Source organism: Martes martes (assembly GCF_963455335.1).
Source record: "Martes martes genome assembly, chromosome: 16".
NCBI lineage: Eukaryota > Metazoa > Chordata > Mammalia > Carnivora > Mustelidae > Martes > Martes martes.
The window spans coordinates 44,714,373-44,782,353 of record NC_137904.1 but is presented as its reverse complement, the minus strand read 5'-3'; the positions used below and the strand labels follow the sequence as shown (position 1 = coordinate 44,782,353).

The 67,981-nt window shown below is 55.0% G+C and overlaps 4 protein-coding genes across 10 annotated transcripts in view; all 4 read left to right on the top strand.

Annotated features, from left to right (window-relative positions):
• The first annotated feature begins 10,624 nt into the window (after nt 1-10,624).
• Nucleotides 10,625-25,375, top strand: KRT19 (keratin 19). Of its 3 annotated transcripts, none has more exons than XM_080826317.1 (7): nt 10,625-10,921; nt 21,444-21,572; nt 23,696-23,778; nt 24,008-24,164; nt 24,466-24,627; nt 24,742-24,867; nt 24,999-25,375. In XM_080826317.1, exons 4-7 carry the CDS (start codon nt 24,015-24,017, stop codon nt 25,251-25,253), a joined length of 693 nt encoding a protein of 230 aa, XP_080682443.1. In that variant the 5' UTR covers nt 10,625-10,921; nt 21,444-21,572; nt 23,696-23,778; nt 24,008-24,014; the 3' UTR covers nt 25,254-25,375. The 3 variants fall into 3 exon arrangements, with proteins under 3 accessions (XP_080682443.1, XP_080682441.1, XP_080682442.1); XM_080826315.1 differs by having other exon boundaries at nt 10,789-10,921; nt 21,076-21,572; XM_080826316.1 differs by lacking the exon at nt 10,625-10,921 and adding an exon at nt 17,898-19,544 and having other exon boundaries at nt 21,076-21,572.
• A 3,272-nt stretch (nt 25,376-28,647) lies between these two features.
• On the top strand, nt 28,648-34,480 carry KRT15 (keratin 15). Of its 3 annotated transcripts, none has more exons than XM_080826301.1 (8): nt 28,648-30,734; nt 31,630-31,712; nt 31,832-31,988; nt 32,469-32,630; nt 32,717-32,842; nt 33,052-33,272; nt 33,553-33,578; nt 34,108-34,480. In XM_080826301.1, the coding sequence occupies exons 1-8, from the start codon at nt 30,231-30,233 to the stop codon at nt 34,200-34,202; spliced, it is 1,374 nt and encodes a 457-aa protein (XP_080682427.1). In that variant the 5' UTR covers nt 28,648-30,230; the 3' UTR covers nt 34,203-34,480. The 3 variants fall into 3 exon arrangements, with proteins under 3 accessions (XP_080682427.1, XP_080682429.1, XP_080682428.1); XM_080826303.1 differs by lacking the exon at nt 28,648-30,734 and adding an exon at nt 30,843-31,032; XM_080826302.1 differs by lacking the exon at nt 28,648-30,734 and adding an exon at nt 31,026-31,275.
• A 7,214-nt stretch (nt 34,481-41,694) lies between these two features.
• Nucleotides 41,695-61,498, top strand: LOC308357184 (keratin, type I cuticular Ha6-like; the record flags this gene model as incomplete). The annotated part of the gene is made up of 16 exons (XM_080826653.1): nt 41,695-42,201; nt 43,465-43,547; nt 43,727-43,883; nt 44,057-44,218; nt 44,307-44,432; nt 44,522-44,742; nt 45,393-45,418; nt 45,772-45,840; nt 49,273-49,312; nt 57,552-58,014; nt 58,679-58,761; nt 59,006-59,162; nt 59,892-60,053; nt 60,156-60,281; nt 60,477-60,697; nt 61,107-61,498. The coding sequence occupies 16 exons, from the start codon at nt 41,695-41,697 to the stop codon at nt 61,300-61,302; spliced, it is 2,799 nt and encodes a 932-aa protein (XP_080682779.1). The 3' UTR covers nt 61,303-61,498.
• A 4,799-nt stretch (nt 61,499-66,297) lies between these two features.
• Nucleotides 66,298-67,981, top strand: part of LOC308356916 (keratin, type I cuticular Ha5) — a 4,590-nt gene continuing 2,906 nt past the window's right edge. The window contains exon 1 of one of the 3 annotated variants that reach the window (XM_080826305.1): nt 66,298-67,138. In XM_080826305.1, the coding sequence (XP_080682431.1) occupies nt 66,668-67,138 (471 nt within the window). In that variant the 5' untranslated portion in view covers nt 66,298-66,667. The remainder of the gene's footprint in view (nt 67,139-67,981) is intronic. The other 2 variants (XR_013968150.1, XM_080826306.1) reach the window with 2 other exon arrangements.

The window sequence follows — 67,981 nt, the reverse complement described above, 5'->3', positions numbered from 1 at the left end:
TTGTGAAACCAAGGGGGAAATTCAAGGACATGGACCCGTCCACCAAATACAAGCCAAGACACATGGTACAGCGTGAGGTTAGACGTTAGTGAGGAAAGGGGTGCCTGGGCGGCTCAGGCGGTTAAGCGTTGGATTTATGATTTCGGCTCAGGTAACGATCTCAGGGTCGTGAGATTGAACCCCATGTCGGGCTCTGTGCTCAGTGGACTGTTGGCTTGGGATTCTCTCTCCTTCTCCCTCTGCCCCTCCCCATTATGCTTGCTCTCTCTCTCAAATAAATAAATATAATAAAAAATAAATAAATAATAAATAAATAAATATTTAAAAAAAATAGTCAGGAAAGGCAAGGCAGAGGTGGGAGTCTCAAAGCTGCCTCTTTATGAGACTCTCATTGGAGCTTCTATTTTCATCTTCTCTTCAGATCATTTCATTCATCTCTTCCTTCATTCCACAAATATTTACTGGTGACTTTTCTGCATTGGAGCCAGAAAGAAACAAAACTGGGGGGGAAAGGGATGCAGTGTCTTTCCCCGTGGGGCTCTCTGTCTCATGCTGGAGGCAGATGTGCGGGCTGGAAATTGCGGAAAGGGGCCGTGAGCTCCGTCCACAGAAGGATGAGCCTGGCCATGGCGGCTAGGGAGCTCCTTGTGACAGGTGCGGGATAGGGACGTTCCGTGTGTCACTGTTTCTCAGAACACCTCATTTCTCACAACAGCCATGGGAAGGAGATACTGTTGCTTCCACTTGTCAATGAGCAGACAGGCTCAGAGAAGGGGAGTCACTCGCCCAAGTCACATATACCTAGGTTGGCCTGGCTCCAAATCTTGCCTTCCCAGCACAGCCCACCAGGACTCTAACAATTTTTGGAACTTGTTAGGTCAGAGATGGGCTTCCGATGTTTTGAGACAACTGTGCAAACAACCAAGAGTGAGATCTGTAGTTTCTGGTCTTAGTTTCCCCCTGAGGGCATTTTGTCTGAACTTGTTAAAGGAGTGAGTGAGGGGATGAAGCCATTGGACCAGTTGGGGCCTAAGATCCCTCTGCCCCAACAGTACCTGCTTCTGACCTTCATACATTGTCAGGTGGCTTTGATCTTCCTGAGTTCCCTGGAATCTCTCCCCCAGGAATCTCTGAACCCATCTTTGCTGCCACCAGCGCCCTCAGCATCAAGGACATGCCATTTTCACTTGGACTCAGACCAAACCCAGCAGAACATGATCCCTTTTATGGGTTCCTCTCAGCATGAGATGTGTTGGGGACCTCAGGGAAGGGAAGCACGAAAATAAAAACCCCATAGGAGAGTGTCAAGTTTGCGACAGACCCAAAGGTGAGGTGGGGGTGGAGAGTAAGTTGGCGCCTCTGGGCTCCCTGCTCACAGAGAGCCCCAAGCAGAGCCCCAATCTACTTTTATCAAGTCATTGTCCCCTTCATTCAGCAAGTGCTCATTGAAGGACTGCTGCATGCTGCTCGTTGCTGGGGCCACAACAGTGCCCCTTGCAGACACAGACTCTGCCCTGTGGTGTCTTGTCAAGGAGACCATGAGGACCAGCAGTCACCATGCAGCGTGCTGAGAACCTGCCGAGGGAAGTCTGGGGGGCTCTGGGACATAGCGGGAGTGCCTGACCTAGTCTTGGAACATTCCACGGAGGAAGTACTAGGCTAGAACCTGACGCATGATTGGGTTTATCCAGGTTGTAGCTGATGGAGGTGTGCTGGGCGTGCTGGGGTGGGGGGTATATTTCAGGCTGGGGGACCTGCACCTGTCAAGGCCTGGAAATGGCACTGAGTGTGGCACAAGAAAGGACCCTGACCATGCTTCCCAGGGCAGAGTGTGAGGAGAGGCAAGGGGGAGCTGGTGGGGATGCTGAGGTCTGGGCTTGTTGAACACACGTGCTCAAGTGTGACAGATGCAGGAACCCCTGGCTCTATTGATTAATGATTCTGAAACTCATCAATTTCTTTCTTTTTTTTTTAGGATTTTATTTATTTGACACAGAGAGAGAGCAAGCGTACAAGCAGGGGGAGTAGTAGGCAGAGGGAGAAGCAGACTCCCCACTGCAAGGAGCGCGAGGACGTGGAAAATGATCCCAGGACCCTGGGATCATGACCTGAGACGAAGGCAGATGCTTAATCTGAGCCACCTAGGTGTCCCTGAAACTCATCAATTTCACAGAAAACTTGCATTTCCCAAGCTTTCTCCTTCCTGTGGGGCCTCACCTCTCTCTCCAATGTCATGGCTCTCCTCTGCCACAGGGGAATGCTGCTCTAGTTTTCTCTTAGGTCCGAACACCAGGAAAGCAAAATACTCTTCTCTCTTCCCTTGGTTCCCTTCCTTTCCCTTCTTGCTGATGTCTGAGATGCTTGGAATTTTCAGACGAAAGTTTGGCAACCCAGGGAAGGCTTACTAAAAAGCAACAAGGAGTATTCAGAGTGGATGTAACCCTATGAGATGGAGTCAAGCTTGCAGGATTCAAGGATCATGAAGGGTTTAGAAAACCATGCCAGGGAAGTCCTGAAGGTCCTGTGTTCGGGCTGTGCAATCTTCCAATGTCAAATTTCTCCAAGGCTTCTCCATTGCCCACATTTCCTACTGTGTGGGGAAAATGCTGGGGGATAGGAGATCTTGGTGGAGGGTCCCCTGGTCCAAACACAGACCCACCACCTCTCCTGAAGAGTGTCTACTCCCATTAGGCGGTTCTGGGAGGTTCAGTGACTTGTCTTAGACCAAGAGCTATGGAGAAACTCACTACCCTCCTGGATTTGAACCCGAGTACATGGGATTCCCTGACTAGTGGCTTTTCTTTTGGCATCCTGTCTCAGCCCTTTGCAAAGGATTTAGGGCTGTATCTAGGTCTCATTGGATATGTGCTCCTATCTGCCCTGCTTTCCTTGGGTTGATCTCCAAGAGTCCTAATAAATTCCACTCCCAATAGAACTGGATTAGGAAGATTGTCCTATTCCTGGAAGTGTTTAACCATTCGGGTCACACTGTGATTCCAACAGGTCTGGTACTGGGAGGCCGGAGGCTGGGCTGAAACCCACAGGGGCACCAGGGGCAGGGAGTTGGGCTGGGAAGACGCGGGTGCCAGCCTCCTTCACAACTGTGGCTGCAGCGGCCCCTTGTGGCCATTTTACACACGGGGAAACTGAGTGTTAGATACGAAGAAGTTACCTTCCCTTAGAGAGATGGCCTCCTGCACTCGTTTGTTGCCCAGAGAAGGAAAGACACATGCCCCGGGTCACACAGCTGGAATCCAGATCCTTGGACTTCCAGCCGTCCTGGAACTCCTTCTCCTGTTACCTCTCTCAGCTCAATGCTCTTTTGTTGTGCGTAGGAAGGCCGGGGAGTAGCCTGGAGTGTGGGGCCTGCCCTTGCCCACATAGGCCCTCTCCGATCCTTCTTCTCGCTTCAGAAATGAGCAGGGTCAAGGGTCCGCAAAGAGGGGTCAGGTGGCAGGAGGGAGCGCGCCTGGTGGCAGGGCAGCTTCCCCGAGCGGCCTGTAGGGGCTGCTGTGGCACCGAGTTGGCCGCCCCCTGGGCGCCCGCTGCAGGGCCGGAGCAAGCTCGGAGGAGGGAGGACAGAGGGCGGGCAGCCGGCCTGTGGAGCATGTGGGGGAGCCCGCAAAGGCGGCAGCCTGCCCTGTGCAAAGCTGTGGCTGGCTCCACAGTGGACACCAACACGTCTTTCCGTGGCTCAAGATGTCAGACCTCTAATCCACCTTGGAACCCCCTTCTCAAAACTGCACTTTCCAGAAGCTACCTCTTCTTGTTGAGTTTCCCCACGTCGAGGGAGGTGGGTAGGCAGGACCACTGTCCCTGTTACTAGGATGGCGGACAGTTTCAGAGAGGCCGAGGTCTTGGCCAAGTCCCCCCTGCTGATAAGGTGGAGGCTGGCCTCCAACCAGAGCTTCGAAATCCAGTCCCGTTTCCTACATGCTCAGGTTGCTGTGAGTTTGGCTCGGGGTTAACGGGAAGGTGTGCTGCGGAGGGACAGGGGGCTTTGAAGTCCCCTCCACTACTACCTGCTAAGGGGGCCTTGGGCAAGTCACTCAGCCTTTTTGTACCTCCTCTTCTCATCTGTAGAATGGGTGGTCATCATTTCCCTTGGGAGGTGGCAATAAGAAATGGACATAAGGATGGAAAGAGGGAGCCAGGCACCTGGTCTAGGGTGGCCAGTGTTGTAAATGCTGGAGCCACTAAGCCCTGTCCTCTGTATAGCCTTCTCCTTAGGGATCCAGGCTGGGAATGGCAGAGCCCTGCTGTGCCTCTCTGGGGCAGGGGTGTGCTGGTCTGGACTCTGGGGTGCAGAGCGTGGGGCAGGCATTGCTCCGATTGCTGGAGCCATGCAGCAGTGGAGCTGAGAGGAGCCAGGTTTGCTGGGGTCAGGGGCAGGGCAGGGTGTGAAGGATGCGAGGTGAGTCACTCACCAGCCCAGATGCTGCAGAGTGAAGGGGAAGGAGTGTGGGGGCTGGCCAGGCCTGGCAGCACCAGGCACCGGGATATCAGGCAGGGAGGGTGGCTGACCGGCAGCAGGAGGAGAGGGTGTGGTTCTGTGTCTGGCCCACACTGCCAGCTCCTGTCCTGTATGGTGCACCTCAGGAATGGGCCAAAGGAAAAATGTGGTCTGGGACTTCTCAGTGTGGGCCTGTGTGGTGACTGGGGTCCTCCCCCAGCTCCCTGCCCTCTCCTGCTCTCCCCTGCTCTCCACCCTTGCTAAGGCCTTTCCTCCTGCCCCTGTGGCTGGGGCTGGAGGAGAAAGCTCTGTGAGCCTCTCCCAGCCCCCAGAGGGTCCCCATCTAAGACAGACAGACCGAGACAGTGTCCACAGTACATCAGGCCTGTTGCAGCAGACATTAGCCACACCTGCCTGGGTCAGGGGGTCTGCAAGGTACTACGACACTCAAGATCAACCGAAAGGACTTTACCGAAAGAACACATTTTGGAAGTGTGAGCAGGAGCAGGGTTGGGCCCGAACCTGGGGCGTGGAGGGTGGGAGGGGAGGGGGAGTAACAGCAGGAGGCTTAGGGATAAGTGAGGGTGCGGTGTGATGGTCGCTGGTGAGGGCGGTGGTGGGGAGGGGTGCCCAGGGCGCTTAACAGATACCCACCACCGCCTGCAGCTGCCTCCCATTGGCTGACCAGCCTTCCTCCATCAGAGCAGGGCACAGAAGGGTGGGGAATGGATCTGGAAGGGCCCTGGAGAATGATCAGTATGATGGGAACATAAGATGAATAAGTCAGGCCCTGCCCTCCAGTCGCTCACTGGCTGGAGGAAGCAAGAGCCAGCTAAGCTCCCCAGGTGGGAAGAGGATAGTCCCAGGAGAGACAAAGCACCAGACAGGCCTGGAGGAGGGAAGGAGCTGGGCCTGAGCCGGACGGGGCCGGGGACCACAGTGGCTTTACGGAAGAAGCTTCCTTCTTCCTTCTTCCTAGTGAGTTAAAACAGCCCCAGCTTGGTGTCTTATTGTTGTAGGGGGCAGAAGTCTGAAATGGGTCTTATGGGCCAAAGTCGTCATGTCAGCAGAAACGTATTCCTTCTGGAGATTCTAGGGGAGAGTCTCTTTCTTGCCTTTCTAGCTTTTAGAGGCTGCTGGATGCCTTGGCTCGTGGCCCCTTCCTCCTTCAAAGTGCATCGTTCTGCCCTGTTTCCAAGGTCCCATCTCCTCTCTCTGACCTTGACCACCTTGCCTCCCTTTTATGAGGACCCTTGGCAGTTACACCAAGCCCACTCCGATAATCCAGGATATTCTCTCCAACGCAAGACCCTTAACTTCACCGCATCTACAAAGTCCCTTTTTGCCACAGAAGGTGCGTGTTCAGGTGTTCTGGGGACATGCGTCTCTGGAGGGCCATTATTCTGCCGACTGCAGGTGGCGCTGGAGGCAGGGTGGGGCTTAGACATGTGAGGGCTGAGGGAGGGGACACTGCAGGTGGCGGGGACAGCCTGAGCAGAGGCCAGGACCTGAGGACGGAAGCGGCATCAGCCAGCTCCTGGTGTGTGGATGTAGGAAGCCGTGATTTGGGGGAACAGCCCTGGGGAAACTGAAAGACCAGTGCCCACTCCATGTCTAAATAAACCCAGCCTGCCTCCCAGGCGACAAGGCCGACTGGCCCCTGAAGGGTGGTGGGGCTGGGGCAGGACTGTTCCTCCAGGACTTAGCACTGCTCTTTTCGGGTACGGTGCCCAGAATACCCTGGTAATTGTTTCCCAGGGGTGTCCTCCATTTAGCCCTGCCCCCTCCCACCCATGTGACTCCCACTGCAGACTTCCTCAGAATCCGTACCATCCACTCCTTCCCTTTCATCCTCCCTTCCTGCTCCGAATGGTGGATCTGGGCTTGTTTCCCCTCCGTGGCCTGCGCCAGCCTCCAAGTTCCGATTATTTCCTCCAGCTTGACTCCCCAGCCACCCTGAACGGTTCCCTCCTCCTGAACTCCCCCCTTCGGCTCACTGGTTAGGCCCAGACCATTCTAGGAGCCCCTGTCCCCCTTCCCCACTATTCAGCCTCGAAGCCTCAGCTCTTGGGAAGGCTGCCTCCCCCTTACCTCCTCTCCACCAAGCATGGAAGCTGTGAGTGGCTTCCAAGGGATCTTTTATGATAGCCCATGCCTGCTGAGTGGCCGTCCAGTGCCTGGATGATGGACACATCACCTTCAGTCTTCCTGCCGGGGGTAAGCACTGTTGACTCTTGAAGGGTTACTGTGTGCTGGGCACTGTTCTTCTTCTTCCTCCTCCTCTTCTTCTTTTTTTTAAAAGATTTTATTTATTTACTTGTCAGAGAAAGAGAGAGCACAAGCAGGGGAGCGGCAGGCAGAGCAGGCAGAGGGAGAAGCAGGCCCCCTGCTGAATAAGGAGCCTGATGCAGGGCTCGATCCCAGGACCCTGAGATCATGACCTGAGCCAAAGGCAGCTGCCTAACCGACTGAGCCACCTGGGCGTCTCCCCGGGCGCTGTTCTCGACACACGGTTTTGACTTCTCCCCAACAAACCCTCTGAGACTGATCTTATTGGCTGTAACTGGCCTTGAGTGACATGGCTTTAAAATAAATAGTGGATCCATGAATTACATCCAGGCCTCATTTTATAGGGGAGATTTAATAACTGGGCTAGGCTAAGGAAACCAAGGTGTGGCTCGTTTCGAAGGCCACGCTTGTCACTGTCTCACTACGTGGTCACTCATTAATCTTAATTGCCACACGATGCCACTTAGCCTCTGGATTTTTGTTTGTACAGATCTCTCCTACCCCACCTTCCCCTTGGCCACTATCTGGGCAGCTGGTTGGGTGCTGGGCCTGGGTCTCTCACCTCTGTGTTCCATACTCGGTACAGGTCCGGCTCAGGGCACAAGCCTGGCCAGATGAGTGAACAGAGGAGTAAATGATGCTTCCCTGGTCATGGCTCTGGGCAGAGGCCACCAGCAGCCACTGAGATCCAGAGGGGCTGCAGCTTGAGGCCGTGCAAGGTATAGACCCAGGGTTTCAGCCCCTCCACATTTCTTGGCAGATCCAAACATTCAAGTCTGCCTTTTTTTTTTTTTTTAAAAACGAATATATTTTATGCATAGTTCTGGGAAGAGGTAATACACGCTCAATAGAATACAAAATTATAAAAGGACAAAGGATCTTCAAAGAAAGGGTCATCTCCCTGCCTCCTGTGAATCCTGTGTTCCAGCTCCGGCTGCAAGCAGCAGCCTGTGCTGTCACTTCCTTATGTGTCTTTCTAAGCATATCCCTGCATTTAAAAACCTGTTTGTGGCTATGTTCTCCCCAGGAGCACATGTACAAGGTGTGGCTATTGATGCACGTGGCTCTGCAGGCTTACTTTTTCATTTAATAAAATATTTTGAAAAATCTTTCCTATCAGTCTGCTGGACACATTCTTTCTGGAGGTTGCACAGTATCTTATTGTACAAGAGGTATCCTATGATGGATATATCAGTGTTTTCACTCTTGCAACTACAAATAATGAGGCGATGAATATCTTGGTACGTGATGTCATTTTGCACGTGTGCAAAACTACACCTGAGAGATAAAACACCTGTAAGAGAGGTTGACAGGACAAAGCGTGAGATTTAAAATCCTGATAGATGTTGGCAATCTTGTTCATGCAGGTTCTCCTGATTTTACCTCTACTGACAACGTGTGGGTGTCTGGCTCCCCCTGTTCGCAACAAACAGTAAGATATCAACCCTTTTTATCTTTGCCAATCTGACACCTGTAAAAAAATGAGATTTTAGGATGGTCTAAATTTGCATTTCTCTTACTGTGAGGCCGGACACTTTCATATATCTAAATGCCGTTCATATATTCTTTCCCAGGAACAGTTTGCTTTTATGTTTTGCTCTTTCCCTTCTGGGTTATGGATCTCTTATTCAGTTCTTTGTAGGAAGTCTTTATAAGTGTTAAGGATATTGAACCTTGGCCCATGATGGAGGTTGCAAATACCTTCCCTGTTGTCCTTTCCGCAAGGTCTGTTGTGAAAGGCTAGCTGCTTATCACTTTCCACCTTTGACTAGGGTGCCTTGCCCCCCTGCCTTATCTCTTCCGTAATTATGTCTCCTGGGCTGGGTGTCTTCCTCTTGTGTGACCTGGTTTACAGCTTCTAAGCTCCATGCAGTAAGAATTCCCATTTATGTTGGGAGACAATTATCCACGGATCTGTCCCATGTATTCTGTACACCTTGCGACCAGGGGCGCTGAATGGCTTTCGATGTGGTCTGTCTTCTCCAGAATGTTTTAGGAGCCGACTGCCTTGGAGGGCAGAGAGAGCATCTCCCACTTGAGCAGAGGCAGGTTATCTCTTCCTGTTCCGTGTAATAATGACGATGCTTTCCACTGGAGCGAAGACCGCCCAGGTTTGCTTGCTGCTCATTATAAAAGATCTGGTTTCCCAAAGCTTGGGGTTTCTCACCTGTGAATCAAAACCTGTGGCATATGGAGCACCCAGCTGGGTCAAGCTTTGCATCACCCCATGGTCCCTGAAGGACAGGGTGAGAGGCGTCAGCGCAAACATGACACTGCAGGTGCTTGCTGTGCCTTGAGTAATCAGATCCTTTGTCTCTGACCCAGGAATCTCTGGTCTGTCAGCACCCAGAAAACTGCAGCAGGCTAACTTGTTAGCTTGCTGAAAGAGTAGATCTCAGACCCTTACGGTTGTTGACAGTTCGGCAGCTGGACAAGGTGAGGCTTTGTTCACCTGAGCCCAAGGTCACCCAGATAGAACGCAGCAAAGCCGGGCCTGGAATTGAGTCTCTTCCTTCCAAGCTTTGGCTACGCATAGCCATCCCCCGCTGGCAGGGAAGTTGGCCATGTCTAGGCTCTTGAGGCTGATTTATCTTCGTGTCTTTCCCGTGCCTCCTGCATGGTTCCAACATGGCGGTTCGATGAATCTCATTCTGACGTTAGTGGTTCTCAAGCTGCAGTGAGCCTCATAGCCATGAGCATATAGAAGCTGTGGACTGGGGGGGGGGGGGCCTGGGGGGCTTAGTCGTTAAGCGTCTGCCTTCGGCTCAGGTCATGATCCCGGAGTCTTGGAATCCAGCCCTGCACTGGGCTCCCTGCTCAGTGGGAGGCTTGCTTCTCCCTCTCCCACTCCCCCTGCTTGTGTTCTCCCTGTGTCTCTCTTTGTCAAGTAAATAAATAAAGTCTTAAAAGGCTTAAAAAGGAAAGAAGATGGGTACTTATTGAAAATGTAGGCTCACCACCAGAGATTTGATTCAGTAACCCTGGGGCGGGGGGCACCCAGGCATCCGCGTTTTAAACAAGCTTTTCTGGTGGTGCTCATGTAGGGGGGTCTAAGGACCCCACGCAGGGAGTCACTGCTGTGAGCTGGCGGCCACTGCAGTTCGTGGGCAGAGTGACTTGAAGGAAGCTGGCTGGAGACGGAGGAGCCTGGTACTGGGAGAGGCCGGGGAGATCAGCCCGGAGGGAGGCACTGCTGTTGCTGGCTCTTGAGGTGATAAGGCTTGGATTAGGGGGGCGACAGAGGGAAGGAATGAAGGGGGCGTGGGGACACTTAGCTGGGACCATGGCCCTGGGGTCCCAGCTTCGGGGCATCCTGCAGTGGCTGTCTGACTCATCTGACACTTTGCATGTGTCACCTTGCTTCTGCATTCCAAAAAAAAAAAAAAAAAAAAAAGAAATCCAGTAGCCTGGTCTGCAAGGTCCTTCCTTGTCTGAGTCAGCTCTGCAGCCTCCACTGCGCTCATCCTTCTTTGGCACAGAGGTTAGACCACGAGTCACAGGACCAGGCCTCTTGGATTCAAACCCCAGCTCTGCCACTTACAAACTCTAATCTTAAGCCGGTTGGCCTCAGTTTCCTGGTCAGTGAAATGGGGAGGTTGCTATTGGCCACAGTGTCTATAGCGTAGGAGCCCTGATGATTTAAACAAGTCAGTGTATGTCATGCACTTAGGCAGTCAGGCCTGTAGTAAGGACTTGATAGATTCGGATCCTTTGTTCCTGGGACTTTCCGCCCATCTGCCACCTCCGTGTGCTCACTCCCTTCACTGTTTACGGTGGTTCGCCCCGGGCTCTACTCAGAGCCCTCCTCCTCTAGGAGCCCCTCCCTGCTCACCCCAGGCCTCCCTCGGGGCGTTGGCCTTCCCTGAGCCCCAGCAGCCCTCTGATTTGCATTCCTTCTCTAACCCTGGCCTGCACATCTGCCCTTGTCCAGAACCTGTGGTGTTTACCTTACTCTCCTGTAAGCACAGATCTTCCCTTAGGGGCAGACAGTCCGGATCCGGGACACCTGCCTGTGGGGCCCAAGTTCAGCGGGAAACCAGCTGTGTGAGCAGGGGCAGGTGGAGTATCAGAGCTGTCTCAGTTTTCTGATCTGCAGACAGATGGAGTTGGGCTGACGCACCAGCTACGAGAGTTTAAAAGAGGGAGACCTTCTGCTTAAGCAAAATCCTATGGGAAGCGGTATGTATGTATGTATGTATGTAGCACGAGGGAGGGCTGAGCTGCTCTGGGTGAGTGTGCACAGGTGTGTATGAGTGTTGAGGGTGTGAGTGAGCGTGTGAGCATGTGACATGTAACAGTGAGTGTGGAGGGTAGGCGAGGGTGTGCGAGCGTGTGTGCATGAGTGAGTTGAGTGTGGGCGAGTGTGTGTATATACGTGACTGCACGTGTATGTGAGTGTGGCTGGTCAGTGGCTGCTCTGTGCTGTGGGCTCTGCGGGCCATGCTTGGAAACCTCTGGGTGAGGAGGTTTCGACACTCCCATCTAACAAGGGTAGCAGTTTGTCTGATTCATCTCACTAGGCTCCTAGTAGATGCTTTTTTTTTTTTAAGAGATTTTATTTATTTATTTGACACAGAGAGAGAGATCACCAGTAGGCAGAGAGGCAGGCAGAGAGAGAGGGAGAAGCAGGCTCCCCGCTGAGCAGAGATCCCAATGCGGGGCTCGATCCCAGGACCCTGAGATCAGGACCTGAGCTGAAGGCAGAGGCTTAACCCACTGAGCCACCCAGGTGCCCCTCCTATTAGATGCTTAATGCTTCTCAGTGGTCAGGAGGAGGAGAAGGACAAGGGAAAACAGGCCTGGCAAAACTGGCAAGTTCTGTGTTTCTGAATCCTCCCCCTCTCCTTCCTGAGTTCAAACCCTTCCTTCAGAAACCGCAGATACCGATCTGTGTGTGTGAAGGCGTCTGTTTGGTTTCTGTGTGCCGGGGGCCCTAGCTGTGTGTTTACTGAGTTAGTGCTGATGTCTTTGCTGGATGTTCTGGTCTCCACAGGCCCCTGCCCTAATCCCAGATGAGGTCTGCAGAGGAAGTATCCCCTCCCCAACTCTAGCACATTCCGAGGGAGGGGGGCTGGGTCTCAGGTAGGACTGGAGGGCTTCCTAGCTGCTTCCTGAGGCCTTTTCAGTGTTGGCCCGGCCAGAAGGCCTCAGGCTGGTGCTCAGGCACCTTGGTGAGGGCTGGGCCTGATAGGTCCTGCCTCCACTAGCCGTGAGGTGCCCATGGAAGCCAATGAGGCTTTGTCCTCTGGTAATGGGGTGTGTGTGTGTGTGTGTGTGTGTGCGCGCGCGCGCCTTGGCTGGGGTATAGATTCCCTTTCTCCCCCAATCCACTGTCCACTGATACCAGGCCCCTGGCAGAGGGTGGGACCTCAGCTGTTCTTTCTCCGGGTAAAGGGCATCTCACCCATCAGACCCCAGACCTGGGCACTCCTGGCGTTCCCAGCTTCTGGCAGCCCACCTTGCCATGGGATTCTTTTGCTAATGAATGTTTATGTTGCAGCCAGCTGGAGCCAGGAGGAGCCAGGCGAGGCCAGGAGAGGGGGGGTCTCAGCATTTTGTCTCTAGAGCAGCTCTAAATTCCAGCTGCTCTCAAGAATGTCCCTCCCCCTCTCTGCCTGTCTTCCTTTCGGAGGAAGAAGCAGCTTTTCCAGAAACTCAGCTAACCTGACCATCCCCACCCCAAGCCTGCGGGGCCCCACTTGCCAACTTGAAGCCAGTGGAACCTGGGGCAAGTCAGAATTGAGAATATGTAAACGCCCTCATCTCAGATTATAGGGGTAATACCCGTTCATTGTAGCTTTGTTGGAAATGGAGAAAACCACAGGTCAGAGATCACCTCCCTACTCCCTCCCCCATCTGTGGGCTTCCTGGGTGGGCACAGCCTTTGTCCTTCCCCCTCCCTCAGGGGGTGTCAGCGCTGCCAGGCGTGGGCACAGTGAGCGCTTGGTGAGAGGAACCCAATGAGAACCTAAGGCTGCTTGAGGACCTAGTTCTGGGGATGACCCTGGGGTGACCACTGTCTATCTGAAGGGGCATCAGAGAAAACGTGGCCCCTGCTGACCCGTCCTCTGACCGCAATGCAAAAGCCAGCCTCAGACCTCAAGCTTGGAGTCACCTGGATGCCTCTTCTTCCCTCTGCTACAAGGGAACCCACCCGCTCCCCCTGTTCAGAATGCCCCCAAGCCACCTCTCACATGTACACACGCATGGTCTCCCCCATGGCCCCAGAATAAGCTCTCAGCATCTCTAACTTTATAAGAGTCTCTTATCAGATTTCCAGCTTCCAGCAGCCCCAGCGCTCCCAGTGCTGCTCTCAACAAAGCTCTCAGGACAAAGCCCAGCCCTTGAGAATGGGACTGCAGCCCCTGTGCTGTGCTCTGGCCCGGCCTCCTCTCCTGCACGCCCCTCCGCCGGGGTACCCCACCCAGGCGGGGGGGGGGGGGTGATGGCAGTTCCTGGGACACACCCTGCTCCTTCTTCCTCCAGGACCTTGCCCCTGCCTTGCCCTCTGCCTGGCTCCCCCAGGGGCCTGCAGGCTCCTTTGCCTCATTGAGGTCTCTCTGTCCACATGCCACTTCCTCTGTTCCTGGGCCTCCTTCGATGGCCACTCTCCGCTAGTGGCTCTTCACCCCTTCCCCGATCAACTCCTCCCCATGCACCCCTGTATGTTCGCCCCACCCAGACTGAAAGCTTAGGAGGGCAGGGAGTTTTTGACCATTTTGTTCCCGATGCCCATCTGAAAGATGTGTGGCACATAGAGGGTGGTCCATAATTATTGGTTGAATGAAAAAAAAAAGGGCTTCTCTGCGTCCTCCTTCTCAGCAAATCTTCATTAATCATTCCCTAGGGCTGGAGTCAGCCCCTGGGCCAGAGGTGGGGGAAGCTCCGAGGACATCTAGTTGGGGAGACAGGGCTGTGCCTCTAATGTGGAGAGTACAGGGGTTGTTGGGGGTGGAGGGCAGTAGTGGGAATAACTGGCCTGGCCTGAGTGCATCATGGAGGACGTTCTGGAGGAGGTGATGCCCAGGCTGGGCTCAGAAGAGGAGCTGGAGTTCCTGACATGGAGGGAAGGGGAAGAGACAGGTGAGGAGCGAGGATTCTCCAGGCCTGAGGAAGGTCCTGGTCCCTCCTGGAGGGCAAGGATGTTGCCCTTGTGGCCACATGTTGGCCTCCGGCTCACAGTAAGTGTTCCGAGAAGCAGCTGAGGCAGCCAGTGTGCTGGAGCCACACCTGATCTTGAGGAAGACCATGTCAGCTGCCGGATGGGAGCCTTGCAGAGGTGCAGCTAGCAAGGGCTCTGTAGAGCTCTTACTTAACAGGATCAGATGAGCTTTGAAATGGACAGAGCCCCAGGTCTGAGAGTCTCTGTCCCCAAGGGAGGCAGCGCAGCTTCCCTGGTGGGAAGGACTAGCTGACTGGAAAGGGAGGACCATTCGGACAGAATCAGGGCAGACACCAGACACTCTTCTTTCTAGACACTCTTCTTTCTCTCTGTCAGTCTCACGTCTGGCCCTCTTGGTGTCCCAGCCCAGGTGGGATGGGCTGAGGTTTGGCACAGGGCTCCAGATGGGGCCCAGAGAGCCCTGGGCCAGGACAGATGCAGAGAGATGCACCCCTGGCCAAGAGGACGCCTAGTCCCTCCTTGTGTGCCGAGGAGCCTGAGGCTGGTCACGTACTCTGAGTCCCTCAGGAGGGGTGGGGTGGGAGGGAGAGGCAGCCGGTCTTCCCAGAGTGTGGAATGTGGCACCTGGGGGGAAGCTGACCCTCTCCCTTCCCCCACTGCCTGGACAAGGGGCAGTTCCCTAGGACTCAGAGCTTCTTCCCTTCCCCCAGGATTGGCTCTGGTTCCTGTCAGGCTGGTTTTTCCTCCCCTGGGGCTTGAAGAGGAACACCAGGGGCCATCCTGACCTGGCCTGCCCTGCCTCACCTTCCCTGGCTTCCCATGGTTGGTGGGGGGAGTGACTGAGATGAGCTACCATAGAGGCAGCCGGACCTGGGCTGCTGGCCTTGGGGCCCTACGGCACCACGCACCTGGCTGGAGCAAGGTCTTGAGTTCCTCACAGCGTGACCAGTGTTTCATGTCTCTGTCCTTTTACAACCCATGCTCCCTGCTAGGACTTAATTCAGGCTCTTTTTATCTGTAACTCAGGCTCTATCAGCAGACCCTAAACTGGTCTCCCTACCCCAGGCCACGTCTACCTTCCTCGTCCCACCAGCCCCCTCACCACTTGGAACCCACAGCGATTTCTAAAGTGTAGGTTGGGCCACATCACATCTCTGGTTAAAATAACTTCCCATTGTCTTTAGGACAAAGGCCAGCTCCTTGCCTGAGCTTAGAGCCCCCTCCCCCAGTCCTTCCCTGATCCCTGCCCTCACCCACGTACCCCAACCAGACCGAATTACCAGGGGTTCCCCAAACTGGCCCCAGTGGTGCTACTCTTCCAGGCCCCTGTCCCCTTGCCCCCCTGTCTGATAAGGACCTACTACTCTTTCAGTCTCTTGCTCAAGGGTTGTGCCCTCTATGAAACCTCTCCATTCTCCCAGGCAGAAATGAAGGCTCTTTCCCTTTGCCCCCACTTTGCTCCTGTGCAGACCCAATTCCCAGCACCTACACACTTGATTCAACTGATCTGTTTGAGACCTAATCCCTACTGGCTCAACAGTTGTAGAAAGGTGACCCCCATAGGGGCTACTTGCTCCAGCACCTCTAGAAATCACCCAGTTATTTCGGAAGGTCCCGGAGGAATGCCCACTGTGCTGCTAGCTGTAGGCCCATGTGGGGTACACTCTGCTTCCCTCCAGCTCCAGCACCGCCCCCGGCCCCACGGTCCATGTGCACTACCAGGGCTGAATGTCTGTGTCTCTGCTGACAGGCTGACTCTGGATGTTCCTAAAGCTTCTGGTCTTGGGGAGCCACAGCAGGGGTCTCCCCACCACATCCCTCCGTTCCTCATCATCAGGCCTGAAGGAGCCCTCCTGCACCCAAACTCTTTCTCAGTCTCTTTTGTAAAGTTCTGCCATCTCTTCCCTTCTACCCTCTTGCTTCCTAAAGAGGGAAAACCAGTGCAAGGGACCCAGGGGTGGAGGCAGGAGCCTAGAAAACTTTTGGGGGTGCTCTCTTTTCCCCACATGTGCTGCTGCCCTTTCCAAAACTTCCTCTCTAGTGTATAAGACGAGGATGTCAGTGGTGCACCGATGGAGAGGAATCAAATGAGGTTGGTTCTCAATGTCAATCATATAATGTTTCTTAAGAAATTATTACCTGTTAATACATAACATGAAACAGGTTCCACGTAAATACATCCCTATAAAAATAAGAACAGCAGAGATAAGTGTGGGTTCTCCTTGACACAAGCCTCCCCTTGACTATGAGCCTTCATTCAGCTTCTCTCAGAGGAATCCCTTGTTTTCAGGCTGGTGCATCTCCTCCCACATCTATGTGCTTACATGCATAATCATATGTATATCATATATGTTTATGTGCACAATCATATGTACACCACATGTACTTACGGGCACATAGGCACATCATATGCTTACATGCACAATCACATGCAACCATATGTGCTTATGTGCACAATCATACATACATCATATGTGCATGTGTGCATAATATGTACATCCATATGTGCTCACACAATCATATGTATATCACATATGCTTACATGCACAATCATATGTACACCATATGTACTTACGGGCACATAGGCACATCATATATGCTTACATGCACAACCATATGTAATCATGTGTGCTTACGTGCCTTGTCATATGTACACATGTGCATATGTATATCCATACGTGCTCACATGCAATCATATGTACATCACATATACTTAAATGCACAACCACACGTAATGTGTGCTCATGTGCATAATCACATGTACACCACATGTGCATATGTGCATAATATGTACATCTATATGTGCTCACACGCAACCATATGTACACCACATATGCTTACATTCACAATCATATTACATCATATGTACGTACATGCACATCATATATGCTTACATGCACAATCATATGTACATCATATGTCATTGAGTGCATAATCATATGTGCATCACATGCATATGTGCATAATCATATGTACATTAATGCCAGCATTAATTTATCATGTGTGTTGCTCTCTTGCCACTTTTATCTACGACTTCATTCTTTAGGGATTTTTGTGTCACTGTATATTGACATTACTCATTCTGTTTATGTTACCCAGTTTACTCAACTGTCACCAGTGGTTCGTCTTTCCACCCTGACAAACGGCGCTTCCGAGAGCACCCTTTCATATGCCTCCCTGAACATAGGGCTGAGTGGTTCTTCGGTGTAAATGAGAAAGAGTGGCACTGGTGGATTTTTGTGGGAAGAACCTGCCCAGTCAGCCTGCAAAGTGGCCACCACAGGTCCCCTCCTGTCATGTTTAAGGGAGTTCATTGGCCCCCAGCTTCCCCAACACCTGCCATGATCAGACTTTGTAACTGTGCCTTGGTTGATGGGAAAGAGTGAAGCTGCTGTCTTCTCCTGGCTGCCCTTGGTTGGGTAGGGAGTCTGGGAAGGGAGCCTGGTGCTGTTTATGGAAACTTACAGCCAGACTGTTCAGTCCAAGCCTCCATTGCCCCACTTAGGGGACCTGGCACCCCAGTTCCTGAGCTCTGAGCTTCCTACCCCGCCCTCCTCTCCCTATGCTCCCAAGCTCTGGTCTCAGCTTTCTCCTGTCTCTTGTGAATTATCATTTTGGGGGTTTCAACGTTTTGTGGGAGTTAATCATCTTCTCTTTCCTCTTGTTTTATTCTCTCCAATATTCCCTAACTGTCAGCTTAACAGGGTTTCAGGAAGGAGCGGAAATTAATGTGAGTATTCAGTCTAACACATTTCATCAAAACTAATCCATCTCTATAATCCCCTGCGGGATTGTTAGCTTCTGAGAGGCAGCAAAAGCTTGTATATCCTTCTGTATCCCAGCACTTAGTAATATGCCTGGCAGACAGGGGACAGATACAGGCTCGATGAATGGAGGCACAGGTCAGAAAGTACCTTTAGCATCCATGCTCATGGTCCCTGGGGAAGGGGATGGTGTCTAGGGAAGGGTTGCTAATTTACATGACAAGCAAGTTCATGAGATCTCCACTTTCTTTCTTTCCCCCAGGTTATGAATTCTGTTCTGTTCATGTGCACGAGTCCACCTCCTCTGTGGGGCTGATCTTAGAGCTTCACTTGAATGACTCACTGACTAAATAAATAATTGCATATTGGAATAGGAAGGATAGGTTAGGATCTTAACAGGTGACCTTATGCCTTTCCCAGCTTGATGACTCTTGCTCCAGGCCAGTGGAGGAAGGACCCCGGACCTCCATCCTGTGAGAGGAACACAGCTTTCCTGGTTGGTGCTGTGGCTTTAGGGTATTAAAGGTCTGGGCTTGAATACTTATAATGGTAATATAACAAATACATGTAAGTATTTATTATATAATATTGTGAAATATCCTGATATTACTATTTCACATTATATAATAACATTTTTTGGTGCTCACTTTGTGTCAGGCACCCTTACAAGCACCATCTCATTTAACCCTCAAAACAACCCCATGAACCAGGTTGTTACTATTATTACTTTTATCTCTATTTTACAAGTGACTCAGAGCATCAGAGACTTGGGTACCATGCACTGAAATTCTCTCATGAGCAGTGTTTCTGATCTTATTGGACAGAGCCCCGCTTTCCTGCAGGGACCTCATGATGCTGGGGTTCTGCAGATATGAGTTGGGGGCAGCTGGGCAGGATCCACTGTGGGGTCCCTTCATGCTTTAATATTCCCTTCCCCCTCCTGACCCTGTGTGCACCTGCCATGGAGACGACAGAACCCCGGTTCAGGGACCAGAGCTTGGGAAGGGAGTGCCTCTGGTCAGGTTTTGCCTTCAAACAGCCAGGAGCAGATCTGAGACTCCTGGTGGTGGGCAGTCTGTTACTGACCACTCAGTTCCATCTCTGGGGAAGGCAGCCTGTACAGATCGTTCTCCTGAGTTCTTGATGAATCAGAGAACGGGTCAGAAGCCACAGCTCATGGTGGAAGATGCTGGGAACTGTGCTGGCAAGAGAAAGGGAATGGGGGATTCCTGCTGACTCCACCTGCATTTCAGTCTGGGGCTTACCGCCCTGGCAACTGGTATACGACTTTGGAAATGGGACCCAAAGGAGTTGTTCTAGAACTGGGACCTCTTCGGAAGGGAAAGCTGAGCCTCTGTCACATTCAGGAACCCAGGCCACGGGGCTGAGGGTTGAGAGGCTGGAAGCCGGACTCTGACACACCTGGCTGGGGACCCGGCAGGTCATTGCTCCTCTTGAAGCCTCTGTTTTCTCCTGTGTGAAATGGGCGGGGCTGCCAGAGGATCTGATGAGACCCGCAGAGACTGTAAGCTGGACACCCCCAGTCAGTTGTTCTTTAGGACTGTGGCCCTGGGGTGGGCACTGGGACCTGAGGCTCCTCTGGAGTTTAAGGAACTCACAACCCCTTAATATCTGGGGGGGGGGGGATTGTTGGTTCTGTTATTTTGTTTCTTAACACAAGTCCCTTTCTATCAGGCCAGAAAACCAGAGATCCCAACTGGGGCTTGGTGTGCGTAGCAACTATCTGGCCCATGAGGAAGAGGCCTCCTTCTCAGGGTCAAATAAAGGGTGACTCACCTCAGACCAGCCCTGGCGGCTACAACCTTTGTGAAGGCCCAGCCGCACCCTGCTTTCACGGCCAGCTTGGATCACGCCCGCCTCCTTTCCCTTTCGGGCACCTCGGACCCACTTGTAGGTCTGATTCACTAGTTTAAACAGCCTCAGGCTGGCCTTCCTGAGTGGGTCAGGGCTGCTCCGATGGATTAGGGGGTGTGTAGGTGGTTTCCTGCCCCCGTTTCTGGATAAGTGGGTGGCTGGAAGGCAGTTTATTGGGGAATGGTGAGGCTGGGACAAGTCTTCCCTTTAGCCACAGGTGATCCAGGTGATGATGTGTAAAAGGAGGGCTGAGATTTCACTGGGGGAAACTGAGGCCTGTTGCTGGCCCACCTCCCTAGCAGCGTCTCCAAAGGGCTTGGGGCCCCTGTCTTGCAACTCTGTGACTGCTCTGACCTAAGGAACCACTGGGGCAGTTCTGAGGAGGGGTGAGGTCCTTGGGGACAGGAACTGGGGTGAGGGGCAGGCAGTGTCTGGTCGGGGGCCTGGCCCTCTCAAGTGACCAGAAAGGATGGGTAGAATTGTTGAGCAGGGTGAAGAGCGGGCATTATGGAGAAGAGGGCTCCTTCCTCTTATTATCAAAGCTGTTTGCTTTGTCTGTGAGCACCCTGCAGGGCCTAGCAGCCCACTCACTGATCCAGGGACTAGGACAACACTGTCAGGCTCCAGGACTGAGCCTGACACTCTCCTTCCAGATGCTCACAAGGAGGGAGGGATCCCACTGGGATCCCACCCCATTTTCCCTCTCTGGGTGGCAGGTGCTAAATGTCTCATGGGCAAGTTATTTGCCTCCTTTAGGCTCAGATCCCCCCATCATGATTTCAGTAAATCTGTGACGAATGAATGCATGATTTTGGGGTTGGAGGTTGGGGTTGTTCTGGAGGGGTGGGAGGTAAGAGGCCCCCAGTGGGGGCAGGTGGGGGGAGGCTTGAGCTTGGGGTTGCCAGGAAGTCCCTTACAGTCCAGGGACAGAAGCCTCCCTGCAGCTGTCCCCAGGAGCCTCTGGTGGCCCCAGGGCTTTGTCTGGCTCCAGCAGGGCGGGGCAGCTTTGTCTCTGGAGGCCAGCAGCCAGGGCACCCTCCTCTGGGGGACTGAGAGGAAGTCAGGATGTGGGTGAATCCCCAAGGGGCAGGCTCTGAGAGGTGTAATTCCAAGTGGGGTTTAGGAATCTCCTGTATGTATGGAAGGAAAGTGTTTAACTCCAATCCCCAGAAAGGGGCTTCAGAACATAATTCCAGAGGGGGTCCCTGAGTGACGTGGGGTTGGAGGGAGGACAGGGTTTAGGAGTCTACTTTCTGGGGGACTTCATTCCTGGGGGGTTTCAAGCCTGGGGAGGGTTAGAATGTGAATGAAGGCGTCTCTGTGTGTGATGGGGGTGAAGAAAGGAATGAGTGCGCTAGGAGGTGAGGAGAAGTGCAGTCGGGGCTCCGGAGGAGTTGGGGTGGGGCAGTTCCCCGCAGGGCCACGGGAAGGAAGAGCTGGAGGTAGAGCCACCAGGAACTGACCAATTGGGAGAACGCCCATATTTGTACCCAGGAGCCTGCAAATTCCTCGGGGCTCAGATATCCGCCCCTTCTCCCTCCCCCTTCCCCCGCCCGCCCCGGGCATAAAAGGCGCCAGGTGAGGCCCTCGCCATTCCTCTCGCCGACCGCTGCTCCTCTGACCAGTGTCGCCCGAGTCCCTCTTCGCCATGACTTCCTACAGCTATCGCCAGTCGTCCGCCACCTCGTCCTTCGGGGGCCTGGGCGGCGGCTCCCTGCGCCTCGGGGCGGGAGGTGCCTTCCGCGCGCCCAGCATCCACGGGGGCTCGGGCGGCCGCGGCGTGTCTGTGTCCTCCGCCCGCTTCGTGTCCTCGTCGTCCGGGGGCTACGGCGGGACCTTCGGCAGCAGCTTTGGGGCCCGGTCCGACGGGCTGCTGGCGGGCAATGAGAAGCTCACCATGCAGAACCTCAACGACCGCCTGGCCTCCTACCTGGACAAGGTGCGCGCCCTGGAGGAGGCCAACGGCGATCTGGAGGTGAAGATCCGTGACTGGTACCAGAAGCAGGGGCCCGGGCCCGCCCGCGACTACAGCCACTACTTCAAGACCATCGAGGAGCTGCGGGACAAGGTGGGCGGCGGCCCAGCCGCGGGAGGTGCACCTGTAGCGCAAACCTAGCCCCGCGGGCCGGGCGAGGCCGGAGGAGGAACCCGAGCCACCATCCGGCCGGGCGGGAGCTAGCCCGTTAGGAGGTGGGAGGGCCGCAGGGTGGGGCCGAGAGGGGGGGGGGGCGGGACAATGGGGCAGGAAGTGGAGGTCTGGGTATCGGGAAGGGGGCGGGTTAGTGGGTGGGGTGTGCCGAGGCGGCGGGGGCGGGGCTGGTGGGTGGGGAGGCCTGGGAGATGGGGTCCGGAGGAGTGGGAGGAGGTGGGACAAGGCTGTAGGCTGCCCAGGGGCCTTGGCCGGGGGCGCAGTTGCAGCAGGGACAAGCAGGAATTTGGCCTGAGAGAAATGCAGTCCACCCCGGGCCAAACCTACCCTCTGCTGCCCCCGGCATGGGCCCGTCTGCATTCCTTTTCTCTGGTGGGGCAGCTCTGGTTTCCAGCAGGCCCGGGCTGGGGGGCGGGAGGGCACCCCGTAGTTAGAAACTTCAAAGAAGAATGGGAGGGGACATATGCTAATGGCCTAAGGATCTGGTAAAGGCAAGATAACACACGCAGAGCCACCCCCCCCAACCCTGTCCTTTTTGGGGTTGGGGGTGCTGGAGCCATAGGTCTAACAGGGAGCCCCTAAAGGCATGCAGGGTGCCCGGAAGAAATGTATCAGAAACCAGCGGGACATTTAATGATTCCACGTGCTGGGGCTCCAAACACGCAGCTCCCCACGATGTCGCCCAGTGCTCCCCAGGTGCTGGGTGCCACGCCCATGGAGCAGGTAAACCAGACCTGTGGACAAGGAGGGACAGCTAGAGTTGTAAACAACAAAATAGAATACTGCTTACACACTTAAAAAAATTGTAACATGACAATAATACATTTTACCATGTACCTTCTTCACCCATTCTCTGTCCTACACACACCCAAAATGGAAGCAAAATTTCCTTTTTTTTAAAAAAAATATTTTATTTATTTATTTGACAGAGACACAGCGAGAGAGGGAGCACAAGCAGGGGGAGTGGGAGAGCGAGCAGCAGGCTTCCCTGCCTGGTGCAGGGAGCCAGGACCCTGGGAAGTTCAACCACTGAGAGAGCCAGGCGCCCCCTCCTTTTCTTTTCTTTCTTTCTTTCTTTCTTTTTTTTTTTTTTTTTTTTAAGATTTATTTATTTCTTTGAGAGAGAGAGAGAGAGAGAAGTGTGGGTAGGGACAGAGGGAGAGGGAGAGAGTTTCCTCAAGCAGATTCCCCTCTGAGTGTGAAGCCCTGTGCAGGGTTCCATCCCAGGACCCTGAAATCATGACCTGAGCAAAGAATCAAGAGTCGGCTGTTTAACCAACTGAGCCACCCAGGTGCCCTAGCGAAACTTTCTTGAAACAATACTTACTGTACTGTGGGTGATCTCATATTTTATATTCTGTTCAAGTTCATTAAAAAAACTATGCAAATTACCTCCCAGTACAATGACTAATGAGTCCTGACTTGCTCTTTGAAAAACATAAACCCAAGTACCTTAATCAATGGCGTGAATATGCCTATCATAGCAGAGGGACTTCAGGCAGGGGTGAACTTGGACAAGGAACCCTGAGCTTCATTTCTTGCCTCTATAAAATAGGCATACCCACTGACCTGGCATGAAAGATGAGGGGCAAAGTGCTTGGCACATAACCGATGCCCAAGAAATGAGACTTCCCTTTCCTGAGGCAGAATGTGCTTTGAATGGGGCTCCAGACAGAAGTACCCCAACACTGCATCTGGTCGGCAGATTGCTAGAGACTGCCTCCCGTAAGACCATTTAGAGTTTCCCTGGGTACAGTTCTCAGACACTTTCCTCCCAGACTTACCTCCCTGTCCTCCTGCACCCATGCCCTACTGTCGGCTCAGCGTCCCTGATGATGGTTTCTCCTGCTGCAGCTCCAGGGCCTGGACTGATTTCAAGACCTCCCAGAGAGCTGGCCAACGGACGGCTGAGACATGGCTGGGCTTTGGTCTCTAGGGGTTAGAGGCATACTCATTTGCTCTCCTCTCTTTCCTAGGAAGAAAGGGGGTGGGCAGTGCCAGAACACTAAACTGGTGCCAACTTCCTGCCTCTTATCTTCCAGATTCTTGGTGCCACCATCGAGAACTCCAAGATTGTCCTGCAGATTGACAATGCCCGTCTGGCTGCGGATGACTTCCGAACCAAGTGAGTGTGTTTGCCTTGGTGGGTTGCTGAAGCCGGGGCAGAGAAGGAGGGGCAATCCCAGGCCCTTTGGGGGCTCAGTGCAGTGGGGGGACCAGACTCTGTCCTCACTCCCCACAGCTGGCCTGAAGCAACTGCCCCCCATGGACTCCTGAACCCTGTGGGAGATGGGGGGAAGTCTTCAGGGGTTCAGAGGAAATGCTGCTCTGACTATATCTATTTCCTTTGAAAGGTTTGAGATGGAGCAGACCATGCGCATGAGTGTGGAGGCTGACATCAACGGCCTGCGGCGGGTGCTGGACGAGCTAACCCTGGCCAGGACCGACCTGGAGATACAGATCGAGGGCCTGAAGGAGGAGCTGGCCTACTTGAAGAAGAACCATGAGGAGGTGGGTTTCAGGTTGGGCCATCTCTCCATCCCACCCCAACTTCCCAGGGCTGAAGAAATTTTTATCCTGTATCCTTTTGACCTTGGCCATACCTGCTGCACCCTCGGTATGGCCCCGGGTGTGGAGCGGGGCTCCCAGGGTTCCAGCAGTGAATGGACTGTCCACTAGTTTGTCTTGTTGGTGCTGGCTCCGAGGTCTGCACCTGAACCGGCCCCTTCCGTCTGGGGAATGGGGGAGTGATCTGGCCCAGGCCCAGCAGGCTCTGGGCTCTAACATGCCCATCTCTGCTGTGTCTTTCCAGGAAATCAGTGCCCTGAGGGGCCAGGTGGGGGGCCAGGTCAGCGTGGAGGTGGATTCCGCTCCAGGCATCGACCTTGCCAAGATCCTGAGTGACATGAGAAGCCAGTATGAGGTCATGGCTGAGAAGAACCGAAAAGATGCTGAAGCCTGGTTTATCAGCCGGGTACACATGGGGTAGCAGGTGTCCTTGGGGGCGGTGGCAGGGAGAGAGAGCTTCATGCTCTCAGGCAGAGTTCTGCCTCAGTGCTCATTCCTTCTGCCTCCTCTCTTCTTGCAGACCGAGGAGCTGAATCGGGAGGTGGCCGGCAACACAGAACAGCTGCAGATAAGCAAGTCGGAGGTCACTGATCTGCGGCGCACCCTCCAGGGTCTGGAGATCGAGCTGCAGTCTCAGCTAAGCATGGTCCGTATGCCCAGCCCGGTGGGATGCATAATGGAGCCCGCGAAGCCTTGCACGGCCTGGGCTGTGGCTGTGCCCATGCCCTCTCTGGGAACCAGTCTCCCCTGAGTCTCTTTCCCTCTCCCTGCCCTCAGAAAGCGGCTCTGGAAAGCACGCTGGCGGAAACTGAGGCCCGCTTTGGAGTCCAGCTGGCCCAGATCCAGACTCTGATCAGCACCCTGGAGGCCCAGCTGAGTGAGGTGCGTGCGGACACTGAGCGCCAGAACCAGGAGTACCAGCGACTCATGGACGTCAAGTCGCGGCTGGAGCAGGAAATCGCCACCTACCGCAGCCTGCTGGAGGGCCAGGACGCCCAATACAACAACCTGCCCACCCCCAAGGCACTCTGAGTCCAGCAGCTTCCTAGCTTCCCACTCTCCTGCAGAGGGGACTCCTGGGTAGGGCCAAGGGAGGGGAGGGACCCTACCCCTGGCTCTTCCCCCTGACCTGCCAATAAAGTTTTATGGCTTGAGGACGGTTGTTGGGTTTGTTTTTTTGGCCCTTAGAGATGGGCCAGAACTTCTTGGTCCTGTTTTGGTTTTAATTTAGATCAGAGTGCACCCTGTCTGTCCCAGGGGAAGGTGGGAGGGTGCTCACCAGCAGCTCCTGGTAGGGTAATTCCTGTTTGCAGAACTCTTTGTCTATCTAACCTGTTCTTTAAAACAGGTTTGTGAAACAAGCATTGCTCCCCTGGCCCCCGCCCATTTTTAAAAGATTTATTTATTTGAGAAAGAGAGAGGGAGAGCACGAGAACAAGTGTAGTGTGCATGACGGGTGGGGGGGGGTGGTGGCAGAGGGAGAGAATCCAATCCCTAGGCAGACTCCCTGCTGAGCATGGAGCCCAGCGCAGGGCCAGGTCCCAGGACCCATGAGATCATGACCTGAGGCGAAACCAAGAATCAGAAGCTCAACAGGCTGAGCCACCCAGGCACCCCACATCGCTCCCTTTTTATGGATGGGTAAACTAAGGGTCAGAGATTAAGTGGTTTGTTACATATGTGACTCTTCTAACATGGCAAAGGTGGGATTTGAAACTAGTTTTTTTTTTTTTTCAGATTTAGTTTTCTCTCCACTTCACTTCCTCAAGGGTTGGTATATATTTGTGTGCCTGAAAGTAATGCTTAATTGAGCACCTAGTATATACCATTTGATCAAACAACCCTAAAAGGCAGTTCGGCTGAGTAGCATCTTATAGAGCAAGAAACAGTTTCAGAGAGGGTAAGTAACTTGCCAGAGGTCACACAGTGACTTAATGGCAGAGCCAGGACCAGAAACAAAGTTTCCTGATGGTGCCACCCTATACCCCAGTCTCCTGGGAGTGATGCACCTTATGCCAGGTCCTTAGTACCTGTCAGTTTTGCTCCATGTGAGGGTCTGGGACTGCAGTCTCCTGGGCCAGGTCCTATCGATCCATTCCTCCACCTAACTGAAGGAGAGCCTGGGGCTTTGGGGGTCAGAGCCTGAGTGATGGGGGCAGGCCTCCCACTTAGAAAGCCGAAGAGGGTATACCTGTTGGTGTATGTGTATGTGTGTGTGTGTGTGTGCATGCACTAACACATTCATCCAACCCTGGGCAGCCCCACAGAAGCCCCTTACGCCCACCAGCTCATACCTGGGCCCAGAGCCCGGAACGGGACCCAGCTGTGACCCAGACCTCCCGTACAGACCCCCAACCTGGCTTGCCTGAAGTTGGTCCCAGGCCAGCAAAGGAACCTAAGTCCCAGCTTCTCGGTCTAGCTCTGCCCTTGTGTGGGTATGGTCTTGCCCCTGTGGTTACAGTTCAGCTGCCAAGAACTGAGGCCAATTAAAGGCAAATAAGTAGTCCCACTTCCCCTTGGCTGAGAGGTTCAGGCTGAGTAGGTCTCTTAGGCCCCATGGATCTGTCTGATCCTGTGCTGGAGGAGGCTGGGGGGGAGCACTGCACCCCATGCCCCCGGAAGGTCTCTTGGAGGGGCACACGTGGCCACCGGGAGTGCCCAGCGCTGTACCAAGGAGGCTGAGATCCAGTTGTACCCTGTGCTGAGAATCCTGAAGGAGGCACTCTTGTTGCCAGTTTCCCATGGGTCTTCGAGACGTTCCTTAACTCGCTTCAGGTCACAGAACTGGGGACTCCAGATCCCAGCTCTTCCTTCCCTCCCTGGGCCAGGAGCCCCTTCAGCCCCTCCCTAGCTATTCTGCTGTGGCCTCCGGCGCCCAAAGCCACACCCCGCCCCTGCTTAATTTTAGAGGTCTGGCTCACCCCCAGGCTGGGACTGCCCAGAGATTTTTGTCCCCTGTTCATGAAAGTCTCTCTTGTCACAGCTGAAACCCTCCCCTATACCCCAGAGGCCCCTGGAATGTGGCTGTGGGGCGGGTTCTGGGCCCCGCACAGGTGGGACAGGTGACTTGGTAGCAGGTCTGGGTGTCAGGAATGAAGCCTTCCTTTGTGTGTGTTGGGGGGGAGGTGGGGGGAGGCAAGGGCTGGGACACTTGTCTGTCTCAGTTACGGAGCTGAAACCAGGGGTGCCCTGTTGACAGAGGCTGGGATGGAGAAGAGGGAGAGGGAGGGAAGGAGAGAGAAGGGGAGAGGATTCAGCGGGCAGGTCTTTCCCTCCCTGCTGGTCCTTGTGACCGCTTCAGTTTGCCGAGCATTTCCTGTCAGTCACAGGCATCGCTCTACCCCTGCGAGGCAGGCAGGGCGGGGGTTATTTCCATTTTCCAGATTGGTAGACTGAGGCTGAGAGCGGCAGCTGGATTACTAAGAAAGCCACATACCTAATAGAGGAGGAATTATCCAGGCCCCAGGACTTGTGCTCTCCCCACCCCTAGCATGTCCCTGGGGAGTGGGGAGTGAGGCTGGATGTTGAGGACCCTGCCGCTGTGTGTCACTGGATGCTCACTGGAACCCTCCAGTAAAACTGAGCGTTAATGGCTCCATTGTCTTTTTGTGTATTCCGGTAAAACACACACTGTAATTTACCATCTCAGCCATGGTTAAGCAGACAGTTCTGTGGCCTGAAGTCCATTCACATATGGTGCCACCAGCATCGCCACACATGCTCAGGACAGTTTCCATCTTGTAAAACCAAAACTCTAAATCTGTTAAACAATTAACTCCTTCTGTCATTCAGACTATCCTGACTCCCTCATATATGTGGAAAGATGGCCCAACATTAAGTTGGGAAGCTGGCTCGGAGAGGTAGTCACACCCAGAGGTGGAGTCCAGCCCAGGCTTTTCCACTGGGCCGCACATGCCATCCCAAGGAGAGAAGGCCCCGGGGACGGCACGTCTGCAGTGGGCCAAGGACAGAAACTGGCACAGCGTCCTGGGCGTGCTGCCTGGGGCAGGGCCCTGGGCTGCAGCCTGGGCTGGAGCCAAACAGAGCTGGGTCCCCACCCTTGCCCAGCCTCCCCACCTGGGGCTAATGAGCCCAAGACCTTGAGCTCACAGGAGCTGTTTGCATTGAAAACAGGAATCTGTGACTGGGGCAGCTGCCACGCCAGATAATGTGTGAGAGCCACCTCTTGAGGGGTGCTAGAGGGGAGTCAGGGTGCAGAAGAGGGGCTGGCTGGAGCCCAGCCCTTGCTCAGCCTGGGGTGATGGCGTGTAATCGTTCCCTTATTAATTGCTGGGGCCGTGATGTCTGCAGAGGCTTTAATGAGCTGTGGCTGATCTGAGTTTGATTATTTTTCTTTCGGAGGAAAAGACAATACCCACCCACCCACGAGACAATACCGCCCTGTCTGCGCTCAGCGCACAGAGGCCCTGCTCATCCACCGCCACTCACCTCGGCCTGCGCTCCTTCTTGTACCACCCCGGCTCGGAGGGGAACCCCAGGTCCTGAGCCCAACTGTCTGCTTCCTTAGAAGATAGGGAGGCAGGAGAAGGCAGGCTGGGGGCTCTCAGGCCTCAGGCGGAAGCTGAGGGTGCCCCTCGCCACAGGAACATGCCAAGGGTTTCACAGGTAGTAACTGGTGGAGCCAGGATTTGAACCGGAGCCTGAGGGACTCTGGAGCTCCACCTACGTCACTGCACTTCAGCCCTGGACCAGGTATCCTTCTGATTCTCCAGATCAGCCTTGCTTCCCTTCCCAGCCCTTGGCTCCCCCGGAGACCTGGAGCCCGTGCCGGCGGGCCAGGATTTGTATATTACGTATCCCTGAAACTGGCTCCTGGTCGTTCAGCTCCTCTCTCTGGCCTCAGCGTCCTTCTCTGAGAAGAGGTGTCTTCCAGTCTGCCTGCCAGGCATCCCCGAATTCTCCCTCCCAATACTCAGGCACGTAGAGCCCTCGGGGTCGGGTCCCTCCCCAGCCCCAAAGCACTTGATGGGACAAACGGAGTTCATGTGGTCCTGCTCTGCAGGAACATGCCTCCCTCTGGAGAAGGCAGGGGTTTTCTGGACTGTGCTCCAGTCTTATCTGCAGAGGTTTGCCCCGAGGCGTCCCAGGAGCAAGCAAAGGTTCAGGGACATGTGCGGTTGGCAGGTGGCGGGATTATCAATCAGCGCCTTGTCAACCCCGAGCCTCCTGGCCTTTGTGAGAGTGCCAGTGCAATGGGGCTGGGGGCTGGGGGTGGGGGGGAAGGGGGAGAGGCGTGGCGGAGGAGAGTCCTGATGTGTCAGATAAGTGACACTTGTAGGCTTCTCTGATCACCTTAGTTGGAAATTGACCCATGACCTCCCCCCCAGCCTGTCCCCAGAGGCCCTGCATGCCTCCCTGTGCCTCCCCCCACTCATCCCCTGACACCTCCCCCCCAACCCTAGGCCACTGCTTTCCCTGGGCCCTGCAGGCTCACCCGTGGGGTCTGAGAGTGGGACAACACAGAGCACTCTCCCCAAACTGAGAGAGGGGAGCTGGCCGCCTTGGGGGGAGGGTCCTGTCCTGGTGGCAGCAGAGAAGTTTGGGGAGGACAGATGGGGCCTGAGCTGCTCCAACCCTGCGGTCGGAGGCCTGGGAGCTGTGGGGTGACACGGCTTTGCTCCCCGCTACTCTCCCCACTACTCGCTAGTTCTCCCAGAGTGCGGAGATAACCTGCCAGCGAAGTGTTAAAACCATGGCCCTGGGGGCAAAACACCATTCATTCTGAATCATCTCTTTTGTTGCATTGAAAAAAAAAGAAAGAAAGAGAAGAGAGACTCCACATCAGCCTTGAAGAGGTGTGCAGGCAGTCCCGTTTCAGCAAGGGAGTTGGCCTCCCTTTGGGGGAGGAGACGAGGTCCCACAACCCCCTCGGAGGGGTATATAAGGAGCCCCAGGCTGGGGGGTGACGGGGCAGCACTCCGCTCTCAGCCCAGCCTGCTCCTCGCCCGGCGCCTCTGTGCTTGCTGAGAACCCACCAGCCACCCGGCCATGAGCACCACGTTTCTGCAGACCTCTTCCTCCACCTTTGGGGGTGGCTCTACCAGGGGGGGCCCCCTCCGGGTTGGGGGAGGCGGCTTTGGTGTGGGGAGTCTCTGTGGGGGCGGTGGAAGCCGCACTATTTCGGCTTCTTCTGCTAGGTTCGTGTCCTTGGGGTCAGGAGGGGGCTATGGGGGCGGCATGAGCTGCGGCTTCGGTGGAGGGGCTAGTAGTGGTTTTGGGGGTGGCCTTGGAGGAGGCTTTGGTGGGGGTTTTGGCGGTGGCTTTGGTGACTACGGTGGTGGCGATGGCGGCCTCCTCTCTGGCAACGAGAAGCTCACCATGCAGAACCTCAACGACCGCCTAGCCTCCTACCTGGACAAGGTGCGGGCCCTGGAGGAGGCCAACACGGAGCTGGAGGTGAAGATCCGGGACTGGTACCAGAAGCAGAGCCCCAGCAGCCCGGAGCGGGACTACAGCCCCTACTTCAAGACCATCGAGGAGCTCCGTGACAAGGTGAGTCCTCAGGTATCTGGGAGATAGGAGCAGGTGGCTGGTGCGTGCCCAGGTCTGTAACATCAGCGCTCCAGCTGCCTCAAGGAAATGCTTTCCTTCCCTGGGCAGTGAGTGTCGGTGTATATAGCTTGGAGAGCAGGGAACGCTTTCCTGGTGGGGATGCCGGCACACACCTGCTCAACCTGGCAGTGTGGGAAGATCCCGAGACTGGTCAGGACCAGGGGGTCCGAGGTGGGGGCAGTGACACACGCCAGCAGGGCTCTGCATCCAGTCCCCCTTTGCTTCTTTTGCAAGAACGGTAAGTGTTGCTTCAGGAGCCCTGAAGGTCAGGAACACCTGCCTCACCCTTTGAGGATATCTTTGGTGCCCAAAGCAGTATTGGGGCTTAGAATGCCTTGAACTCATGATGTGCTCTGCCAGCCACTTACTCACCCTTCCAGCCCACCTGGACCAGTTTCCTCAGCTGCACCATGCCCTTCTGACCTGCCCTCCGGGGTTCTCCTGGCTGTGGGATGTTCTGTGGGTCCATGGCTGTGTCCAGGTGTGCTGGAGTCCAGTGGCCGGGGCAGGCTGGTGGACTATCCCCGAGAGGGCTATTGTTAGAGCCCCCTGAACCCCACCGCAACCCCTCCTGGCCAGGCATTTCCCACGGGGGAGTCCGGGCACTCTAGACTCCTTGGTCGTTCACGGCCTGGAGCCAGGAAGGGTGGCGTGCAGGGAGATCTCACGTGGGTACTTGAGGGGCATCTGAACTCTGTCTTGGGGAGCCTACAGGCTTCTGGGTCTGGTGTCAGTGGGGAGACTGTCGGCCAGGGGTCTGACCTGGGGCACAGGGTGGGGAGACACCAGGAAAGACAGAACACTGCTCCAGGTGCCGACTCCCTGTCTCCTGCAGATCCTGGCGGCCACCATTGACAACAACCGGGTCATCCTGGAGATCGACAACGCCCGGCTGGCGGCGGACGACTTTAGGCTCAAGTGCGCTCCTGCCTCCTTTCCCCTCCTGGATACCCCGCAACCCCCCCCCCCCCGGCCTTCTTTCCTTCCTGCAGCTCCAACAGCCCCTTCCTTTCTCTGGGCTCCCTCTCTCTTCCCAGGTACGAGAACGAGCTGGCCTTGCGCCAGAGCGTGGAGGCCGACATCAACGGTCTGCGCCGGGTGCTGGACGAGCTGACCTTGGCCAAGACTGACCTGGAGATGCAGATTGAGGGCCTGAACGAGGAACTGGCCTACCTGAAGAAGAACCATGAGGAGGTGAGGGCCGGCAGGGGCTGTTGGAAGTGGGAGGCAGAGTGGGGCCCCGGCACCTCCTTCTAGTTAGCAGAAGGGCTTAGTGGTTCAGTTATGCACCCCCTCCACCAAACAGGAGTCCCCATGGAGAACAAAGGGTATTATCCTTTGGGGACCCAGACCCCCTTCCTTCTCAAATCCATAGCTGGGCCAGGGGGCCAGTGTGACCTGCTGTCCTGATCTGTGTCATGAGCTCAGACAGGGGTTACATTGTCTTGAGGTCCTCCTGTAGCATCTGGCAAGGAAAAGAGGCCCTCGGAGCCAAGGGGCCCACGTGATTGAACCTCTTCACCTTCAGCAGGAAACAGAGGCTGGGGTGGGTACACAGGAATGTGAAGGGTGTGCAGTGAGTTAGGGACAAAGCCAGGATGGGCCTGTGGGAGTCCAGGCTCCCAGCTCTCCCTTTAGCCCTCTGTCCCTAAACGGGCCCTGTCTACCCTGCAGGAAATGAAGGAGTACGGCAGCCAGCTGGCCGGCCAGGTCAACGTGGAGATGGACGCGGCACCAGGCGTGGACTTGACCCGTGTGCTGGCCGAGATGAGGGAGCAGTACGAGGCCATGGCGGAGAAGAACCGGCGGGACGCTGAGGCCTGGTTCTTCAGCAAGGTGGGCCTGACCTCGCAGCCCCGCCCCAGCTCCCCAGGTCTCCTAGGATGCCTGTGGGCCTCACTGGTCTTGTGTGTGACCCACAGACAGAGGAGCTGAACAAGGAGGTGGCCTCCAACACAGAGATGATCCAGACCAGCAAGACAGAGATCACAGACCTGAGGCGCACGATGCAGGGGCTGGAGATCGAGCTGCAGTCCCAGCTCAGCATGGTAGGGCCACCTGGCCCCCAGCCCTCTGCAGCCTGCCCCAGCCTGCTCCAGCACCTCCCAGCCTTTCCCATCATCCAGGGCTGGTTAAGTCTTGGGTTCCCAAGCCCCGGCTGAGGGCATCCCCTGTCCTCCATTCAATGCTGGTTCACATGCTGCTGCAGCTTCTTTCCTGGCCTGACAAGGTGTCTGTCGATCTGCTGCCCCCCCAGAAAGCCGGGCTGGAGGGCTCACTGGCCGAGACGGAGTGCCGCTACGCCACGCAGCTGCAGCAGATCCAGGGGCTCATCAGCAGCCTGGAGGCCCAGCTGAGCGAGCTCCGCAGTGAGATGGAGTGCCAGAACCAGGAGTACAAGACGCTGCTGGACATCAAGTCGCGGCTGGAGCAGGAGATCGCCACCTACCGCAGCCTGCTGGAGGGCCAGGACGCCAGGTGGGGGCGAGGGTGCAGGGGGAGGGATGAGAGAGGGGCCGGCTGGTCTTCCCCGGATAGCAGTGGGACAGCGGATGGGGTGTTAGTGTGATTCGGAATCTATCTGCTTGAGGGTGGCAGGTGTGGACAGGCTTTCAGGATGTCCCAGCCTCTAGAGAAGCCACGTGTGCGGCTGGTGGTGGGGGCCGCTGGAGACGATTGCTTGGCCAGCCACCGGGGACTCCCTTCTGGAGACCCGGGCTCACGCCCTTCTCTTACATCAGCTTCCCCTCTCTTTCAGGATGACTGGCATTGGCACCAGAGGAGGTAAGAAGCCTTCACGCTTCCTGCGTGGGGTGGCAAGGGGGCTGTTGAAGCCACCATTCCCCCTGGAATGGGCTGGAAGGAGAAAGACACCAAACATGCCAGTTGGGCGGAGACACGCTCATTCTACACCTCTTCCACAGGGATCCTCTATCAGCCCCAGTAGAACAGGGGTTAAAGATTTCTTGAGAACCTTCCAGCTTGAGCAGGATTTGTCAAAGGAATAGCTTCCCAGGGCCCACCCAGGGCCCACCTTCTTGCATTTAATGCTAAGAGGCCCCCAGTCACTTCCTGTTCACTTGCAGTTAAATCCCTGGCTTTCTTGCTTACTGCGGGGCATAACTGTTGCTACCAGCTGCCTCTACGATGAGTGACTCAACACCAGACCTCCTGGCCACTCTGGAAGGATCGGCCAGTGGCCATTCTCCGGAGTGCTGTCCAGTTCTCCCTGAGCTTAGCCAAGGTCCTGGCTGCCTTGGGAGGGAGAAAAGTGAGGGTCCCCCACTCTGAAGCTTGCTCCTTCTTCCTACAGCCTCCCTGGGAGGCAGTGGTGGCGGCAAAGTTCGCATCAATGTCGAGGAGACAGTGGACGGGAAGGTGGTTTCTTCTCGCAAGAGAGAGGTCTGAGTGCCCGGTGTAGGAGAGATGTCCCTCGTCACCTCCCCGCTTCCCAGGCTGAGTGGAGGACCGGCTAGAGGCGCCAGAAGAGCAAACCCTAGTCCCTGCTTTCAGAGGGTCAAGCTCTCTTTGTTGGGTGCTTGGCATGCTCCCCCTCCCACTCCCCTCCAGCTCTCCCCATCCGCCTTTGAGCGGCGACGGGCAAGAAGCTGCTGGATTGCGTAACAAGGTTGTTTGTACCATGTCTGTCCATGCAATAAAGAACTGCTTTTCCTTTTGCAAATATCTTTGGTAGTATGTCCAGTTTTTCTTGTTGGGGGCCTCTGTGGGTCTAGGACCCACAGGCTGACATCTCTTTTTACTTTGGCTCTTTCCCTGTATGGTCCTAATTCCCTCTTTGGGGTGCCTAGGGCACCTAGGACCAACTCAGGCTGCTCAGGTGACTTGCTGTTCTGGCTTATTCCATCCAGTGATCATGGAAGCAGGAGATGGGGATTGTCCTCAGAACAACTTGGTGCACCCAACACTGTACTTGTTGCATTGAACAATTATTTACCAAACAATTGACTGTATAGATTGTATTGGTTCACCCTTGTGTGGGTTGGCACTGTGCTAGGCAACTCCACCCATGGGTCTTGTTTAATGTGATTGTGGGCGGTCAGGATTTATGATCCCCATCTGAGAGATGAGGAAGTCAGAGAGGTGAATGACTTTGCCAGGGGCCTCATGGATGGATAGTGAACAACAGAGCTGGGAATGGGCCCCATATCTGCATGACTCAAAGTCCAGCGCTTGTTCCGGGAGCCCAGGCCTTGGCCCTTCACAGGTCATTGCCAGGACCTTCCTCCTTATTTCTGGACCTTCCACATGTGTTCCTAGAACCTCCCTTTTTTACCCCTCCAGGCACATCTGACCTCCAGAGTGGCTGAGCCACCTAACATCTCTGCCTCCTGCAAAGAGGGACCTTATCCACTCTCTCACACCCTGAAGCCACAATCTCCTTCCCATAAAGCAATTAAAGGGAAATCAGAGGGAAAGACACCAACTCCAGGAAGCCCTCCATGATTTTTCCAAGCTTAAGTCCAAAGAAACATCAACCTCTATTGTCCTCCTCAGTCCAAACCCTGCTCCTGAACCCCCATACCCAGCATCTCTGACCTTGGGCTCACTGGAAGAGCCACATTTACACACACTTAATTTGTTGCCTCAGGTCTGACGCTGGTTCCTCTGGGATTCATAACCCCAGACAGAGGGCAAGGAATGAGGAAGCCGAGAACTCTCGGTGCTGTGGCTGGGCTGGGCTCTGGTGAGGACTGAGGGGAGAGGGAAAACCGGTTTCTTAGTCCTGCTGGGAAGAGGAGGTTGGAGGTGCCTCTCTTCTGCTGAGAATCAGATCATTTTCGGGGGGAGATTCAGGCCCTTTGAGAGGGCCTCCATGAGTGAAACTCCTTGCCCAGCAATCCTGTTTGGAGAGGGCAGGGCACCTGTTTTTTTCTGAGGAAGTTTTAATCTAGAATACATCCCCCGAGTACATACTCTGAGGCCAGCCTCTGGGGCTGGAGGAATGAAACAGAACTTATTAAGCGCCTACACTATGCAGGGCTCTGGGCAGAACATTCAATGGATAGCATCTGATTTGCTCCCCCAGAGGCTTTGTCAAAGTATGGTCATGAAGGCATGAGCCAGGAATCCGTGAGGCTAGGCCTGGGACTGGTTTCTCTGGGTTCAGACCCTTGCTTTTTCCTGGATGTCGTGCAGGTCTTGGAAACTGGCAACATATTTCTTTCTTTTCCTTCTTCCTTCCTTCCTTCCTTTAAAGATTTTATTTATTTATTTGTCAGACAGAGATCACAAGTAGGTGGAGAGGAGGCTAGAGAGAGAGGGGGAAGCAGGCCCCCCGCTGAGAAGAGAGCCCAATGTAGGGCTGGATCCCAGGACCCCAGGATCATGACCTGAGCCAAAGGCAGAGGCTTTAACCCACTGAGCCACCCAGGCGCCCCTGGCAACATCTTTCTTAAGAGGGTGTGTTAATCTGAAGCCCCTTTCTTCACCTCTGCGGGAAGCCTGTTCAAATGTCATCCAGCCATTACTGCTAAAAAGATCATTCTCAGTCTCTCATGCTGGGGCTTAAGCTCATGCTGAAGCCCAAAGCATTAGCTGTCACGTCCCTGACATCCTGAAAATGGCCAGACCCCTTCCTGGGTCTCCCAGGCCCAAAGGCCTGACTGCTGCTCTGGCTTCACTGGCCTCTGGCGCCTCTCTCTCGAGGAGTCTCAGATCTTCAAAGCAACCCACAAAGGGTTTTCTCAGCCCGTAGTTTGCCAAAATAACCTCTGCAAAGCTGCGGAGATGCAAAGTGGGGCTCCCCCCTCATCCAGCGGGCTTTCCTCTCAGGGCCAGACCCTGGGCTGGAGAACGAAAGCTGCTTCTGTTTCCTTGGAGGGCCCATTCCTGCTCTCCAGGGATCCTGGGGTCTGAGAGAGGTCCTTGGACTTGCCAAATCCTGTTTCCTGCCTGATCCTGGAGAAGGACGCTCACACCCCGGGATAACTTACTCCTGGCCGAGCCCTTTAAATAGTCTTTGGGCAGAGATGGCCCGCCTTCTGCCTGCCCCTGGGCTGAGGTCAGGTTTGGTTTCCAACCAATCTGGGAAGCAGGCAGCAGGCCTCCCTTCACCCTGAGAGAGAGGTTAGCTTTGGGGCCAGGCATTAGGGACTTAGGCTAGTCTCAGGGGAGGCTAGGCTTCCCAGAGCAGGGACAGGGCATGACTATGCATCTCCCTGGGGACCTTGCCAGGTCCCTGTCCCTCTCCGGGTCTCAGTGTCCTCCACTTTAAACTGGGGAGGCTGGCTGGACAGACTCAAGGTTCTCTATGAGTTCGTCTGTATTGTGGCACCTCCGAGGGGAACCTGGCCTGTGAGATCGGTGACAGCAGGGGCAGTGTCTCCTTGCACTTCTGAGCTCTCAGAGTGGGAGCTTCATAAATATTTGTTGAATTAATGCATGATCTTGCTTTTCCTTTGCTTTATCCTGCCTTAGACATGGCTCTGGACATTCCCTAGTGTGGGCCTGTATTTGGGTGAGTGTGGGCCTGGTGGTCACCTGTCCCTGCACAGGGAGCTGACAGCATAGGGGGAAATCAGGGGCTGGCAGCTTCTCCCATGAGATTTGCAGTTGGGATGACCCCACTGGATACTTCTCTTGGCCCCCATCTCCACTCCCCTAAAGCCAGCAAGGTCTCCCTGAACCTGCTTCTTAGGCATTTGACAGCTTCCCTCTGCCAGGAGTAATATTTGGGGCTACTCAAAGACCTTTTCGTCAGGGAATGTAAAGCTGAGTTGGGGAAATAAGATAGGAATGCCACCAACTGTCACTTGTCTGGTCCTTGTGGGCACCTTGCTGGCTGAAGGGACCAGAGAGGAAAGCACAGCAAACTGGCCCAGAATGGAGGCCCAGGATAGGTCACGACCCAAGGATGAGCTTGAAATTCCTCCTTTGTAAAAGGGAGAGGCTAGCTAGCGACCTTCTGCCTGCCAAGTTTTCCCGCATGTCAGGCACTTCTCCAGTGCTAACTCATCTAATGTCGGGTTTTCAGCTGTGGCCACCAAACCACTGAAAGGTTGAGTAACTTTCCCAGGGCCACACAGCCAGTCGATGGCAGATATAGGGTTGAAACTCAGTTCCACCTAATTCAAAGCCTTTGGCGTCCTCCCTGGGTTCCTGGGAAGCCTGGGTGGTATAAAGGATTTTAGAAAGCTGGGTGTTATAGCTATGTAAGGACTGGGGCCTTGACACTTGGCAGGAGAGGGCTGCTGAGTACTGCTGTGGGAAGCAGGGGTCTCTGAGGGTGAGGGCGGCTGACCAGATGGCCCAGCTTCACTGTCTGGGGAAGGTCTGCTTTTCATGAGAGGCTCCTTTTCTCCGTGGGGGATCCTCGAAACATTTTGGGAGGTGGGTCAGCCATCCTGGGCTCTAGACCCTATGTGGTCTAGGGAAAGAGATAAGGAGGGAGGAGCCTGATCCAAGAGCCAAGTGAGGATCCCTGAATTCAGAGCTGGGGGGACAGGATCGAAGCCTCAGCTGTGCAGGTGAACAATCTGGCAACTTTAGACAAATCCTTGAGAACGAGAGACCCAGAAAGGCATTGCACAGGGAGACCTGGAAATCATTCAACATAAGGCCCCCAGGGAGCTGGTGGTAGAGATGGAAAGCTGTGCGTTTCTCCTTGCTTCCTACTGCCTTGGGCCTTGGCATTCTGGGTCTGGGACAACTCTGTCTTTGACATTCTGCATTGAGCACCTCGCAAGCCCCCAAGCTTTGGAGCTCACACCAGGACAGACAGCAGACAGGCTGCCCCGTCAGGCCATCAGCTGCACAGGCCCAGCTGCTGTGGGAAACAGGATCCCCTATCTGCTGGGCCTGCAGTGTCAGGAAGCCTGGGAGCATGGGGGGTGACAGAGGACGCCCCTGCTTGGGTGGGGTGGCGCTGAGGCTGGTCCGAAGGGGCATTAGCAGGCAGGCGCGAAGGATGCAGACCCCGGAGCCAGAGGTTCGGATCTTGGGCAAGGAATTTAGACTTTTCTAGGTTTCAGCGTCCTCAGGTAAAAAGGGGATGTGACCAATGCCGTAGAGTTCTTTTGAGGTTACACAGGTAGAGTGTCTAACACAGCATTCAAGAAATATTAGCTAACGTCATTTTATTATCTTTAAAAAATACAGAATGTAACATTCAGAGATCATCTACTGAGTTCACAGCAAGGCTCCAAAGGCACCATCAGTCGGGGTGGAGAGAGCCAGAGACGAGCTTTGAACCTTGCCTTCATGGTGACCTTGAGCAAGTAACTCGGCCTCCCCGAACCTCAGCTGTAAGATGGGGCCAAGAACACCCCTCGCCCATTGTCATGAGGACCCAGTGACAGTGTGTGAAGCCCACCTTGTTTGTGGGGGCTGATCACACATGCGGCTTCCCCTCCTCTTATGACGTTGGTGTGATTTTGTCAGAAAGCAAAGAAGGGAGTCTCAGCCCCAGGACTCTGTCCTGCCCCATCAGGAGCAGGGCCAGGAGAGGTGAAACTGGGGCTCCAGGATGGGTCCTTGCACCCCTTCCTCCAGAAGGGCCCTGGGGTTCACCGTGGGTCAGAGGAAGACATTCCTGTGTTATGCACTGTAAGTACCTGCTCCGGGAGGGGACGGGAGGGGAGGGGAGGGACCGTGCCTTGACCCTGCAAGGGAGGTGTGTCACCACCCCCCTGTGTTTGTACTACTGGGACTTTGGAGGATCTGGGGCATTGTTCCTCTAAGAGGCGTTGGTCTCAGCCCACTGTCAGCCCTGGGGGGAAGATCGTCACTCCAGGCCTGGCAGGTTTTATTAATCACCTTTTTGTCAGTTTTGATCCTCTACTGAGAGCGAGAAGGGAGGGAGAGCCTGAGAGCTCCTGCTTTGGACTGAATCACACAGCTTTTCAGTGAGCGAGAGCGCTGAGCTGTCAGTTTGGGGCAGGAGGGCTGGGCAGGGTCAGAGGTCAGCCTGAAGCCCTGGCCTCCCTGTGAGACCCCAAGCATGCTGTGGCCCCCTCCCTGGTGCTGAGACCTGCTGGATGAAACATAGGCCTCCTTCCCTACCTGCAGAAGACGAAGGGCAGGAAAGCCTTTGACTCTGAGCCTTGTTTCTGGCTTGCTGAATCAGCAAAGGGGTTCTCGGGATCACTTCGAACCTGGGTCACCCTACCCTAGTTCTTAGCCTGGTGCAGACCCCCTGGCTGCGGTGGGCCAGCAGGCTGCCCCTGAGAGGCCATTCATGGTAAGTCTGGCCGCCTTGGTGAGTGGGAGTTGGAGCCTGAGTCCAGAGTTCTCCATTCTTAACCCTGGAAACTTCTCCATCTAACTTGGGCTGTGAGAGGCCACCTCTAGGCCCTTTTATTCGGGCCTGAAGCCTCCTCTGGCAGGGAGACTAAGCGGTCCCTGAGTTTTAGCTATGTCTGAGGCTCCTCGGCAGAGACCATATCCTCCCATGTGGCCTCTTGGTCAAGCGTTCACCAGCTGGACAGATGTCCCGTGACCAGGGGGCTAGAAGGAGCCCTGTCAGGCATTCTAAGACTTCCTTTCCGGGCTCAACCACACCTCAAAGGCAGCTGATATGAGGGTATGATTGAACACCGGGGTCAGGCTGATCCAACCCTTCTCAACTCCATACCATCGACCTTTGGGGCTGGGGAATCCTTTGTTGTGGGGGCTATCCTGGGCATGGTAGGATATTTAGCAGTATCCCTGGTCTCTGTCCTCTAGATACCTGTAGGATCCCTCGTTGTTGCAACTGAAATGTCTCTAGGCATTGTCAAATGTTCTCTAGGGAGAAAAAGAGCCCTTAGCTGAGATCTCCGAATTAATCTAGGGGTCAGAAGTGGGAATCGTGATCTCGTTAGGGGCAGAGGGTGTAGGTAATTGACTGGGAAAGGGTACAGGGAGCTTTATGGAGTGCTGCAAATGTTCTGGGTGTGGGGTACACAGGTGAACGCATGTTTGAAGCTTCCTACAGAGGTAAGCATGCATTGAGTTGGACACTAATAGTTTGCACAATTTACCATATGAATTATATACCTAGAAAAGGAGTCTTTGTGTCAGTGTGAACCCAACTTGGGTTTTAGTCCTGACTACTCTTAAGCCTTGGTTTCCCCATGTGTAAAATGGGGTGACTTGTAGGATCTGACTCACTGGGTTGCTGCAAAGATTGAATGACACAGCGAGTATACTTAGCTCTGTGCCTGCTTATGGTGAGGGATCTAAGTGTGTTAGCTGTTATGATGTGCCGGGCTGCTTGCTTCTGTATTCTGTGCCTCAGTTTCCCCAGCTGTGTTAGATGGTCCCTAAGTTCCCTTGTCACTGTGACTTTGTCGGATTGTCTTGGCGCTCCCCTGCTGCCCGCCACCAGCCTAAACAGCTTCAAGGTGGTCAATTCAAACCAAGCCAAGTTTGTCAACAGATTCGCTGGGAGCACCGGAGTAGGAGGAATGCTAAGAAGGATGCAGAACATCCTAGTCTGAGGATTTAGAAATAGAAAGAAGGGAGCTGAGGGCTGCAGTGACTTTGTAAAAGCTCAGGGCCACCTCGAAGCTCTGTCCCCATTCTAGTACTGGGTGGAGCTGAGAGCCTGCGGAGTGAGCTCCCTAAGTGCAGAGCTGAAGTGGAATTCAGCTGTCAAAAGGGTAGTCTCAGGCAGAACACTGTGCCCTCTGAATCATCCCTTTTGTTAAGGATTAAAAAAAAAAAAAAAGCCACCCCCAAAGGCACAACCCACCTTGGAGAGCAGAGGTAACTGGGCTTGTGGGAAACAGAGTGCAGCTGGCAGCAGTCAGAGGGTGGGGAAGGGAGGAGAGAAGATGGGGCAATTGTTCAACCTGGTGGAGGGCAGTATAAAAGGCACCCACTCTGGGGAATAGCCACAGTCTTCGGCCCAGGCCAAGCCCGGCTCCTGTGCACACCTGCTCCTTCTTTCGATCTCACCATGAGCTGCCGCCTGCAGAGCTCTTCCGCCAGCTATGGAGGTGGTTTTGGGGGTGGCTCTTGCCAGCTAGGAGGAGGCCGCAGTGTCTCTGCCTGCTCAACCCGCTTTGTCTCTGGGGGGTCAGCTGGGGGCTATGGGGGCGGCATGAGCTGCGGCTTTGGTGGAGGGGCTGGTAGTGGCTTTGGAGGTGGCTTTGGAGGTGGCTTTGGAGGTGGCCTTGGTGGTGGCTTTGGTGGGGGTTTTGGCGGTGGCTTTGGTGGGGGTTTTGGCGGTGGCTTTGGGGACTACGGTGGTGGTGATGGAGGCCTCCTCTCTGGCAACGAGAAGATCACCATGCAGAACCTCAACGACCGCCTGGCCTCCTACCTGGAGAAGGTGCGGGCCCTGGAGGAGGCCAACACGGAGCTGGAGGTGAAGATCCGGGACTGGCACCAGAAGCAGAGCCCCAGCAGCCCGGAGCGGGACTACAGCCCCTACTTCAAGACCATTGAGGAGCTCCGCGACAAGGTGAGTCCTCGGGTGTTGGCGAGCTTTCTTCCTGCAGGGCAGAGCTGCAAAGGCCAGGGAACATGGCATCCCAAAGGACCAGAAGATGGAGCGTGGTGGAATCCTCAGCCCGCCTTTGGAGGAAAATTCTAGTCTTTTACTACCAAACGTCTCTACTCCTGATAAGCTTTCTTAGGCCACTGCTCCCCAAACACATTCTTTTACTGTTATTACTCGTGTCAACCTTTTTACCGCTTCCTAAACAGTTATGTTATTATTAATGACTTGATCCCTATAATTCCAACCCACGGAGATGTTTGGAAACCATGACAGTTTTTTTTTTTTTTTTTTCCGATTTTATTTGACAGAGAGAGATCAGAAGTAGGCAGAGCAGCAGGGAGAGAGAGAAGGGGGGAAGCAGGCTCCCCGCGGAGCAGAGAGCCCGATGCGGGACTCGATCTCAGGACCCTGAGATCATGACCTGAGCCGAAGGCAGAGGCTTTAACCCACTGAGCCACCCAGGCGCCCCAACCATGACAGTTTTAAAAACCACTAAGAATAACTCAAATCAGCAGAGAAAGGAATACTGGTCTGAGAATACTAGTTGATTTTGTAGGGGTCCCATTTAAACTGTTATTCTCAGCTGGCTAGGAGGAGCAGGAGGGGGAGGCAGAGGCCCAGCCCAGGCCATGCTAAGCTGAGCTGAGATTGCTTCATTAAGACCTGTCTGTCACGCTGGGGTCCCAGCTTGTTGGAACAGAAATCCACCAGCCTGGGCTGGGTCCCAGCTATGTGGGGTGGGTTTTAACTGCTTCGGTATATGGGAGTTTAGACAAGGAATTCGAAGGGATGGGAGTGCTTATTGGCTCTTCCTTCTGCTCAGACAGGAGACCAGCTCCAGTGAGCTTACTATGAGCTGTGTGGACCCAGGCTGACCCCTCCCTCCTGACCTTAAGGAGAAGGCCGTCCCAACGGTGAGCTAGAGAGGTCGCTAGTTTGAGGCCTTCAAGACATGACTAACCAAAGAAGTCCTGGGCAGGGTCATTCCCCTGAAATGTACATTCCGATCTTCCCCATCATGATCAGGCATAGATAGAATGTCAGAGTGACAGACTCAGAGGAGGGACCTGCCCTGCCCCTCACTTCACCGAGCTCAGAGAGCAGGGCCTTATCCCGGTGCCTTATCAGGCACCCAGGTGTCTGAGGACAACAGCCCTGCCTGTTTTTCTCTTCCTCCTCCTCCAGCTCGTGGACCCTCCCGTGATGACCCTTTGTATTTTGCAGATCCTGGCGGCCACCATCGACAACAACCGGGTCATCCTGGAGATCGACAATGCCCGGCTAGCGGCAGATGACTTCAGGCTCAAGTGAGTTCCTCTTTCCCACTGGTCTTTCCAAACTCTCTTTTATTTTAGACAGAGGCTCATCTGAACACTGAAATCAGAGCATCCCAGGCATGAAGGTCTTGGAGACTCCAGTGCAGAAGTAGGGGAGGGTCTAATATCATTTCTGTGTTGCTTTTCAAAAAAAAAAAAAAATCCTTTAGGTATGAGAATGAGCTGGCCCTGCGCCAGAGCGTGGAGGCCGACACCAATGGCCTGCGGCGGGTGCTGGATGAGCTGACCCTGTCCAAGGCCGACCTGGAGATGCAGATCGAGAGCCTGAACGAGGAGCTGGCTTACCTGAAGAAGAACCATGAGGAGGTGAGGGTCGGCAGAGGCTGCCATGGCTGAATCACCTCCAGTGAGAAAGGGGAGCAGCCAGACTTAGCCTTCTGCTGGGGGACGCGGAAGCACTTCCCGGAACATGCTGGTAGCCCTCAGAGCTGAGGACGAGGACGGGGAGCATCATGTGTCTTCCTCTTCCATCACTGTAGGAGATGAAGGAGTTCAGCAATCAGGTGGTAGGCCAGGTCAACGTGGAGATGGACGCCACCCCGGGCATTGACCTGACCCGCGTGCTGGCCGAGATGAGGGAGCAGTACGAAGCCATGGCGGAGAAGAACCGGCGGGATGCCGAGGAATGGTTCCACAGCAAGGTGCCCAGCTCTCTTACCCCACAGAGCCGGGGGCTGCCAGGGCCTTCCCCGGGGCTCCTCCATGACCTTTTTCCCGCTCTAATTTCAGAGTGCAGAGCTGACCAAGGAGGTGACCACTAGCACTGCCATGATCCAGACCAGCAAGACAGAGATCACGGAGCTGAGGCGCACGCTCCAGGGCCTGGAGATCGAGCTACAGTCCCAGCTCAGCATGGTACACCCGAGGCCCTCCGTCAGGCAGCCACCGCCTCTCAGCCTTGGCCTGGCCTGGCTCCCCTCATCGCTTCTTTGTCACCCCCCCAGAAAGCCGGGCTGGAGGGCACAGTGGCAGATACGGAGTGCCGCTACGCCACGCAGCTGCAGCAGATCCAGGGGCTCATCGGCGGCCTGGAGGCCCAGTTGAGCGAGCTCCGCAGTGAGATGGAGTGCCAGAACCAGGAGTACAAGACGCTGCTGGACATCAAGTCACGGCTGGAGCAGGAGATCGCTACCTACCGCAGCCTGCTGGAGGGCCAGGACGCCAGGTGGGGCCTCTCAAGTCTCCCTCTTGGGAAAGTGACCACAGGACCCTTGGACAGCCGAGCAGGCAGAGCCTTAGGAATCAGGTCCTCATGGTCCTCCCAGAAGGGGACCTTCTGAGCTTAGACTGGAGGCAGATCCAGGACCAGAGCTCCCTGTTTTCTAGAATCAGACTGTGGGGGCATTTCCTCAGCAGGCCGCAGGATCTGTCCCTTTAAACTCTGTAGTTTGGGCCTTTGGATTAGATGGGCAGGAATAGGGACCACAGACAGAACATCTCATATTGGAAGAATATTACCTTGGGTTCAGGTCAGCTGAACAAAGCTATGAATGTGGTGATTTAACTCCCTTCATATCGTTTACAAGGACCAGGCCATCCTTGTGGGCTCAGGGGGAGTGATTGTGGCAGGGGAGGGGTACCAAATGGACCAGAGGGAGGACAAAACTTCCAGCAAATGTCCTGGATTTGGGGCCAGAGATGGACAACAAACAGGCCTGGCAGGTACCAGCTGCTGCCCCTTTGGCTGAGGGCAGAGTTGGTAAAAAAGCCCAACTCAGGGGCTCTGAATGATGATCTAAGTTGCTCCCTCTGAGGACAGGGGAGCCGCTGTCCTCTGGTGCCTTCTGCTCACATGACCTCTCTTCTCTCTCCCAGGATGGCTGGCCTGACCTCCTCGGGAGGTAAGGAGACAACCCCAGGGGTGGGGAAGGGTGAGTCGGGCTCCTGTTCACCGCCCTGGGGGGCTGGGAAATAGGCTGTGCTGGATTCCCCAGTGGAGGGAGGGAGGGAGGGGGCTCTGGAGGACGTGGCCATTTGCTCGTCTCTTTTCTTTGCAAAATAGCTAGGTCTGCCCACTGGGATATATCCCACTGGCATATTTTGGAGGGAGCTAGCTTTGGGGACAATAACAGGAGTCCCTATCAACTGACCTCCAACCTGACCCATGAGGGTCTTGGGGCCCTCCTGGGGGACCCTGACCTGCCGAGGTGGGTCTTCTCCAGCTTGAGTATGTCTTGCCCCCTCCATGTCTCAGGGAACACCAGCGTCGCAGTCACCACCACCACCACCACCTCCTCTTCCGGTCGCCGCATTTCAGACACCCGTAGGCTTTAAATCCACTCGGCATCCTCTCCCTCTGTCTTCAGCATCCAGAGGCGAGAGCTGATGGGTCCCTGCTGGAGAAAGGGGGAGACCGCAGGATGCTCCCTGGCCCCGCACTTTCCTGAGGGCAGGCGCTCCCTGCTTCTCTCCCCGTGCGCTTCCTCTTCTCCCTTACCTGGTTCCTCAGGCTTCTCAGCTTCTCTACTAAAAAGAAAAGTTAATTCAATAAAGTTTCCTGCTTTTTTGCAACTGTATTTTTGATTCTGGTCTGGTCTCTGAGGGTAGCACCCGCCAAAGCCCTGATCTGGGGCGGTGGGTGAATGGGTGCCGTTGGCTGGGTGCCCCCCCACCCCACAACAAGTCTGGTCCAGGGAGCTCCTGGCTGGAAAGGACACAAGGCACCGGGACCAGCCATCGGGGCTCATCGATGATGGTGCTCAGCAAACGCAGACAAATGGGGCAAACTGGAGACATGGGGAACACGTGAACCAGTTCTACACCTTGTAGGACATACGGCAGCAACAGGTTCTAGTAGGGTCAGGTGATGGGGAGATGTGGGAAAGAGGCACAGAAGGCTCTGCGGCAAGTTTCAAGGAGCCAGTGCAGGGCTGATTGAAGGAGGAGACCCAAGACAATTACTCCAGGCCCAGCGTTCTGCCTCCTTGTTTTCTGCAGAGCCCTTCCTCCTTTTCTTTCTTTCTTTTTTTAAGATTATTTATTTATTTGAGAGAGAGAGAGAGCGCGCGCACATGCACACACATGAGTGGGGGGAGGGGCGGTGGGAGAGGCAGACTCCTGCTTGAGCAAGGACCCTCATGCAGGGCTCCATCCCAGGACCCTGGGACCATGACCTGAGCTGAAGACAGACGATCAACTGACTGAGCCACCCAGGCTCCCCCAGAGCCTTTTTCTTTTAAGATGAGGGACATCCAGACCTTCAGTTGCCCCTAGCTCCTGGCCTACCCCAGCACTCAATGCATCAGCCACGTGACTCAACGAATAGCCTCCATCTGAGCTGACCTTCCTCCCCAATTCCCCTCCGCAGCCCCGTGCCCCTGCCTCTCTCGTTGTCCCAACTCAGACTTGCAATCTCCTCTTGCTTTGCTCACTCCTTACATGGAGGAGTCTGGTCCTCTGGGTTCTGGCACAGGCACACTTTCTCCTTTTCACTCTCCCCTTGGCCCATCTGGAACATGTCCTTGGTCACAATTGCCAAAACATTCTGATGACACTCCAGGGAGGCCCCTTTCCTCCCCGCCAGACTCTCACGCCCACCACATTGGCCATTGCCTCCTCAGATCTACTTGTCAGAAGGAGCACCCCTCATTCCCCCAGATCTGTGCCTTCCTGGTCCCCCATTCCAGAGGACCTGGAAACCCAAGCCAGGAGCCCAGGAGTCACCTTGGCCTCTTCAATCCCTACTTCCCTTCCAAGTTCATCCTGCGGTTGCTGTTAGCTATAATGTCCTCACAGCCTCCCTGGCCTCCCTGCCTCCAGTCTGAACTTCTCCTGCGTCTCTGCCCCACACTCCAGTGCGGACGATTGCTGGAAATGGAAAGTCTTCCTCCTGGCCTAGCGAAACTTCCATAGCTACCCCCCGCCACTGAGGAAAACACCGACTCCTCCCTGGCAGAGGGACCCCGGGCCTCTTCCTGCCTCTCTCCAGCCCTGAATTCTATAATTGCCTCCTCTCACTCCCTGCGGTCCTGCCAGGGCAAACCGCTCTCGGTGACCCAGCCATGTGGCTGGGAACCTTGGGCCCTTGTTCTGTGAGTGACCTCAGTCTGAACTTCCTCCTCTCTCTCTCTAGATCCCCATCTTAGTGTTATTGGAGATGACCAGGTTTTTATTCAACATTCTGCCTGAGATGAACATCCCCTCCCCTGTGGCCCCCAGATACTGTGGGGTGTGTTCAGGTGTGTGCAAGTTTGCACCTGTACAGCGTTGACCCTGGGCTCGGAGGGTCTGCTGTCTCTCTGTCTCAGGGCTGGCCTGCTGCTGGGGTTCAGCCCCGCTAACCAGCAGGAGGCACAGACGATGAATGAACTGGGCAGTGTCTGTCCGATGCCATCTAGTTTCCATTGTGGGGTTTAGGCCAGAACATGGGTGGGCTCTGCCGCCCCTGCCAGCTGTCCCCTTTCCCTGCCCCCTCCTCATTTTCCCTCTCTTCCCCTCTCCAGCCCCCTGCCCAGTTTATTCCCCTCATTCTTTGTTCTTCTCCTCCTCCAATCCCAAGACTATTGTGGGCTCAGTTGGCTGGCTTTGTCCCTCAGGGGTCACTCAGACATGGCCCACCCGGTTGACTAAGCCAGACGGTTTCAGATCCCACCCCCCAGCAGAAGAGGTGGGGCCGGGTTCTAGTTCCCATGCCCAGAACTGTGCTCGAGCTGAGGTGGGTGTCAAAGAGAAACAGGACCTGCCCTCCACTCCTGACAGCTTTATACCTGTCTGTGATTCAGTTTCGTCAGCTGCTGTTTGTTGAGTGCCTGCTGTGTGACAGGCACAGTGTGGGGACCTGGAGAGAAGGGCAAAGGTGGCGTCTGTCTTCAAGGAGCTCATGGACCAACTGACGGGGCAGAGGGATTAGACACCCCCCAAAATAAGTGATTGTAACCTTCAAAGCTCAGCGTATACTTCACCTGCTCTGGTCTCCCCCCCACCACTCCCAGCATTCCCGATCTGTCCCCACAGCCTCCCCATGGTCCCTATCTGTCCCCCTGTGTTGATGACCATCGCAGCAGTTATTGGATAGGACGGCATGAGGGTCACAGGTTCTGGAAAACATCTGTGTGTCCCAGCTCTGCCGCACGCTGTGTTCCTAACCCTGGCCAAGAGACTTACCTTGTGGGCTCACTTTCCTCACCCACCCCAGCATACTGCCCTTGGAGGCTCAAGGTAAATTGTTTAGAGCAGTCCCTGGCACACAGTAGGTGCTCACTAAATGAGAGCTTTCCCCCTCTCCTTCCTAACCATGAGTTCTTGCAGGGCAGTTCTTTGTGGCCGTCCTCCTCATACCCAGAATGTTCTAGGAGCTCAGTAAACCTGCTGGATGGAGAATGAGAGAGTGGATCCATGAGAGAGTAGGTAAAGACGAGCTACGGGGATGAAAGAGGTAAGGAGGTGCACTGCACTGAGATCACCCGGAGAAGGGGTGTCCCCCGGGCTGAGGGAGGGACCTGGGCCAGAGGAGCTCCTCAGAGCTGAGCCCCATGGCTGATCCAAGGCCCCTGGGGTCCATATCCCAGGCTTGCTGGGCCAGGAGCAGCCCCTCTCCCCGAGACCCAGGCCAAGGTTCTTTGGGGGGGCAGCCCTACTTTTTTGAGCTTGTTTTGGGGAGCCTGGTGGGGTTTGAGGTTAGTGGTCCATGTGGAACAGTGAAAAGAGCTGGACCCTGGGCCTGGTGGGGGTTCTGGTTTGGGGCCCTTTCACCCAGACCCCAGGGAGGACCCTGAGAATCTGGGCTTCCCCACAAGGTGAGGCCCTATTGGGAGTCCCAGGGAAGCCAGGAGGGAAGCCCAGGAGGGGCTGTGCCTGCCAACCCAGGAGGCTTCCCAAACTGGGAAGAGGTGGTTACCTCAGTAGTGCTGCTGAGGGGTGAGACTTTCCAACCAGGACTCAGTTTTCTCCCCGTCATCTGCAGGGGGTGGCCGTTGGAAGGGGGACAGCTTCATTAGGGCTACTCGGTCCATATTTCCCTCCCAGGTTGTCTAGGTGCTTCCTGCCCATCCCGGACTCACACCCCAGCTTCTCTGGGCTACGACTATGAGCGACTGGCTAGACTCTGTCATGATTGCCACAGAGCACACGTGAAGGCAAGAGATGCCAACCCAGAGGGGGTAAAAATAAAGGGGAAAGGAACATTCTTTATTTCATCTTTATAACAAGCCCATGGGTTGGCACCATTGTGCCCATTTCACACATCTGAAGACTGAGGACCAGACTGGTGAAGTGACCTATCGTGAGAGTGGGGATCCGTGTTCCAAGGCACTTTCCAAGACTGTGGTTGGCCTTCTGTCAGAGTCAAGTGATCAGCCCTGGGAATCTAGGGAAAGAAGCGAGGCTCCCTTCTAAGGCCAGTGCTCAGGGGACAAGGGCATCAACTCGGAATGTTCTTGTGGTGTCCCAGTGCCTCAGAGCTGGTCAGGCTCTGGAGGCAAGCGCTGCCACACGTAGGTGCCGCCCAAGGGTGGCTACTCTCTGTGTTGCCTCTGGCTCCTGGCTGCTTGGGCCACCTTGCCTTGCACAGCAGCAGAAGGTGCCTCCCTCTCCCTCAGGCTCCACCCTACGGATGTGGCAGTGAACTTACGCTGCTCAGTGATGGGGCTGCAGGTCCTGCCTGGGCCCTGCAGGGGGCAGGCGCACCCCAGGAAGCAGATCAGCTCCTCTTGGGCCACCTGCTGGGACCCAGGCTGGAGGGACAGAGCCCCAGACCCTATCCTATCTGGGCTTGGTCTCGACACAAGGACCTGGCCAGTCCCCAGCCTTGTGTCGGGCAGCTGGGCACTCTGGAGAGCAGGGCATGGTGGAGGCTAGAACTGTAGCCCCAAGAAGCCTTGGGTGCCTCTTTTCTCTCTGTTTTGGGTGGCAACCTTTGAGGGTCCACAAAAGACCCAGAGTGTGAGACGAAGTGTGCCTGGGGCTTTCTGGGAAGGGGAATCTCACGTCCTTCCCAAGGGAAACTTGAGGAAAGAAGAGGAAGGGGTCTCACAGGAAGGTTGTGGTGAAGGACGTGTGACTCTGCATAGTTCCATGTTTCCCATGTCAGCTGCTGGGGCGCGTCTTGCCTCTCTGCCTGGATCAGCACATCTCAGGGCTGCCCGGACACCTGCCTCCTAGTGGATGGTGTTCCTGGGGCTGTTAGTGGCTGGAGTGGAGCAGGGTATGTGGGTGGCGTCCCTTTGAGCCGTTCCTCTGGGAGGTTCTGCAGGAGCTGAGCACGCATCAGACTCCATCCTCTGCAGAGGCTGGGAGGGGTCAGGTTGGTGGGTGGGTGCTGAGACCCATACAGGTACCCACGGTGGGGTGGGGAGAGGAGGCAGTTGGCAAAGAGCTGGTATTCACTCTTATGGCCCATTTTTATGAACTGCCATAACGACTCTGTGGCTTCTTTCATCCAGGGATCTCAGACTAGTTTGAAAGTGGAATCCACAGTATAAAGCGTAGCTAATTACAACCTGGAGCCCACAGCCTGGTTTGCAGACATGCTGTCGTGAGGAGGAGATTCTGAGACCAAGGGCACACTAGGTCTTGTAAATGTGGATGGTGGAATCCAATTAAAGAGGTTGTTTGGGAAATTGGCTTTGTAGTTCAGTTAAGTGGTACCTGAATCAAGGGGACGCGGGAGACTGAGGTTCTGCTTCTTTCTCCCAGTGGGCTTGGCTGTGCGTCTCCCACAAACCACAGGTTCTCTAGGCACATTGGGGAGAGCAGTGACAGCTCTGGAATTTTCCATAAAAGCTGGGTGGGGGGAGTTAGGGGCTGAGTGGATCCAAGCAGGAGGCCCTAGGCTCTTCCAGATGGGAACTGTCAGCCGACACAGCTGTGCAGGAAAAGCTGGCTGTAGGTGAGGGACGTGGGCCCTGGGACGCCGCAGGCGGAGTCCAGCGAGAGAGAACCGGAGAGGTATGGCTGAAGATGGGGGTCAGGGTGGCTCTCTGGGTCTCCTCCAAGGCCACAGCAGTTTGGAGCAGGATCCTGAAGACTTGGGCAACCGCCAACGTTACACCCCAGGGAGAGAGAAAGCACCTTTGTATTTTGGGGGGAAATGAGAGTTCTGAGGGAGTTCCAGGGCTGGTGAAGTGGGAGTTTCAAGACCTAATCTGGGTGAGGTCCAGGCCCAGTGGGGATTGATTCAGGACCGTGCAAGGAGCAGCAGGCTGGGAAGCCACATCCCCAGGATCCCTGTAGAGCTCTTGAGTCCCCGAAGGGGCCACCACTCAGGGTCGTGGTCTACTCCTCAGCTCTTCTGAGGTCCCTGAGCATGGGCTCTGAGCACTTTAGAGGGGGAGTGAGGAAGTAGGGACAGATCATGCCAGTCACTTAGCATGTGTCCAGACTGTCCTGAGCCTGGTGAGGGCAGGCAGCAGCAGGGGATAGGTGGAGGTCTGGGGCTCAGACTGGGAGAGTGAAAATGAGCAGGGACGGACTTGCCAAATCTTGCCTAAGAAGATCTGAGTCACCTTGCTCAAGGCAGCTGCTCCGAGGGTGGAATGCCACTGAGGTGGCCAGCACGAGAGAGAGGACAACCCAGTGGGGTACTTCTGAGTCCTGCTTTCTTTTGCCCGTGAGGGCGAAGTTGGCAGCCTTGCCCAGTTAATTCGGAATTGCAGATAGACAATAGAATAATTTGTAGTGCAAGTATGTCCCAATATTGTATGCATTTTTATTTGCTAAATCTGGCAACGCTATCCTTAGCAGGTCTTGGGATAGCTCTGAGTCTCCTGTCATCAAGACTAAAGAAACGAGATCTTTCTCTGATTCTTTGGACAAATCAAATTGGTGGCTCAAAATGTCTTAATTGAAGTTTTTTTTTTTTTCCTCTCCCGTAATGCTTCCTTCAACTTTGTGTACCTGTTACTGCATGTCTACACTAGAACCCTACAGCTGGCAGCAGACCCGGCACGAGCTTTTGATGTGGTTATTAGAAACAGAATATATAGTAACTGTGCTTTTCACGGAGGAGCCAGAAACCCCAGGCACTTTGTTGCTTGAATAAATGGAAAAAGCAAGTTGTGTGGGGGGAAGAAATGAAGATCAGTGTGGGTCTCCCCTTGTCTGGGTGGGAGGGACCTGGGTAGGGTCTAAAGTGTTGAAGAATTGGGATCAGCATTTCTGCTTTCTTGAAAATTATTATTTTTTAAAGATTTTATTTATTTATTTGACAGATAGGGATCACAAGTAGACAGAGAGGCAGGCAGAGAGAGGAGGAAGCAGGCTCCCCGCCGAGCAGAGAGCCTGATGCGGGGCTCCATCCCAGGACTCTGGGACCATGACCTGAGCCAAAGGCAGAGGCTTTAACCCACTGAGCCACCCAGGCACCCCTTAAAATTATTTTTATTAAAAAAATTTTTTTTGAAGTGTTTGTTTCTTTAAGTAATCTCTACACCCAATGTGGGCTTCGAACTCATGACCCCAAGGTCAAGGGTCATATGCTCTTCTGACTGAGCCAGCCAGATGCTCCTATGATCAGTATTTCTTTTCTTTCTTTTTTTTTTTTTTTAAGATTTTACTCATTTATTTGACAGAGATCACAAGCAGACAGAGATCACAAGCAGGCAGAGAGGCAGGCAGAGAGAGAGGAGAAAGCAGACTCCCTACGGAGCAGAGAGCCCGATGTGGGGCTCGATCCCAGGACCCTGGGATCATGACCTAAGCCAAAGGCAGAGGCTTTAACCCACTGAGCCACCCAGGCGCCCCGGGATCAGTATTACTTAGACGAGTCTTACAGTGGGAAATTCTGCAGGACCTGTATGTATTGGTGTCAGAGATCAAACAGGTACCAGGAGAAAGCCGGGAAGCTCAAGCACAAGCCAGCAGCCCACTCTGAGAGAGAGAGACATTGTGCTTCTGTAACGCTCTTACTCCTTTGGGTGCCCATTTGTAGGTGACCTGTCTGCCCCATGGTCCATTGTCTGCTTCCTCTGATGTCTTTGGTGGTGGCAACTGGCACCTTTTAACCACAGCCCTGAGAAGCAGGGAAAGAGGAACCCTGATTTCTTCTTCAGGCACCCGGTGACAGGCTGTGCCTGGTCTCTTCCATGTCGGAAGGGACTGATCCGCTGGGAGGGAGACTCAGGCTTGATTTCTTGGGTCGTTGCCTACGGAGAACCTTGGCTTTCAGACGGAAGCTCATTTGGGAATGGAAACTTCTTTTCACCACAGGAGGACCCACAAATCCAGTGGTTGATTTTGAACTTGGTGGCCTTCCAAGCTGGGCTTGGGAGAAGCTAGGGTGTTTCATGCTCCTGCGGCAGCATCTCCCCTTCTCCTCTTGACCCTGAAGCTGGGGCCACGGTGGGCAGAGAGCATCCCGTCAGCTCTGTAGCCCTAAACCCAGCACTTTGTGCCAGCAGGAAGTGGAGGTGGCTTTGGAAGCTGCTAGAATAAGTGTCAGAGGGCTAGTCTAGGGGTTCCTGCTTCTCTGGACACAGTCCCAGCCACTGTCTTCCCTTGCATAGCTGGACTCGGCCACTATCCCATGAAACCAGGGCGAGTGGTTTGTGCCCTTGGATATAGCATTTGACTGGGTCTCAGACTAGATGGGCTCTAAGAACAGTTTTGATCTCTTAAGTCCATGACTCCAGTTCCTATTTGTCATGCATGTTTCTATTGACTTTTTTTTTTTTTAAGATTTTATTTATTTATTTGACAGAGACAGAGATCACAAGTAGGCAGAGAGGCAGGCAGAGAGAGAGAGGGGGAAGAAGGCTCCCTGCTGAGCAGAGAGCCCAATGTGGGGCTCGATCCCAGGACCCTGGATCATGACCTGAGCTGAAGGCAGAGGCTTTAACTCACTGAGCCACCCAGGTGCCCCTCTATTGACTTCTCACAATCCCGTGAATGTGGTGCCTCTTGGGGAAACCCGCAGCTCAGAGTGGCTGAGTGGCTTGAACCAAGGTCTGGCTGCTTTCAGGCCCAGGGACCCCGCTGTCCAGCCTGACACTATTGGAGCCCCTTCTTTTGCAAGTCTGTCCCGGCCTCAGGTGGCCAGAGATGTCATTCCATCTTGGACGTGCTGGGCTGCCCACACGACATCCCGGTGACGCTGTCCCTCCAAATGGGGGCTCCTGGGAAATAGCCCCGGGAGGTGGCTTAATGTGGCCTCTGCCTGTGAGAGAAGGCCAGGGGGAAGCTGGTGCCATAGTCTTGTGGTGTGTAGGCTGGAGGCAAAGGGTGACCTGGGGTCCAAGGGAGGGTGCAGAAATAGAACAACAAGAGTTGAAACTCTATGTCATGAGCTCGACGGTCCGTAACTCCTCTTTATTCTTTTATGCTGTAGGTCAGTGGCAAAGAAAACGATGGTGGTTGTGAGGGATGGTGAGAATCACCGACATATCCAGGTGATGCCTGGGCCCCTGCACAGGAAATGCCTATAATGTCTGACACGGAAGGACCCCAAGCTTACCTTGTCTAGGCCCTTCCTGTTCAGACTGGGGCTCTGGGGCCTGGAGTCCAGGCCCCTGACCCTTAGCCCAGCGTATTTTAGATTAACGTTAGAAAGAAGGGTCTCAGAATAGGGACTCTCTTTTGAAATGAAACCTGATGAGTGGGACTCCTGGTTTACTTCACACCAAACAGGTGGATTTTCTCCAAGGCTGGAGAGCAGGGTGGGCAGATCTCCGGGCCTGTGCTGGGAGATGAGCGGCTCTGTGAGTCCCGGCTTCTCTTCCCTGACACAGGTAGAACATCTGTTCCACGTGATGGTCTCAGCTCCCGGGTGGAAGAAAGCAGAGGCCCCCTCCACACTTTCCTCTGAGAGGTGGCTTTGTGGCCTACAACATGGAGAAAAGGCAGGGGACCTAGAGGGGCCAAAAGCCCTTCTCTGGCCCTCTCTGCAGGAGGGGCATGTGCCTCTCCTCACAGCTTGTAAGACACCTGCCTGGACTCTGGCCCTCGGTGGTCCTCCTGGCGCAGTGGCTGAGAGTGATGGGAAGAGCCAGAGCAGCAGCTGCCCTGAAGGAAACCTGACGTCACCTTCAGATGCAGATGGCACAGCGGAGGGGCTTAAAAACCCCAGAAAATGAAAACATTCCTTTCAGATGCCCGACAGTCAGACACCCCAGAGAAGAGCCGCTTCGAGGCTCAGTGAGGGCTGCCCCGAGAGTGAGCGCCGTGTCGCCAATGAGATATATCGAAGCCTTGAGGACTTGCCCGCGTGGGCCCCGCAGCGACAGCCAGACTTGGCACAGGTTTTCCTAGAAGTAAAAGGCAGTGTCTGTGGGAGGTCTGGTCAGAGCCCCCGTCCCTGTCATGATGGTCCAATGGTTCTTGAACAGGGGTGGTTTTGCCTCCCAGGGGACACCCGGCAATGTCTGGAGACAGTCTGGGCTGTCACAGCTGGGGGAGGACGTGGCTATTGGCATCGGGTGGTGGAATCCAGGGATGTGGCCAACATCTTACAGGGCACACCAAGCGCCCACCGCGAAGAATTCAGTAGTCTACAATGTCAACAGAGCCGAGGCTGAGAAACCCTGAGGCCGTGCTGGGACAGCAGGGACGATGGAGCTGCTGTAAGAGCCCGAGGTCCTTGCTCTCACTCCCAGGAGGGGCTGCTCTCAGGCCTCCCGTCAAGGTGCCCACTGCGCTGGGCGAGGCATGTGCCCCACAGCCAACCCTCCTGAGTAATTCCAGAGAGAAGCTTATAAAGCGTTTTAAGAGGTTGCTAAATTACAGCTTCAGAAGCACATAAACGCTTCCATAAACGCCAACCTTGCAAACCAAGTCCGTGTGGGAGAAGAGCGAGCCGGTTGCCCGAGCCTTGGGAAATCCCACTTGGTGAGGCGGAAGAAGGAACTTCCCTGGGGCGGTGACTTCTCGGGTGCCCCTCCCATCTCGCTTGTCGCCCTGCAGCTCTTTGTTTGTCCTTTTTATTCCTCCCCTGTCCAAAGAGTCTGCACGGACCCATGCCCCGGGGACTAGGGGGTCAGGGCAGACTGCCCCAGGATCCCGAGGTCTCTACTCTTCTAGGTTCAGAGAACTGTGGGTCACAAAGGAAAGTGCCTTCCAAAGGGCTCACACTCGTGATCCTCGGCCTGCCACAGCCATAAACCATCACCAAGGACTGTCCCGTGTAAGCAGTATTTCTATAGGGCACAGTGGCTTTCAAAAACACTTTTACTTCTGTTCTGTTTGATGCTCCTCGTATCCGTGTGAGGCGGGCTGGGTAGGCTGATGACCTCCACCATCCTGATGAGGACACTGAGGCATGCTAGAAAGGGACATACGCTCACATGACAGAGTCACCATTGGGACCTAGGTTTCTGGCCCCTAAATTCTGGGTGCCTACAGTTGCCCTTGGTTGTAGGAGAGAGGAGGTGGGACAGGAGTGTAGGATCTGGGGTCTGAGAGCCCTGGTTTCAGTTCCAGGCTCCGTCACTCATTGCCTGTCTCCCTTGAGCAAGCTTGTTCTTGGCCATTTGGCGTCTATTTCCACGTCGATGAAATGGAGACAGATCGGTCACCTCCCAGGACTGTTGTGAGGTATCGAGGAAGTAACCAGGGCCTGGCGCGTAGGAGCTCCATGAATTGTAGTTCCCTTTGTTCCCTTTTAACCATCTCGGGGGGCCAGGCATCCGTGAGCACCTGTGAGTGCAGGGGAAGTGGGTGGGGGTGACAAGTGGGCTGACCAGGATGCTCAGGGGAAGGCACAGGACAGAGAGCAGGAACCAAATGTCATTTGTGAGGCCACTCCCAATTTATGGGATCTGGTGCAAAGACTTTGAAGAGGCAATAAAATTCATATTCTCCCAGGAAATGACAACAGATGAGAGTCCTGACTTAGCACACAAAATTAAAAAAAATTTTTTTTTATAAGGTAAGAAATTCTGGATGGGTGGCAAAAATCACATTCTAATGAGATTAGCTTTCTGAAAGAACAGGCTTTCCCAAGACTTACATGCCAACACCCCACAGAGAGTGTGTATAAATACTCCAGAGAGGCCTTGAGAGCCTAGAACCCGAGCTCCTTGCTAAATTATAACCTGCCTCTGCTAGGATCATGGCCACCCAGGTCTGCTCCTCGGTCTTCTCCTCTGGGTCCGCCAAGGGCCTCTGCAGCCCAGCAGGTGGCCTCTCTCGGGTGTCCTCCGTCCGCTCTGTGGGCTCCTGCAGGGTCCCCAGTCTTGCTGGAGCTGTGGGGTCTTCCTCCTCCATCAGGATGGGCCTGTCCAGCCTTGGGAGCTGCTTTCCCGGCTCCTACCTGTCCGCTGGGTGCCACCCCTCTGGTTTTGTCGGGAGTGGGGGCTGGTTCTGCGAGGGCTCCTTCAACGGCAGCGAGAAGGAGACCATGCAGTTCCTGAACGACCGCCTGGCCAGTTACCTGGAGAAGGTGCGCCAGCTAGAGAGGGAGAACGCAGAGCTGGAGAAACGCATCCGGGAGTGGTACGAGTCTCAGATTCCATACATCTGCCCAGACTACCAGTCCTATTTTAAGACCATTGAGGAGCTCCAGCAAAAGGTAATGGGGACCTGGCCCCTCTCCAGCATCCCCAGCCCTGGGGGTCCCTGTCTCATCCCAAGAGACTACCCAGCGATGGTAACTCTTAGGGAATTCTCTGTCCAGGGCAAGCTCTTCTGTCTGGGGTCCTGGTTTCCTGGGAGACCCACACATCTGTGTGAGTCCTCTGCTTGCTTATAACTATGCCAGCCATCCTCTCCTCCCCTCTCCATCTCAGCCATAGGAAGGGCAATAGCATATACCCAGCGACTACAGGATGTAGGCGCCGTGCCTGATGCTTGGTATCCATTGGATTATTTATTCCTCATCTTGGAGTGATAGCTATTACTGGACCCATTTAACAGATACAGAAGTTAAATATCAGGGCGGTTCAGTAACTTGCCCAAGATTGCACAGCCTCTGAGTGTTAGATGCAGAATCAGAATCCAGGCTGGCCTGGTTCTTTCCACCCCACCCTGAGGCATTCCGCCGTGCCACTCTGGGGCCTACTTCTAGGGGTGGCCCTCCTGGACTGGTGATCCCTCCGTACCTGGGCTCAGGGCTGGGGCTACTGAGGGTACTGGTGGGACTTAGAAGCATGGCCTCTGTGAGCTGGGTGATCCCCACCTGCCCACCCCACCCTGCTGGGCTTTTCCTAGCTCACGGGATGCCCCTTGTTCCTCAGATCTTGCTGACCAAGGCTGAGAACGCCAGGCTGGTCCTGCAGATTGACAACGCCAAGCTGGCTGCTGATGACTTTCGGACCAAGTGAGTGGGCCCCAGTGGGGAAGGTCTGCCATGCTTTCCCTCTGTCCTCGGCCTTGGGAGCTGGTGAGCTGGGAGGAAGGCCAGAGGGAACCGTAAGCGGGAATACAGCACAGGCTCTGGATCCCTTCCGGGTCCGAGGAAAGTCTCACTGTGCTGCTGACCCCAAGTCAGCCCCCGCAGCTGATGGAGGGCAGCCTGTGCCTGGCTCCCTCCCTGCAGACTCAGCAGGGCTGTGCGTGTGCAGGTATGAGTCAGAGCTGTCCATGCGGCAACTGGTGGAGTCGGACATCAACGGGCTCCGCCGGATCCTGGACGAGCTGACCCTGTGCAAGGCCGACCTGGAGGCCCAGGTGGAGTCCCTGAAGGAGGAGCTGCTGTGCCTCAAGAAGAACCACGAGGAGGTGAGGCTGGTGCTGTGCAACCTTCCAGCGTTTCCCAACTTGGGTGACCCTTGGGCACAACGACGGTGACCATGGCTCCCACAGGAACTCCAGCTGGCATCTGTTGAGGGCGCACTGTATGGCAGGAGCTATCTGAAACTCTTTGCATTAAAAAAAAAAAAGATTTTATTTATTTATTTGACAGAGAGAAAGAGAGCACAAGCGGAGGAGGGTGGCAGCAGAGGGAGAAGCAGTCTCCCCGCTGAGCAGGGAGCCTGATGCGGGGCTCCATCCCAGGACTCTGGGATCATGACCTGAGCGGAAGGCAGATGCTTAACCACCTGAGCCACCCAGGCGCCCCTAAATACTTTGCATTTTGTTCTCACTTCATTTCATCCTCACAATCGTCCCATTTTACAGATGAGAAAAATGAGGCACAGAGTAGTTAAGTCACTTGCTGAAGGTCACACAGATCCCACACTCCTGCCCATGACACTGTCTTCCTCTGGACGCTAGTGCCTGATAACATTTCTTCTATTTGCCTGACATTTGCATCATCTCCTTTGACTCTCCCGTATCCCCAGAGTAGGTAGGTGTATGTCCATGAGGGGACCAAGGCTCAGAGAAGTTAAGATCCAGTGTGAGGTCACACAGCCAGCCGCTGAGGGAGGAGGATTTGAACCCAGCCTCCTGTACCCTCAATTGGCATCCTTTCCACAACCTTGGTGCCGTCGTGCCTCCCCTCCACAGGAAGTCAACGCACTCCGTTGCCAACTTGGGGACCGACTGAACGTGGAGGTAGATGCCGCCCCCCCAGTGGATCTCAACAAGATTCTGGATGATATGAGATGCCAGTATGAGGCCCTGGTGGAGAATAACCATAGAGACGTGGAGGCCTGGTTCAACACCCAGGTGAGGCTGGGGCCGCCCGGAACCACAGGCTCCTGGGGCAGGGTTCTCCTTGAAAGGAGCTTCCCTTGGTCTGACCACGCTCTGGGCCCTCTTGCGTTTCAGACCGAGGAGCTGAACAAGCAGGTGGTGTCCAGCTCGGAGCAGTTGCAGTGCTGCCAGACAGAGATCATCGAGCTGAGACGCTCTGTCAATGCCCTGGAGATCGAGCTGCAGGCCCAGCACAGCCTGGTGAGTGGCCTCTGCCTGAGGGACCAGCCGCAGACCCTGGCAAGCCCTGACCCACCAGCCTTGGCACGGGGCTTATCCTGGGGTGTGATTATGCAGGATACGGAGATACCCGGGCAGGATATGGAGATACCCGGGGCTTCGGGGCTCTGGGCGGGACTCCTTACTGTGAGCAGCCCTTCCTCTCTCCCTTTACAGAGGAATTCCCTGGAATCCACGCTGACGGAGACTGAGGCCCGCTACGGCTCCCAGCTGGCCCAGATGCAGTGCCTGATCAGCAACGTGGAGGCCCAGCTGGCCGAGATCAGGTGTGACCTGGAGCGGCAGAACCAAGAGTACCAGGTGCTGTTGGACGTCAAGGCCCGGCTGGAGTCAGAGATCGCCACCTACCGCCGTCTGTTGGAGGGCGAGGACTGCAAGTGAGTGGCTGTGGGTTCCAGAGAGCCAGGTGTGGGGGACAGGGCTCCCCGGACCAGGCCTCGGGGCCTCGGAGAGGGTGTCAGTCTCTGCAGAGGTTAGTGTGCAGAGGATGGGGATCTATTCAAAACCTTTCTCTAGAGATCCCTTCTTGTCCCAGTTTGGTCATCACAGTGGGGACAAACTGCACCCCCCAGGGGACAAACTCCTGCCCTCCAGCTCTTCCCCAACCGTCGTGCTTGGCTGGGGGTTCCTTGTCTTCCTCCCTGCAGCCCTTGGGGTTTTTAGAGGCACTGAAGCCATTTGTCGTTGTCACCCACCTATAGTCACTCTATCCCCTAAATCTGTTTAATGGGGATCTCAGTCCCATGCCCCATGCCCAATGCCCTCTGATCGATTTCATTTCCTCAGGCTGCCTGCGCACCCTTGTGCTACGGAATGCAAACCTTCCATGAGGGGACCTTACGTCTCGACCGGGCCCTGTGCTCCAGCTGTACCCTGCGGCCCGGCTCCCCAGGTCAGCACCCAGATCCGCACCATCACCGAGGAGATCAGAGATGGGAAAGTCATCTCCTCCAGGGAGCACCTGCAGCCCTGCCCGCTCTAGCCAGCCCCGGGAAGGACACACCTATGGCTCTCGGCTCTAAATGACCCCCCGTTCCCTAAAGAGGCTCCCTGCTCAGCAGATTTTTTTCTACCAAAATACTTCTTATATTGTGTTTCTGGACTTCACTGCTTTTATGCTACGCAAAACTAGGTTCCCCTGGAAATATACCCAATAAAGTGTGTTCTCTTGGCATTGCAATCTTGACTCTGTCTGTTCTTGTGAGGTTAGCTAGTGCGGATGTTTGATCAAGGGTCAGAGTAAAGCTGTGGGTTTTGGTCTCAGGTCTGTCTTCCTGGGGCTGAGTGGTAGGAAGTGACAGGACGATTAAAATATTTAAAAATGGGGATACCTCAGACCCTGGCCCGTGTGAACAGACGGGCGTAGCCATTACCCACAGGCTCGGCCCTGCCCCTGGGTACCCACCTGGGGCGGTCCCACAGGGGACAGTCTCCCAAGCCAGCCTTCCTCAGCTGCCCTGTCAGGATCTGGGGGCCCCCCTCTCCTCCCCTTCAGCTTCTCCTCCTTTGTCCAGCTTCCACCACCCTGCTGGCTCATCCCCAGGCCTGACCCTGGTGGCAATTCAAGAGAGCACTTTCCAGGACTGAGCGGGGAGAGGCAGACTGCAGCCAGCCAGCCTGGACTGACCACCTCAGGGAGGGGAGCTCGGGGACGAAGGCAGGAGGGCCAGCTGACTCCCAGTGCCGGATACAGGGCTGAAGTGAAGGGCGGCAGGGACAAGGACGTGTGGGGGGTCAGACAGGGAGGAGGGGGAAGGAAGCTCACTGTGGGGCAGAGGGCAGAGTGCCCCGAATTCTATGGCTGAGCTGTGCCCTTCTGGGGCACAACCTAACTGTGCTGGAGAGCCCCACGGCTTATTTTTTGTCCCCCCGATCTATTCTTTTTTTTTTTTTTTAAAGATTTTATTTATTTATTTGACAGACAGATCACAAGTAGGCAGAGAGGCAGGCAGAGAGAGAAGGGAGGAAGCAGGCTCCCCGCTGAGCAGAGAGCCCGATGCGATGCGGGGCTTGATCCCAGGATGCTGGGATGATGACCTGAGCCGAAAGCAGAGGCTTTAACCCACTGAGCCACCCAGGCGCACCCCGCCTCCCCGATCTATTCTTTGTGGAGAACACAGGGCCAGAGAAGACAGCAGCTTGCTCCGGGTCACATAGCAGCGAGTGACAGGGAAGAGGCCATGGTCTGGCCATTCCAATTGGGGTGCTGGCACTCTTCCCCCCAGTATTGTCTCACCCATCCCCAACGACCTGAATCATTACTACCTGCTGGACAAAGTCAGAGGGGCAACCCTGCCCTGTCCCGCTCCTCCCTGTGCTCCGTACCCCTGAGGTCCCGCCTTTCTCCGTTCTGGCCTGAGGCTCCGGACAGGAGAGGTAGGCGGCTGGGGGTGCAGAGAGCGTGTCCCACCCCCGCGTGCTGGTGCACAGAGACAACCAGGGATGGGCAGGGACGGATGTCTGTTCTGACTTCCACTCAAGCTGCCCCCCTCCTGCTACTGCAGGCAAACAGACCACACAGGGCTGTGTCCTGACCAGCAGTCACAGCCAGCTCCTCCCCCTGCACTGTGCGTTGTCCGAATGGGCTCACTCCACAGCGTATGGGATGCCTCATCTTGGGCGCTCACACTGCCGTGTGGGATTGTGGGTGCTTTCTCTATGTAGCTTTATCCAGCTTTTCATGAAATTTTCAGAGCATCTGCATTGGGTAAGGAATCCCTCACTACTGGGCAGACCGAACTTAGCACCGCTGGGGGCCTGCACTGGCGCAGCGAGTGGCAGGCTTAGGACGCCCTCTCAAGCCTTTTGACACCCATGTCATCGCTCTTTTCTTGACAGCGAGAGAGAGAGATGATATAACACATTACATTTTATCGAATTTCCCCGGAGTGAACATAATCCTTTCTTTCAAGGCGGTTCTGATCTTGTTGATACTGATACCAAGATGCCATCTGGCTCATTGACACACACTCAGGTCAATTAGTCAGTCAACAGATAAGTACTGAACACCCCATGTGTGGAAAACCCAGTGCTAAAGCAGCGGCATGTCTATGGAGAAATGGGGACGTTGGGGAGGCAGCTGGACCCAACGTGGGATCGCAGGCCTTGTCCTCAAGAAGCTGACGGCCCAGCTGGGGAGACGATGCCCATGCTGCCCCCCCCCCCCCCACCGCGCCGGGCATGGCAGGTGTGGGTGTGGGGCAGGCTCTCGGGTTCTCAGGACGGGGAGAGATCAAGGAGAGCTGGGGGTGTAGGGGAGATTTGGAATTAATGGGGGCCTTGAAGGATGGGCAGAGCAGGAAGAAGGAAGGCAAAGGGTTTTTAGAGCATGGCCAAGAGTACCCACGGCATGTTCTGGAGACAGTGCAGACCCCATCTCAGCAGAGGGCACAGGTCCTGGAGGGAAAGTAATTCAGAGACTTACTAAGCAAGATTGGTTCTTGCCGATAAGGGGTTCCAGGTAATTACTTTGTTCTAATAAGAAGAGTGCTAAGGAAGGATGGAAATAGCCCAGAATGATTTAGAGGTTATCTCATATTATTAATTATTAATATTACTTATTTTTTTTAAAGATTTATTTAAGAGAGAGAGCAAGTGAATGAGTGAGCACGAGCAGGGGGAGGAGCAGAGGGGGAGGGGGAGAGAGAATCTCCCGCAGACTCCCTGCTGAGCCCGAATCCAGATGCAGGTCTCCATCTCGTGACTTTGAGATCATGACCTGAGCTGAAACCAAGAGTTGGAAGCTCAACTGACTGAGCCACCCAGGCGCCCCTAAACATATTACTTCTATGTTTTATAAAATTAATCTCTTTCCATCTCTGAGCCTCAGTTTCCATTGGTATAGCAGTAGAGATAGTAAGACTGACTTTGCAAGTGTGTTTCTCTTCCAGCTCCCTACCCACTTTTTTCTCCTTCCTACCTTAGTCCTCCTCCCCCCTTTTCTTATGTTCCCCTTCCCTCAAAATCTCTCCTTTGCTTTCTTAATTAGCACAATTCACCACAGGCGAAGCATTCATTCATTTACCCTTTCCCTCTGAGACATCTGGAAGCCAGCACTGTGCTTGAACAATAGAGATTTCAAGAGAAATAGGAGGTCTGTCCTTGCCCTCAAGAATGTACAAGTCTCCCTGGGAAGATAGGGCTCAAACACCAGACAATTTGAGGACATCAGTGAAGGGAGGGTCAGCAGATCAACCATCGGTCACTGCCATGGATGTTCAGAGCCTGGAGGGCAAAGTGGGGCTAGAGAAGGGGTAGGCTCCAGAAATATTCCAAGCCTCAGTTTACTCATCTACTAAATGGGGCTATTGGCGATGCTAGTCTCATGAGATTGTTGTGAGCTGTGAATGAGACAATGCCTGGAGACAGCTCAGCATGGGGCCTGGCAGTCCTAAACACTTAGTGACGGACGGCTGGTACCATTAGCCTTGTCATTAACTGATCTGTGTCGGGGAGACAAACCCGTTCCAGGCAGCACAGGTGTTCCCTGCCTAGGAACCCATGTGACCCCCAGGGGTGTATAAACAGCATGAGGTTTCCCAGGCCTTGGCTGCTGTGGCTCTTCTGGGTCCTGTGGATCCAGGGTAGCCCTCACTGAGCCCAGAGCACGGGAGGCTGTGACTTAGTAGGGCTTGGGTGGAGCCCTGTACTCAAATGGATGGGAAACATGAACGCCAAAGGTGGCTCATCGGGGCTTTCAGCTCAGCTGCGTCCTTTGCACTGGGGCATGGATTTCCAGGGAGGAGAAGGTAAGGCAGCCAATGGGCCCTGGGATTTTGTTGGATGGGTGCCGGTCTCACCAGGCTCCTGAGTGTGGGAAGGGCATGGTGACTCATGAGAGTTCTAGATCTGAGGCCCCCAAACACAGGCACCTGGCCTGTGGGATGGTGGTCCAGGTGCTCGGAGTCCATCCACACTCCCCAGTGACAGCTTCTTAGCCTTGTTAGCTTGACTACAGCATGACTCCACCCATGTGGGGACCAGTAATCATAGTGGTTGCCGTTCCTGAGCACTCACTACGAGCAGGTGCCGTTCTAGATGTTTCCTCGGCTCTGAGGTGGGGGGGACAAGCCTGGGCTCACAGGGCAACATGAGGGGGAAGTGCGACCATGCATGGCAGAGCTCAGCTTGCCGCTGTTCTCCCGACAAGAAGGTAAAACCTATCCCTAGATGAGCAAACAGGACCCCAAACCGCAGGGCCGCCTGGAAGGCAAGTTGCACGGGGCTCCTCCTGATGAGACCCCATCCGTTGCACTCCACCTGCCCTCTGGCTCAGCTCTTGGCCCCTCTCCCAGGCCTCGCTCCCTTGGCACATTGGGTTTTCTGGAAAAAGAACCCACCCTTGTCAAGCTTTCTGGACATCAGCCCAGACAACTCCTGTAGCAGAGCTGAAACTCTGAAGTTCAGACTGTCTTCTGAGGAGGTCTGTGATCATGCCCCGGCATTCCGCCTCAGCCCCCAGGCAGCCGCAAGAAAGGCCGCCCCACTTCTCAGCCAGGGCCTGGGGAGACATAGCTTCCTACGCAGGGTATGTGTCCCCACGGGCTGGTGCTCAGTTAGCTGACCTCTAGTTGTTTTGGCTGATGTCGGGGCTATACAACCAGCCAGATTTCCTTGTGAGGTAGGGAGTGAGTGGGGGGGGGGGTGTCTGTCCCCTAGGGCTCTGCTCTGTCTGGGGTGACCAACTTTCCCATTTTTTGTGGGACTGAGAGGCTCCCAGGGTTAGGGGGCTTTCGGTACTAAAGCCAGAACAGTCCTGGGGAAATGGGGATAGCTGGTCACCATGGCCCTATTTCCAGGGTCATTCTAGAGCCTTCTGTGTCTCCTTGGGCATGAGGTCTCTGCTTCCCGCAACAACAAGTCTTGCTCTTCCACCACCCAGGGGCCAACCCAGGAGCCTCCTCTACACCTCCCCCCGCCCCCCGCCCCCCACCCCGGGCCCATAAAAGGAGATGAAGCTAGAGAAAGTCAAGACTGTGGCTGTGGGTTCCCACACCTCCTGAGGCTGAGGCTGAGGCTGAGGTCTGGGCTTGGATGACATGCCCCTTTGAAGAACTGAGGATACTTGGTCTTTTCGGCAACACGGGGCGGAGGAGACGTCTCGACGTGGCCGTCAGTTCAACGGGACTCCCACTTTACGAGGCCGGGAAATGTTCATGGGAAACTAACTAACAGGGTAATGAGGGGTTCTTATAGAAAGTGGTATTAACTTTAATGAGGAGAAAACCCTTTGTAAAGGCCAACGCCCACTGGAGCAGAGGTATAAACCTGGGGTGAAGAGCTGCTTCTCTGCACTGGGGGGCATCCGGCCTCGAAGACCTTTCACTCGCGTCTGGGCTGCTGAGGCCATGGCTTCCAAGTGCCTCAAGGCCAGCTTCTCTTCAGGGTCTCTCAGGGGCCTGGGGGGAGCTGGCGGTGGCTCTGCTCGTGTGTCCGCGATGTACTCCAGCAGCTCTTGCAAGCTCCCCAGTCTCTCCCGCGGGGCCCGGAGTTTCTCGGCGTGCTCCGTCGGGCTGGGTAGGAGCAGCAGCAGGGCGGCTGGCTGCTTGTCTGCTCTCTGCCTCCCGGCCGGAGGCTTTACCACCAGCTACAACCTGGGCGGGGGCTGGTTTGGGGACGGCATCCTCACCGGCAGCGAGAAGGAGACCATGCAGTCCCTGAATGACCGCCTGGCCAGCTACCTGGAGAAGGTACGCCAGCTGGAACGGGAGAACGCCAGCCTGGAGGGCCGCATCCGGGAGTGGTGTGAGCAGCAGGTGCCCTACCTGAGCCCTGACTACCAGTCCTACTTCCGGACCATTGAGGAGCTCCAGAAGAAGGTAAGGGGTTCAGAGTGTCTCTGGCTGCTCGGGAGTCTGAAGCCACGAGCCGTGGACTGGAAGCTAGGACACCCGTGCTGTTGGCCCTGCTCCCATGGGACACTTCAGAGGTCACGGATCGTGTGCACACCTGTGGCCTCATTTGCTCCTTCCAGTCACCTGATGAGGAAGATATCATTAGCCCATTTTACAGATGGGAACACCGGAGCTCAGGCTGATTAAGTGACTTATTCTAGGTGGTCCAGCTGGCAACTGTTGGAGCCAGGTTCTGTGACCTCACTGACTGTAGAACCTTTGCTAGCATGGTCTATCTCTATGAGTTTTAATCCCCCACCCTACCTTTTTTTTTTTTTTTTTAAAGGCGAGGGGATTGGACTTCATTTCTTTGGTGCAGATCAGGTTTTCTATAAAGAACTCAGGGAAGGAAAAGCCCATCAGAAGTTTCCTTTTTGCCCAGCCCACATCCTCTGAGGGTCCCTGCTGGCTCCTGGGAGGGACCATTTGTGACCAAGGAATCAGAGAGTATGCTGCTGTTCAGGACCTGTCCTGAGGCCCCAGTGGCCTGGGAGATAGGAAGGCAAAAGTTAGCCCCCCTGTCAGTCTTTGGTGTAGCATTTCCTCATCTCTCCTTGTCTACACTGGATTATGGGTCCCAGAGGCTCTGCACTGGGAGGGGCTGTAGAGACTTCCCTGTCTGATCCCTACTGTGTCCCCATAAGCTTTCATGGAGCCTCAGAAGCCAGGAATCCAGGGATGGTTGTTTCCTTCCCTCTGGAGGTGGCTCTTGCCAGGTTTGGGGAGCTCTGGCTAGCAGACTGTCCTTCTTTTCACATGTCACTTCTT

What these genes read in the sequence shown, in the direction of transcription:
- KRT19 (XM_080826315.1), top strand. Translation starts at nt 21,153, where the DNA reads ATGACTTCCTACAGCTATCGCCAGTCGTCCGCCACCTCGTCCTTCGGG. An exon ending in GCGGATGACTTCCGAACCAA is followed by an intron (nt 23,779 to 24,007) that starts GTGAGTGTGTTT and finishes TTCCTTTGAAAG; the next exon opens with GTTTGAGATGGAGCAGACCA. An exon ending in TGAAGAAGAACCATGAGGAG is followed by an intron (nt 24,165 to 24,465) that starts GTGGGTTTCAGG and finishes GTGTCTTTCCAG; the next exon opens with GAAATCAGTGCCCTGAGGGG.
- KRT15 (XM_080826301.1), top strand. Translation starts at nt 30,231, where the DNA reads ATGAGCACCACGTTTCTGCAGACCTCTTCCTCCACCTTTGGGGGTGGC. An exon ending in TCGAGGAGCTCCGTGACAAG is followed by an intron (nt 30,735 to 31,629) that starts GTGAGTCCTCAG and finishes TGTCTCCTGCAG; the next exon opens with ATCCTGGCGGCCACCATTGA. An exon ending in TGAAGAAGAACCATGAGGAG is followed by an intron (nt 31,989 to 32,468) that starts GTGAGGGCCGGC and finishes TCTACCCTGCAG; the next exon opens with GAAATGAAGGAGTACGGCAG.